The following is a 72,089-nucleotide window of genomic DNA, read 5'->3' as shown; positions in this document are numbered from 1 at the left end:
GGAGAAGAGTAATATTATTCTACTGGGACCGACGGGGTCAGGTGACTGTGCTGAGTGACAGGCAGGCAAGACATTGTTCGCTCATACTATTGCTCGGTGTCTGAATGTGCCGATTGTGATATGTGACTGCACTACTCTCACCGAGGCTGGTTATGTGGGGGCGGATGTGGATTCCGTGATTGTCCGTCTGCTTCAGGATGCGGATTATAATGTGGCCAGAGCTCAACAAGGAATCGTGTTTTTTGACGAGGTGGACAAAGTGGCCACCAATCGGTCTACTGTTGCCCACCACCGTGATGTGGGTGGGGAGGGAGTCCAGAAGGCCATGCTTAGAATGTTGGAAGGGACAGTCGTTAAAGTCCCTGAGAAAATGAGTCCCAAAGTGAGGGGAGAACTCATCTCGGTGGATACGTCTGAAATTCTGTTTATAGCCTCGGGGGCCTTCAATTCGCTTGATAAAATAATATCCCGACGAACGAGTGCTAAGGTGGGCTGCTGACTAACCCTCAGTCTATTGGCTTTGTCCAGTCTTCGTCAAACACGTTGGGAATGCCCTCCAATGATGACTCTCTTGATGAGGCTGTCCGTAGACAAGAGGAGAGCGACAGGCTTGTGAATCAGGCTGATTGTTCATTTTAATTAGTAGGTGGAAGGAAGGGATTTGATTGAGTTTGGAATGATCCCCGAGTTTGTGGGGAGATTCCCAATATTAGTCCCCTTTCACGGATTGGGGCACGACATGCTCATTAGAATTCTTACACAGCCACACAACGCTATTATTACTCAGTTTAAGGCATTATTCATGATGGATAAGGTCAATTTTTGTGTTTATAACTGCAGATGACTCTCGAGTTCACGGAGGAGGCACTCGCGGAGATTGCAGCTCAGGCTTTGCGGAAGGGGACTGGTGCCCGTGGACTGAGAGCGATTGTGGTGTGTCTTTTCTCACATATTGGCAGGAGAAGATACTGCTCGAGCCAATGTTTGAGTTGCCTGATTCTCCAGAGGGGTATGAGGGAGTGAGGATATGTGGGGATACAGTCAGATCCGTTCGGACACCTGAATATTTGAAGGAGTGTGTCTCATAGATTTAATAATTTTAATATTCTTGGTTTACAAATATTAATTAATTATTTTTGTAATAGATTTAGGTTTTATTATTTAGTTCAATGGCGAATACTCTCAGGCTGGTTGTCAAGTCATTTGACGATAATTCTCCTATCGAGTTTGATGTCAATGTACTAGACGTGTCTTATGGCCTTAGAAGGACACATTGAGCAGCACTCTACTCCACCGGGTCTGCGATAGACTGAATGTGTTGGAGAAGGACTACTTTGGTCTTCGATTCTTTGACGGAGCACATCAACGTGTTTGTTTTATAGTTTATTCGAAAGCATTGGATTCAGTTGGCTAAGCCGATTGGGAAACAATTAAAAGGCACGTATCCTGACTATTCATTGACAGATCCTTGTTCAAGAATTCTGCTCTTCCGAATAAAATACTACCCTCCTCCCACCGCTCTGTTGGAGTTGGACCAAATCACAGGGTCGGTCACCGAGGACCAATCTTAGATATTACCTCTTTCTTCAATTAAAACGTGATTTATTGTGTGGAAGACTCGTCTGTTCTCCTGATGACACCCTTTCCCTCAAGTCTCTGGCACTTCAAGGTGTCCTGTCTTATTATTCCCAGCTTTCTATGGTGACTATGTCTCCAAATACACTGACCAATACGACAAGTTCCTTTCCTTCCAGTCCGGGGATGACACTTCAAGAGTCAACCCTCAAGTCATTGTGGCCTACAACAGTCTGAGGTGTCCACTTTTGGTCCAATTTATCAGAGGAATGGACAAGGCCGTGGCGGAGACCAAATTCAACAAATTGGCAGCTATCCATGCGTCTTATGGAATTGATCCCCATGTAGCAAAGAACAAGACCAACGTGGATGTCCTCCTTTCATTTACACATGCCGGAGTGACCTGTTTCTGCAAGGAGACAGTCGAGTTTACTTACAGATGGTTGGACAGAATGTTATATTGAAGGGAGTCAGTACGTAAAATCAGTTTTGCCAACACAACCCTCAAAGTCCAGTTGCAAACGGATACTTTGTCAGTTTAGTTTGACTAGTCAGTTCTAGATGCAGTCAGTACAGCAGGCGCCCTCTCTCAAAACTGTACTCAATTTTTATTTTAAGAGAACTTTTCCTTTAGGAGAGCACTGAGGTATCCAGTCGGGAGTGAAGACAGACACACAGTCCTCACTTTCTTGTTCTCCAGTCGTTCCTCCTGTAAATATGCCTGGAGATGCTCTAATGACCAAATGAATTTCTTCCGGTTTTGTTTTGTGTATATTTCAGATCAGGGGTTTCGTCATATATCAAGTTCCGCAGTGGAGGCAGTTTCCGTCAGTCCAACTATACGTTTACGGGAAGGAGTTTCCATCAAGTTCGCAAAGACTATACTTCTGCACGGAGGCATTATCACCAGCCTTTACTGGTCAGGTGGGCGTGTTTAGTTCACTTGTTCAGACATGATCAAACTCTCCCAGAAGTCATGGAGGACGAGACTGAGAAGACATGTTTGGTGTCGTCTATTCCCATTCTCGAAAAGTCCTTAAAGTGCGAGTTGGTGGCTTCGAATGTGGAGGTTTCGTCAACAGCAGTTGTATCGGCTCCAATCGATTCAGATTCTTGCAATGAATTTTGCGATTTCGAAGAAGAGCAGTCGACTTTTGTCGAAAATAAGGACATTGTGAGGACTGTAAATCAAAGTGACAATTCTACATTCATCACTCTGGGGTACCCTGAAGTGCTCTTTATGAGCGTTTCATTTTTTATTATTATTTGTATTCTACGTCTATTTTCATGATATTTGCTATATATTCTCTGACAGTTATTTAATAAAGTCTACTTATTCTTAAAAAAGGGAATATGGACCAATTCTAGTGTGATTTTTTAATATATTTATGAACTAATCTATTATTTTGTAGAAATGTGGTTAGTTTATTTTGGTCTAAACCAGGGGTGCGCAAGCTTTTTGGGTTTGCGGCCGCATAGCATTTATTTTTCCTTCTCTTCCACGGCCGCACATTTTCTGCATTATTTTTTGGATATTAATATAGTAAATTTTTTTAATTATTAAAAGTGACCGCATAAGTTGCTCATTGTCATCGAGACCGAATGAGTTCTTGGACAGGATATGCTCTCGTTCATCAGGGACATCATATTATTAAAATAAATAATTATTTCACGGACAAAAGATAAGAAAGAAGGAAAGTTAATTAAAAAAAATGTATTATACAAGTTATTCTAATGACGGCCAGGATCTTTGGTATTTTTTGCGAGCTTATTGAAATCCACTGGTAGGGTAGATATCATTATGCGCAAACATGACTCTAAGTTTGCATCCGTTATCCGAGATCTATATTGACTTTTTAAATATTTCATTTTGGAAAATGTAGACTCACATAAATATGTGCTTCCGAATGGCGCATTCAATTTGAAATTCCAATGTAATTCAATTTTAAATTCCAATGGCGCATTCTCAATCGAAACAGTATGTGGTGCTGCAGTTAATTGAAGTTTGAGTTCAATTTTTTTAAATTCGTTAAATCGCTCTTCAAATTGTTTCGAAATATAATCGAATATAGTATTAAATGTATTTGGTGTAATGAGTAAAAGTTTGATATTTCTTTTCGTAAATCAAGCACACGACATGCTGTTTCACCTTGTGATAGCCATCGAACTTGCGCATGGTATAAAATGTCTTCAGCAGATATTTCACTACCGGAAAGAATTGTACGAAACTGTCTATGTCTCAATGCATTGTTTCGGATATATAATAATTTGTTTACTTCATTAAGTGTATCTTCAAATTTTTTCATTTGTGAATAAAGTGCTTGTTGGTGAAATGAAAAAGAAAAAAATTGTGTTTTAAAAAATTCAAAATAAGTAAAAAAAACGATTAAAGAAATAAAATCGGAAAATATCACAAAAATGATGAAATTTCAAATAATTTAACCATTAAAAGAAACTACATCCCGAAATATTCCTTTGAATCCAATTAAATATATAAATAAAGGTAAACCAAATAAAGACAACAGCGCTACATAATTTTTTTTTCCTCAAAAGGATTTTATTTATGTAAACCAAAAGAGAAATAGTCATTGGGAGATAGCCAGAGTATTGCCTCTGACTATTGCTACATAATGAAAATAAATTAAGCCGTTTATGATAATTACTTTTAATAAAGGTTAACCATTATATAAAAATAGAATTCTATATAATATGAATATTTTTAATTATTATTTAGGGTTTTTCTTGATTAATTAACACTATGAGCATTATATTTAAGATTAGTTGCTCGATGACCTAATTGTGCCCACGGCCGCACATTCATCGACTCACGGCCGCACTTGCGCACCCCTGGTCTAAACAAATAGTCATGAAATTACTGATAATGTGCTATTTTTTACATTGTTGATTTTGCTAACTTTTTTGAATTTGATAAATAAATTCAATGTTTTTCTTTATACGTATAGTAAACTGTATAGTAAACTTTGTATTTGAATTGCAAAGACAGCCTATTTGATAAATTAATCTATTAGTTAGTAACTCCATGACATTCCATCTGAGATGACATGCGTTGAACTGGTCACCTAATACCACAAGCGGTACTTAAGACAGTTTGGTGTAGATAAGTCTCTAGGGCTTATATACAATCAACTGTTCTTAAGATGACTCTGAAGAGTGTCTCGTTTGATGCTTGCCGATCCAGCGACGTTTAGTCAGGATAGGGTTAGACTGCACTTTCTCGGAGAGTCTACAGTGCCAGAGAAGATGAGGAAGAAGGGAAGGAGGTTTGTTGAGTGCCATCCTTTGCTCATTTCAAAAGCTCTGGAAAAATACTTAGCTAATTAGTTTCTTTTTATTAATAAAGGTATTTGTTAGGTATTAGTTAGTAAATGATATTATTAGGATAAAATGCTTGTTCTACTATTGCATTGGATTTGATCAAGCCGCCCTAAAATAAAGACGATTGAATACTTCGAAAGCTTCCAGATGGTAACAACTTGTTAATTGAAGTGTTCATCCTATCGATCATAAAAGTAAATACCTGCGTAAAATTATAACCACAAATCCGACAGCTAAGAATGCAAAAACTGCAAAAAAGACACCAGCGCCTAGTCCCAGATGAATAACTTGAGCTGCAACATTAAATTATTTTATTATTACAAGCTGCTAAATTTGGATCAAATGTTGCTAAAATATTATCCTAGTATATTACTTTTAGAAGGTTTTATGGAGGTTTTGGTGATTGATTTTTGTGGCTTTGATGTTTTTTTTGTTATACTGTTAGGAGTTATTATGGATGTCGTGTTAAGAGTTATACTGCTTGTCTTGTTGATAGTAGTATTAGATGTGCTGTTAGAAGTTGTAGTGTTGAGGGTTGTAGTGCTTGTGGTGTTGAAAGTTGTAGGGATTGTTGTGTTTGGTGTTGTAGTAGTTGTAGGAGTAGTAGTAGTTGTTGTTGGAGTTGTAGTAGGAGTTGTAGTAGTTGTGGTTGTTGGAGTTGTAGTAGTTGTAGGAGTTGTAGTAGTTGTGGTTGTTGGAGTTGTAGGAGTTGTAGTAGTTGTGGTGGTTGTTGTCGGGGTGGTCGTTGTAGTAGTCGAAGTAGTAGTTGTAGTGGTCGGTGTGGTAGTCGTAGTTGGAACAGTAGACATTAATGTAGGTTTTGTCGTTTTATCTATAAATATGTTATGAATAGTTAACAATCTTGGACACACACTGGGATATGTTCTTCACTGCACATATTGGTCACCCATGTCTTGTCAGATGAAACGCTAACGCATGAAATATGATAGTCTCTATTTTTGGGTTCTCCAGACTTCCAGTTGGGAGTACCCTAAATATAGCCCATAAATAATTTTAACCGAAGGTATTGTATCTATCCAGTTCAATTTGTCATTCCACGTTATTTTGTAATTCATGTAAAAAGTCTCATTAATAATGTCTAGTATTATATTTTGAATATACATTTAGTTATTTCATTAATTATTGAGTTATTTGTAGTTTGAATAAGGTTTAGGCCATAATATGAACACAGTCGTACTGCTTCGTAGAAAGTCTTGCGATAACCAAACATTACATATTTTTTAGAGCCAAATATAAATGAGTAAGCTCTAGTTTGTGGCTCTAGAAACTATTTCACATAAAGAGACCTAAAAAATTGTTTGAGCAATTTATCGTAGATTGTATACTACTTTGTCCCCGACATACAAATGAAGCATTCCTACAAACATCGTTTTCCCACATTCCAGTTCCAGGATTCATATACACACAACTTCTATTAGTATCCGAGTTAGGGTATCCTATTTTCCAATTGCTATAATTCTACAAAAATTCATTCAAAAAATTACACTCTTGATATCGTCTCCTGGAAGAAACGCATTCTTAACGTACTCTTGTTTAAAGTTTAATCCAATAGTTAATTCCATGTTATCTTTTTACATTACAAAATAACTATTAACCAGAAATAACGCAATTTTCTTTTTCATTGTGAGGAACAAAGAAGTCGTCTCCCAGTGTACTACAGATAGTTTTGGCGACAGACAGCGTCGTATTCATGTTAAATAGACTAAATTTCCATCCGTCATGCTCCAGTATTTTATCATTGAAAACTAATCCTTAGTCACTCCAACCGCATACAATGAGATCTCTTTGAATTGCATGCCGTCAAAGTTGCTTCCGACACAACTTTGTCTTACAGATTGACACAAATAAAACTTACCTGTTTCACAAATGATGTGCTTTTCTGTATTGCAATCGTTTGTTTCAAACTTACCGTTATTACTACTTCTTATTACACACATTTCACTTCCAGGTTGACTGGAATTCCAAGGAAGGTACGACTAAACAAATATAATGCTCAAATACCGCCAAATCTCCTTTACTTGTCACAAACTCGCCCGATTCTTGGGTGATTCCAACATATACCGATTCAATTTTATCACCTTTTATTTAAAAGTAAAGATTATACCTTGTATTGCACAATTTTCTAGTCCATAGTCCGGAATGAATACATATCCGTCGTGATCATTTTTGCAAATTTTTTGAGAAGTATTGTAGTTTCGGTATACAGAATAAATATAATACGAGTGTCCCCCGAATACAAACAAATGGTCGTAATTTACTATTTTAATATTTAAAGTTGCATTACAATTTAGAAGTTTGTTTGAAGTTATGTTTACGCCTGACGATGATATTCCAGCTTTTAATTACATTGACTGTAATACCTTTTTCGCAAATATAATGGTTATTCTCAAAATCTTCTAAGAGAGTCCATTTTCCACTTATGTGTTTAATTACGGCAACACTCTCTAGATCATTGGGAATCATGTTTTCTATGAAGTTTGTATATACCTAGATTATGCTTTGTGTCAATTACAGGTTTTGTTTGAGTGTGATAACTAGTATACGTGTCAGGATAAGGAGTGTAATATATTCCAATAAAATAGTCCTTTCGGAGGACACCTCGAATACAAATTGTTTGCTAACTTGCAATTACGCTATTTTCTGCATCACTTGTTATATCAACCGGGTAGTACCCCTCCATAAAACAATTGTTTTCGTAAAAAAATCCCTCCATAGTTTGTTTTGCAAAGTAGTATGAATGGCCGTCATAATTATAGATATATTCACTTTCAAATCCTTAACATAAACTTCTCTTAGTGTACCGTATATGGACCTGCAAAAAAGTATTCCTATAAATGAAACAAAATCAAAACCGAGCATTGCATAGGTAAAAAACATTGTAATAGGTGAACTATTTACTATTTATATACTCGGTTTTATTGTATTTTTAATTATTGTATGACATTGTTTTGGCTTGTAAATTTGTAGTTGTGGTTAATAATGTTCATAATATTAGTATTTTACAATGCTTTCAAATCAATTAATTTCTCTCCGTCTATTAGAGAAATGGTATCAACCTTAAGGTGTTTGCGGAACCCTTTTGTGATAAGTTTTTGCTGAATTTTTTTATTAATAGCATAGTTTTGTAATGTTAGGAGTTATTGTTGACAACTGTATCCTCAAATCAGCTAGATATTTTAAGATGAATGCTCTCCAAAAATAAAAAAATGATCTCTTTTAAATTATATTCTGATGTCAAATCAATAAAATTTTTATATTGAATAAGATTTTTATATTGTTAAATTTGCTGATATTACTTCAATATTGAATGTATTTTGAACCCAGCTGTTCTCAAATTTATCCGAAAAATATTTCAGAATGTTGTCATTCAAAATATCCAAATGATCCTCGATTTTCTAGAAAACTGTAGCATTCAATGGACATTTTAATTCATCCAGATAGTGTAGCAAATCAGAAAACCCTAAAATGTTATTTTTATCAACGGAAGCCTTCCAAAATTCTATTTTTCGTTTTAATGTCATTACTTTTTCAATTAAAATAAATACAGTTTGATATTTTACTTGAAACAATAATGCAAATCTATTAAGTTTCGCGTAAATAAAAACCAAATATGCAATTTTCTGTATACAAAGTTTGTATTCCAAATTTGTGTAAATTGGAAAATTTTGATTCTTACAGAAACACAACAAGCTCACCGCGTTATTCGAACAAAAGTTCCGATACCCTTTCACAAACATCTTACTTCAGTGTGAAAAAGTAATGATGTGTCCTATTTCATCGCAAAATATTTTAAATAAACAAGATTGGAGAGTTTGTTTAACATAATTAATAATTTTGATAGCATCTTCCAAAACTTGACCAAATAAAAATAAAATATTCTTTGACACCAAAGCATGGGGGTGATGATTGCAATATTGGAATTCTGAGACTATTAGTACAAGTAGGAGTCTTTTGCTTTATCCTTGGTAAACTCCAGAAATTGTTCGATTATACAGTTACAGACAGTATAGACATTCACACATTTATTCAAATTTATGGTTTTGTAATAAAATAATTGGCAATAGTGTTGAAAATATTTTTCACAATACAATTACTTTCCAATGATTCACATATCAACATTTCTTCGTTAATAATATGTGACACGGTGGCGCGATACCTATGGGCCGCGCGATGTTGACGCGACCTTGAAGCTTAACTTATGTCAATATTTAATTAATATAACTTCAAGAATAATAACTTTTTAATTATTTTTTAAGTCTGGACATTGGCACAATCGAAATTTTCGCTCATCGAATTTTGTATCTATTAATTTGAATGTTTAAACTACCTCAACCCGATTGTTTGATAAATACTGATAATTTCTGCAGATGGATAATATGAAGATTCAAACTTATTCAGTCGCAATCTTTTCGGACTTGTAAACGAATAATTACAATCATCTACATATAGAAATTCAAATTACATGAATTTTCAATTGGACTCGGACAATTGTTTGCATCATCGACTTGATCAGGACTCAACAAATCATTACTTGAATTATTTAAGGAATAATTTTATAATTACAACCATAAATATTGTATTTATTCCACTTATTCCCCGGTATCTTTCAAAAGGGCTCTCATTAGAAGATGAGTGGACAGAAATGTTATAACTGTACACTGCATTTTCTAATTTTTCCAGCGACTTTTTATTATCATTGTCGATCATTTTTGCCATTTTTCTTGTAATTGACTGGCTGAAGCGTTCGAAAATCCCTTGTGAGCGGGGATTGTTTGGCCTTCCGTGAATTCGTTTGATATTGAATTCCTCACATAGATTGGTCATTTCACGATTCTTGAATTCAGTCCCATTATCGGACTGAAGAAATTGACACGGACCATTTAAGAAAAATAATGATCTGAGGTTTTCACAAACTTCATTTGAGGACTTAGTGTAGAGCGGCCTCGCAAATGCAAATCTATAAAAATTGTTAAAAAAACTAACCTGCTATATACCGTCAATGACCGTTAAAATCCATTTAAAATTTTTATTTATAGTAGAAAAACTTTTCAGATCTATAAGATCTATCTGAAATCTTTCATTTGGGCAAGATGCAAAGACATGGTTATTTATATCTCCAATCTAGGATTTAAAAGTTAAAACTTTTAAGGGTCGCGCAAATTTACAAATTTCACAGTTTCGAATGACTTTTCGAATAATCTCATTTTTAACTGTGAAATATCGTTGTCGACATTCATATTCAATTTTGTTAACTCCTCCATGCAAGAAGTCATGCAAACTTTTAGCAACGATCTCCATTTCGGGTTCATTGTCTAGACCACGGTTCTCAAATGCGGCCCCCGGGGCCGCATGTGGCCCCGGATTTTTTTTTGCGGCCCCTCTAGAGTAACTAACTTTTTTAATTTTTAATAATGTTTAAATTTAATTATTCATTCTTAAGGTTAAACATATCCATAATTGGTGATTTCATTAATCAATTTGAAGCACGTTTTGGGGTACATTATAAATTTAATTTTTAGAATTTTAAAGAATTCCTTCCTTTAATGAAATATTGACACTCCATTCAGCGTGGAAATTAAGGATGCGCCTGCAAAGTTTCAACTAGAACTCATTAATTTACAACATGATATATAACTGGCGGCATTGTTCAAAAAGGCGTCCATTATTAATTTTTACGAATTAATACCTCAAGACAAATTCAAAAATATAACACACAATGCATATATGAATCTACATATTTATGCGAATCAATATTTAGTAAAATGGAAATATAAAATATATAAAATAATTTTTGTGCGGCCCGCGAAGCTAATCTTAATTATCGATTTGGCCCTTGAGCTCAAAAGGTTGAGAACCCCTGGTCTAGACAAATCACTAGCTTGTGATCTGAATTCGCACATTTAAGATACAATCTATACATTTACAATTTGTATGATACCTTTCATTAATTACAGTAAAATTTCAATTTTCTTAACTAGTCTATATTTTTTTTGCTTTGTAAGATGTTCAGGAAATTTATCCTGTAAGCATCTTGTAAAATTTGATATTCCAAACTATTCCTTACATAAACTTTGTACGAGGACATTGCTGCAAAATATACTTGCACGCTAGAAATAACTCAAGAAATTTAGGTTTTCCTCCACCAAAAAAATTAATTTCTGATAATTAATTCCTACAAATATAATTTTTTGTCAAAATGAGAGAGTCTTTAGCTAATTTAGTAAATTATTAAATGATAAGAATGAGTCGCGGTCTAATTAAAAGATTTATAATTTAATCCATCAATGTCATAATTTCACATTTCAAGGTCGCGTCAGGTATCACGCGGCCCATAGGTATCGCGCAAACCATGTCACATAATATGTCGCGACCCACGCTGGCGACCATCCCACGCTGGCAACCATCAGTTGACATGTGATGTATTTTTGACGTTAATTGCGACCATGAGTTTGACAGGTGATGTATTTTAATTGATGTATTTTTGTATCAATTAAAAAAAAACTAATGACATGTTAACACTTAAAAAAATAAACATTTTTTAACTCTGTTCATAGTAACGATCCTAGTTTCATTTTGGAATTCGATTTAAATGTATTCCCCAGTGGGATTCTTGGTGAATGGCGAATGCTAGTGTCCTCATCTCCATTTCATTGTCCAGACAAATGACCAATTTGTGTTTTTGGTTATTCTCGTCCTTTAGATAAAGACTATGAGTTAGGAGTCGCAAATATACCGATCATTAATAATGATAAATTGAGTCGCTTTTTTCATAAGTTTGTATTTTTCTGACTTGGATGTAGTCATCACTGGTTGTTGAAGTAGTACACTTCTTAGATTTTGGTATTCACTGTCGTTTTTCACGTAGCCTAAGAATTAAGACTATATGAGCTAACATCTTTTGAAAGAAACCATAATTTTTTTCTAAAATGACGCTAAACTATTTCTTAAAATGAATTTTTTCCGGTTTAAATTAAATATCAAACTAATCACCTGTCAAACTGATGGTCGCCAGCGTGGGTCGCGACATAATATCGTTAAACGGATATCAAAGAAAACAATTAAAACTGCCAGTCCTTCAACATCAATGGACTCGCCAATTTGAATTGCAAAACCATTAGAATTATTTAATCGAATCAGTAACCGCGCTTCGCTATTTTGTGAAAGTTACTGAATTTGCCTTGAAATAGTATTATTGGACAAGGAAACAAGATTTATAGTTTCTTAGACATTTCTTTGTTATAAATACACTCAATGATCTTTTTGAAACACACAAAATCATGACTTTATAAGATTTTCGGCGATCATGTGTGTCTCTCCACTACGTGCTAACAGATAACTCACCTGTTTAAATTATTTCTCAACAGTTTGGCAGAAGCAAGAGATGTTAAGTATTATATGTCAACATCCATTCAATGGAGCACGCTGTTAAATGGAACGACTACTTTTTATTACTAATAAAAATAATTCTTATTACCCATTGCGGCATGGTTTAAGTGAAGCTTTTTTCATTAAATAAACAAATTAAGGATTATTTCAATTCTGATTGCGATGCGTCATCTTTTAAAAATTTTGATCTTTAAAAAAAGATACAGATTGAAAAAAAATTTCGAATCTGATGCGATTTAAAGACGGAAAAATTTACATTCTGCAGGCAGATACTGAACGTCATTTTTTGGAGGTCGAGGAATCTGAGCTAAACTCAAACACATTGAGGTTACCTATTGTTAAACATGGTCAGTCAGAAAATTATATGGATCACTTTGGACGAGATCGTTTATTTGACAAGCTTTGTAGTCGTTATTACGATTTTACCCGTTTTAGCTTGCTCAGATTGTTCTAAAATGTTTATTTTGTCAAGCAGTTTTAAGTTTATGGGCTATCTGATTAGTAATTAGTGATTACTAACATACCACGACAACATTCAATAAAATACCTGGGATTGCAAATTGAAGAAAATGGTAAATACACTGAAAATGCGAAAATTCGAAAAAAGAAAGCAACAAACGCACTGTTTTGCTTAAGAAAGTTAAATCTGGAACCAGATACTTTTCTTTATGTTTTTAACACGGTGATCTTACCAGGACTTATATTTGGAAAAGAGGCATGGCATTTCTCTAGAAAGAGGAGTTCCATTATCAGGAAGTTTGAGAATACTCGGAGACTGGCGTTAAAAATCGCCTACTCCCAAAGCCTGGAATGCCCGATTCCCCCATGGATCGAGGCTAAAACGCCTACGGTAGGGGAAATCGTTGAAAAAAGCATCAAAAACTACAAATTCTGGTCAACAGTCACTGGGACTTACCTGCAAAGGTAATTCTATACTGAGAGGTTGGGGTCCCTCCTTTCTTTTTGTTTCGCGGAAGAAGTCGGTAAGCAAGCCTTACCGTTTCATTAATTATTACCCCTCATACTATTCGTTGTTACCTAAATAAAGTTGTTGATTGATTGATTGATTGAAGTTCATGGGCTAGAAACACTGTTCGCGAGGATTGATATCTTATTCCAGAAGACGATAAAGAAAACATTTTAACTGACGTACATACTTCGAGGCTGAAAAAGCTTAAATGACTCTGTTTTGACATTTTTATTTTTAATTTAACTTTTAAATCTCATTGGTTTTTAAAATTAGATCTTTGTAAAAGTTAGGGGTTAATAGGCGTTTTTCTGAGTTAGGCTTGGCTTTTAAAATAAGGTTCAGTAAACGTTAGGGTTGTGTTTGGTTCGGTTAGGTAAAAATTAACGTGGAGTTTCATTTTTTAAAAGTTATGTTGGATAATTTTAAATTTAAATTTGTAGTTTTTTAATAGAAGTGTTTTTTAATTTAAAAATGATTATTTTAATTTGAAAACCTCTAAAAGTAATAAAAATGATAATTAAATCAATAATTTTTTCAAATTTAAGGAAGAGTTGGTTTTGTTCTATGTCTATTTTTTGAGAAGTCACGAAAACCATTAAAAATAGCTTTAGAATGAGACTTGGAAAAAATCAAGACATATTTTTTATGGATAGAATTGATTCAAACGATATTTTGATATTTGTCCGTTCAGCGGAAGGTGACATTATATACAGGCAACCCTCGTTAATCCGAACTTCAATAATCCGAAAACTCCAATAATCCGAATTTTTTTAATTTAAATTATAAATTTTTTAACTTTTTCCTGCCAAATTTGATTCGATCCTCCGAAAATTCAATAATCCGCAATCCGAACGCTAGGATTAATATAATTTCGAATTAATTTTTTTGATTAATTTTTTACAATTAATTTTTTCAAATTTAATTAACAGCACGCTTTTCTTAATTCTATGGTTAGAAAAAGGACTGAAGTCAAAATTCAACCAAAAGAACAGATTTGTAAAATTAAGAATTCGAGGAAAATGTCGCTGAATGAATTATCTCAAATTATCAGAAGAGAATTAAATCTGGACCTAGGAAATTCTACTTTATCTGAAATTTCGAAAAATAAAGAACAATGGAAAAATATGACAGCTCAAACACTTACTATAGACAAGCTTCTAAAAATCATTATCTGTTTGAGAATTCATTGGTAGAATAGATATCTCGAATGGATGCTATTAACGGTTACTTGACTGATGAAATTATCATTAATAAAGCCAAAGAATTCGGGCAAAATCTAAATATTGAAGACCTGCAATTTAGCAAAGGATGGCTATGAATTCAAAAATCGGTTCAATTTGAAATTAAAAGTTTTTCACGGAGAAGCAAATTTAATGAATGATGGTGATGTTCCAGCACATATACAAAAAATGGTTGAAAAAATGGCAGGAATTGAAGTTATACTAAATATTGATGAAACATGACTTTTTCAAGCATTTCTTACAAGAACGATTTCATTAAGCCAAAGAAAAGACGTAAAACAAGCTAAAGTTAAATAATTGTTGCTTTATGTTCTAATGCAACTGGATCAATTAAAATGATACCTTTTGTTAGTGGTTGATTATATGAACTCGCTTGATCAATCATTGGATTTTTTTGTTAATCTTAGACACGCAATATTGTTACTTCACGAAGCTTGGGAAAGTGTGAAACAAGAAACTATCAGTAATTGTTTAACAAAGTTGGAATTATTCAAGGTCCTATGAGTTTTATGCTGAAGAACAGTTGTCCCCAGATCCAATTATTGAGGCACACAATAATGCCCAAATTATGTTTGAAGAAGATATGCTTCAAACAGAAAAGGTAATTGATGACGATGAAATCATTGTCTTGTTCAAAAAGAATACACTGTTTAAGATATCATACTTAATGCTGATGATAGCCAACTCGATGAGAGTTGCGATATTAGCCCAACCACTTTATTTGATGAAATTCAAATTGTCATTAAATCAAGTTCTTTTTCGAATATCTTTTCTCAAAATATAACAAATGATACTGTAACAAATTTGAAACATATCTAGGATTATTTACAAAAATTAATTAAAAAAACACTATACAAAGAACTTTATTCGATTTGTTCAATAAATAATTGTGTTTATAAACAAATCAGTAATTTGATCATTTATCTAGCAGTCAAAAAAAATTTTCATTAGTTGCGTCATGTGGTTCGCCGGATATAAAAATTCTGGAGGCGCTCAGAGTGCCCCTAAGGCATCTCTCAAAAAAGAACCATTCGCTCTCTTCCACCGGGGGTAAATCTCACCCCTGGTCGACGGATTACCGGTCTAACATCAGCTTCTCGGACGCCTGGCCCAAACAAGTTAAAGGATCGGATCATTGTCATACAACTAAACGTGAACGGAATTAAAGGAAAAATCCTCGAACTCAGATCCCTGCTCGTGAAATTCAAAGTCGACATCCTGCTTATCCAAGAATCGAAGCTATCAGGAAAAGATACTACTCCCCTTTTTCCTGGATACAACATACTACGCATCGATCGTAACAAGAAACGTGGCGGAGGACTGCTTACATTAATTAGGAAAGGCCTAAAACATGTGGACCATACTCTCGAAATTAAGAGCCTCTTGAAAAGTGATGAAACCACGGAGATAATTGGGATATCTGTTGGGACAACAAAAGGAAGATTATTTCTGGTTAACATGTATATCCCTCCCCCGGGCTCATGCCCGAAACCTTACACCATTCCTAACTTGTCAGCTTTGGAGAGCTTAAAGGACGTCGTCATATGTGGTGACTTAAATGCTAAACATCCCCTTTGGCTGTCAAATCAGTCCGCAGATACAAGAGGGAATTTACTACTGTCGCAGTCTGGAAATTTGACAATCATAAACGACCCATCCAAAAATACAAGAACACACCAAAGGATCTCTGACAACCTACCTTACCAGATATCACTCTCTGTTCACCACACCTTGCAACAACAATCAATTGGTCGGTGATCTACGACACTTGCAGTGACCACAACCCTATTTTGCTAAAAATCAAAAGAGAAATTACAAGAAAAAAGAAGAAACCTGTTTACATGTACATTCTGGCAAATTGGCAACTATTCCGATTGCTCACTGACCAACAATTCGCAAATATAAAACTGGAAGACTTCACCTCTCTTGACGCGGCTGTTGCCTACGTCAACAAGATCATTCTAGAAGCAAGAGCTAAGACTGTTCCTCAAAGGCATGCCTCTTACACATGTAACTATGGAAGGAAGTCTCTTGTCAAGGAAAGAAATCGTCTTAAAAAGTAGGGATTTGAACCCCCGAAGCAAGGATCCGTTTGAAACTGTTGAACGACGAAATAAAAGCTAGTGAATTCAAAACTCAAAGAGCGAAATGGAGGAAAGTACTTACGTTCCTAAACCGTAATCGGTCGACATCCGAGATCTGGAAATCTATTCGGAACATTTCGAAGGCTAATGAGGAAATACCTGGAGACGACGAATTCAGCCAAAAAGATCTAAATGCCTTAATAAAATACTACGCGAAAATCTCCCACAAGGATCGTATGAAGACTGACCCATCCAATCCGCCGCTAAGGAAGCTGAAAAGTAAACTTTCAACTCACTTCACTGAAAAAACTCTGGAAAAACTCATCCTCACAAAAATCATTAACAGCATTCCCAACAAGGCTTTCCAACATGGATTCAAAAAAGATTGTTCCACTGCAAGCTTCCTTAGCTCCTTGACTAACTTTATCCGTTCTGGCATTTCGTGCAAGCCAAGACATCAGAAAACTGTACTTTGTTCGCTGGATATCCACAAAGCCTTCGACGCTGTACCTAGAAAAAACCTAGCATGGAAAATCTACCAATCAAACATCCCTGAAGACCTCAAGCTCTGGTTGACTAACTTTCTCAGCGGTCGAAGAGGAAGAGTATGCTTTGGAAACATTCGTTCCATTTCCCGTCTATTCCCAAATGGTGTACCCCAGGGCTCACCATTATCACCTTTCCTATTCAATTTGTTTACGGCCGATATTCCGACGCCTAATGGCGATGACGATCTGCTTCTGGCCTATGCAGATGACATTGTATTGGCATCACGGGACCAGAACATCCAAACAGCAAAAGGAAGATTACAACAAAACCTGGATCACCTAGTTGAGTGGTTTAACGTAAATCGGATGTCGATCAACACAGAAAAATCTGTCACAACTCTCTACTCCTCAGACAAAAGACTATCGAAAACTTCAATCGAAGTTGTTGTGGAGGGAAGAGTATTACCTTTCAGCAAATGGCAAAAGATATTGGGATTAACTTATGACACGCACATGAATTTCTCTAAACATGTCACAAATGTGCTGAACAAATGTGAAAAGAAAATCAACCTCCTGAAATGCCTAACTGGTCTATGGAGAATGGGAGATCACCCCATACTTAAAACACTCTACTCACAGTATATCGAACCATGTATCTCATATGTTTGTGCCTCATGGGGGCCACTGATTTCGAATACAAACATCCGTAAAATCTCCGCAACCCAGAAAAGAGCTTTCACACTTACCGAAAGGTGGTATACAGGTGAAGCTATCAAACCACCAATCTCTTTCGAAACTCTCATTGAGAAGAATAAAAAAGGGCATCAATTTCCAGATGTTGGACTCTGGACCCAACGCAAGTGCGGAACGGGTGAGGAACAGTTTTCGTAAGAAATTAAATCGGGGTGATGTGCTTCTGGTTGCTAATTTACTTATGATGGTCTTTTGACAGTTGGTTTTGTTGAATGGCTAAGAAGCCCTTTCCATCTTCCTTAATTAGGTGGTCAAGCGGACTTGGAATAATATTGTTCAAATTGGAAATTTTCATTATGCTAGCCGCAGCTCGACATAGTGTAGTCTCAATTTTAAGGCGGTTTAACCATGAGAGGTTAATTCCCAATGCGGCGCAGGAATCTTTTATGAAATTATTGTTTCTCATTAAAAATCTTAAATAAAATTGGCTAATTAACCCAAGATATAAGCATATATGTTAAATATATTTTAATGATCAAAAACTATTATTGAATAATTAATAATACATTTCGCGGAACCCAGATTAGGAATTACTGTTTTAGAGTCATAAACTTGACAAAAATAAGAGCTTTCAAATGGTATTTTCTCATCAATTATGTTATTCAAAAGAAAAATTGATTTATCTGGCTAAAATAATTCAAGATTAATTATAATAATTAACTTCTTCGAATGCCAGTTTAATGCCAAATGTCTGTTTTTTGGAGTTTAACAATAAGATGATCATTTTTGTCCGTTTGATACCATTCCTCCGAACCGTAGATTATTAGTGACTCTTAATTGTAATTTTGTAAATGATTTATAACCTCATCCTGTTAGTGTGAAATCCATGCTCTGATCTCCAAAAGAAGTTTTCGTTCACGCTTGCCTTAATACCACTGCTTTCATAATTTATTTGATTTTTACTAATGAGTTAGCATACTTAAATATGCTAAATATTGAAAAAATGTCAAAGAAATGTATTTTAAACACTTTTTCATGTTACGACAAACCAGATCATCCGACCATATCCTGAAAACAGACTTACTCCCAGTTTTAGCATATTACCATTCTCTCTGATGACAGGAAGAACTCTTTTTTAATTTACGATGCTTAAAACTGACTGTACACGACTAACTATTCAGCTTTGAAGCTCAAGTTATTTTTTACAAACCTGGGCACATTTAAAACGGTGTAAAGAACAAAAGTAGCAAAGTAAATTAGTGCTATCGATATCGAATTCCTTGTTATTTTGAGCTTTAAAACGTCAGCTGTTTAGGGACTTTCAGACTTTATGAGCAGTACTTGTTTAATTTAATTTTGTACAGATTCTCGTTTGAATATACGAAGATAATAAGATTCTAAGGTCATCGGAAAATCCTTTAATAGAATAAAAAGATGCTGGTTTGATTCATGGCACGACCTTCAAATGCTATATAGACTTGAGTTTGTATTCCGGTAGTTTAATATTCAGTGGATAATAGATTCCATTACATCTCATATTTGATGCTGGATTATCGCTATCCATAATCGTAATACATACTATGGGAACCCGGATTTATTTTGAAGAAATCACAATATTTACAAAAAAAGATAAAATATTCATGTCACTACGTTTAAAAATGTATGCTGTTACTAAAGTGAAAATTAGTAAGGTGTTTGAAAGTGTGTTTTTTAACTACTAAATATTCGAAACAGTCAATGTCAACAAAACCCTTAATAATACAAATAAGAATATATTAATTACCATTCGGTTCAATTAAAATCGGACCCTAGTCTTGGAGAACGTCGTTTTTGATTAGCTTTTAAAGTTGCTTGACAAGAAGTTTCCTGCAGATCGGTCTTCTTTTTCGAAGCGATAAGACAATTTTTTGGTTGAGGTAATCATATTGGACAAATCGCTGTCAATTGAAATCAAAGAAATACGCCCAATGTTATAGATAATCTTTTTAGGTTATTGAAAAGTTTATTAAAGAGAATATTAGTATGTTATTATTAACTTTCGATTGAAAAAGTCCGTCCTAGAAATAATACATGATTAAATACTTTTAAAACTTCCAAAAGACCGCAAAGTGTTAATTCCCGGAACTCTCCTATCCAATCATAAAAGCGAATACCTTCGGAAAACAAAAATTCCGAAACAAATAGCAACCAATGCTAAAATAGCAAAGAAGATGCCAACGCCTAAACCGATTTTATTAACTTGCTTTGCTATAACATGAAATGACTCAAATAGTACAGGCTGCCGCATTCGGCTCCATAGTAGCTAAAATATAATCCCAGCATATTACTTGTGAAGAAGGTAGTCCTGGGCATTGTGGTTACTGATGTTGTTGTGGCAGTTGTAGGTGGGGTTGTTGTGGTAGTCGTGGTTGGTGTTGTTGTGGTAGTCGTGGTTGTCGAGGTAATAGTTGAGGTTGTCGAGGTGGTAGCCGTGGTTAAAACTGTAGATGTTGTTGTAGTGTTAGCTATAAAATTTTGATCAACATTCGAACCATCTCGGACACAGACTGGTATGTGTTTACTTTTGCAAGAATTGGTCACCCATGTTTTGTTAGGCTGAACGCTAACGCAAGAGATCTGATAATCTTTCTGAATGGGTTCTCCAGACATCCAGTTGGGAGTATCCTAAATATAGTTAAAAATTGTTTGAACTGAAGGGCTGGAATCTACCCAGTTCAATGTAGTGTCATTCCACATTATTCTGTAATTCATGTGAAAAGAATCGTCAATAATGTCTAGTATTATATTTTGAATATACATTTTGTTATTTCCTCAATTATAGACTGATTAGTAGTTTGAACAAGGTTTTGTCCATAATATGAACACAATCGTACGGCTTCGTAGAAAGTTTTGAGATAAGCAAATAATAAATATGTTTTCGAGTCATATGTGAATGAGAAAGATTTAGTTGTTGGTTCTAAAAACTATGCACATAAAGAAACCAAAAAAATTATTCGAGCATTTAATTGAGGATTGTATATTACTTCTTCCGCGACAAACAAATGAAGCATTTCTGCATACATTGTTTTCCCACTTGCCAGATCCAAAATTCATATACACGCAACTCTGATTGATATCCAAATTAGGATATCCAATATTCCAGTTTGTGTAATTCTATTTAAAATTTTATTTAAAATCACTGTATCAATCCCGTCTCCAGGAATAAACACATTTTTTATGTAAATTTCACCAAAATTTATTCCAATACTCGATTCCATATTCTCTATTAACAAGTTATTCTCACTATTTACCAGAAATTGCACAATTTTCTGTATCATTGCGAGGAACAAATACGATTTCCCCACGTGCTGAACAGACAGTTTTAGCAACAGACAGAGTCGTGTTGAAGTCGAATAGACGGAATGCCCAGCCGTTATACTCCAGTATTTGAGCAAAGTAGACTAATCGTTAGTCACTTCTACATATACGATGAGATATCTGTAAATCACATGCCGTTTCATTTGCACCCGACACAACAGTGTCTTGAAAATTCAGGAACTAGAAATTACCTGTTTCACAAATGATGTGCTTTCTTGTATTGCAATCTCTTGTTTGGAACTCACCGTTATCAGCACTTCTTATTACACACATTTCACTTTCAGGCTGATTAGGACTCCATGGAAGATACGACTAATCAAATGTAATGTTCAAATACCGCCGAATCTCCTTTACTTGTCACAAACTCGCCCGTTTCTTGGGTGATTCCAACGTATACCCATCCAATTTTATTACCTTTTATTTAAAAGTAAAAATTATACCTTGTATTGCACAATTTTCTAGTCCATAGTCTGGAATGAATACATATCCGTCGTGATCATTTTTGCAGATTTTTACAGAAATTTCGTAGTTTCGGTATACAGAATAAATATAGTACGAGTGTCCCCCGAATGTCAACAAATGGTCGTAATTTACTATTTTAACATTTAAAGTTGCATTACGATTTATAACTTTATCTGAAGTCAGGTTAACGCCCAGTGAAGAAATTTCATCTTAAAATGACACAAACCTTATTCACCATTTTCACACATAACATAGGAATATCTCCACTGATACGCAAGTAACCACTGACCACTCTTATGCATCATTTCAGCAGTGGCATCGTAGTAGTAGTAAGAAATATCTTTGGCGAAGTTTGTATAATTCTAGACTCTTGTTATTGTCACTTACAGCTTCCAGGCCAGTGTGATAACTAAAATATTCGGAGCCTCCGTAATGTCTCCATATTCCAAGAAGATAGTCCTTTCTGATGACACCTCAAATATAAATGGATTGCTTACTTGCGATCACGTCATTTTCTGTAGCACTTGTTATATCGACTGTATAGTATCCATCGTTACTACATGCGTCTAAGTGATATGGGATGTATGTCTGTTTTTTTAAAAAATAGTATGCATGGCCGTCATAATTATAGATGTTTTCATATTCAGTTCCTTAACATAAACTCCCCGTATTGTACCGCATATATACCCACAGAAAAGTATCCCTATAAATGAAGCAATTGCCTTGAAGAAGATCATTGTAATAAGTAAATTACTCGATATTATATACTCAATTTTAATGGATTCTTAATTCTTTTAATGACATTGTTTTGGCTTCTATTATACTTTTTGTTCTTGTTTCTAAATATGCGGCTGCGGTGAGTAATGTTCATCAAATTATAATTAAACAATTACTCTTGTCAATTCCTATTAAGTGATCAACCTAAACTTCATTTAGGTTCCTGATTAATGGTATGTGAATTATAGAAACTTAAACATTCAACAATGGCACATGCCAATCCCATCAATTGCTGAGAAAACTCATATTCTCATCCACAGTTGTGATAAAGTGATGGTCTTAATTAGAATATATAACTATGAATGTTGTATTCTAGAGCAGTGGTTCTCAAGAATTTTGAGCCAGGGGTCGCAAAAATCAAATTTTTTATTTATAAGGGCCGCACATTTTTTTGTCAACTTAATGAAGATAAGATATTTGTTATTTCAGGTTGAACTGAAGAAAATACATATGATTTTTGTTTTACTGTGTACATGCAATTTAGAGTTGCTTCCTATCGCCGCACATTTGTTATATCAATGAATGAAAGAATTTATAAACTACTTTGTCATATTTTCAAAATCTGGTACGATATTAGATGTCGAAATCCGCAACATCTGATCTAGATGGATATCCGTTAGTTCATTGCGGTATTATTTCCTAATTTTAGTATCGTTACTTAGAGGTAACTTGTGTGTAATATCGAAAACAGCGGGCGAACAACATTCCGATGCAAATATTTCGATTGCCGTTTTATATAATTCGCCATCAAAATAAGGCTTCATATTTTTAGCCAATGGGTAACTAATTTTGTATGATGCCAGGTTAATATTAGACGAATATGTGCCACTTTTGAAAGTGAATGATCGCTTTAAATAATCTTCTTTCATTTGTTTTAGTTTTTTCGTCCGAGAAACACCAGTGAATTTGTCATAAAGAATAGAGTGGGAAGGATAGTGCCGTTCGATTTTATACGTTTTTAAAGTTACAATAATAAAATTGCATATTAGGCAAAAAGCCTTTCTATTGACCTCAATAATGAAATATTTTTCGTCCCAGATGAGTTTAAAGATCCTATTTTCCTTGGAAATTTTTCGAAAACGTTTAGAATTCGTCATCACAACAACAAATAAAAAAACGTGACAAAAACTAAAATATTTATAGAAACATAAGCCTCTCAATTAAATCCTAGGGGCCACATGCGGCCTCAGGGGCCTGCTTGTAACAAATCTAGCCATCTTCAGACTCCATTATCACCATAACAGTAGGTGAGAATCCTTTGACATAATATATTTTCGTATCCATATGTTCATTTAGAGAACGCTTCCGCGTTCCTTTATTATTGTCGGTTCTAACTCTTCGCAGAACTTTGTCCCCAATTTTAAAGACATTTATAGTTCAATAAACATTTATATTATTGAAATCCATTTATAGTTGAGGTTCTCAGACAAACAGGTCGAGGACAACATATATTTCAAGGATTGGTTTAGTCTTTCTACCTGTCCCTGCACCCAAGGGCACCTTGCATGACCTCTCACGTGCTTTATCCTGTACTCATCACATAATCGGGAAATCCTTTTGTTGACAAATTCCTTCCCATTGTTCGTGTGAAGAATTAAAGGTTTTCCAAACATTAATATTATTCTACTCTTTTCTTCTACTATATTTTTTGAAATTTCGATTTATCAACGGCATGGCGTTAACGGCAAACTCGATATTGCGCGATTGTTCTCAGCCTGCAATCACTCTCAACCGGTTACATGTACTCTATAATTTGGTTTGATTTGTTACAAGCAGACAGAAATTTCATGCAGATTATTTTAGATGTATTTTGCAGTTTATTATCACTTAATTATGTAAATTCTATCTTAAATTATTTAATAAAGAATCCAGATCGTCAGCAATTTCTCTTCTTCGCTTGGAAGAAGAGTCTGCCACAAAATTCCCTTTATTTTCGATTTCTGCGTCAAGGTAATTGTTCAGCTGAGTGTCCTTGCAGCATGCCAGCTCCACAAGCTGATTGGCTGCAGAGGTGTACTCTTCAATGTTAACCTTCACTCCGTGTCAGTATTTAATGAGCATACTCTTCAGCGTCCTCTTTAGCACAACCGACTGGATGTATGTACTAGTATCTTTTACTTCTTTGCTGACCCGTCTTTCCCCTTTTTATTGCGCACAGATCCAGTCACCGGGTGGCAGATGACTGGGTCATACATTCCACTTTTATTTGAATCGAACTGTTAATATCTCTGATGTCATAAGTGTGAACTCATGAATTATTTGGCTTTGTTTTTCTCATGTTTATTCACATTACAAATATTCATGTCGATCTATCAGGATAGTTAAATTATGTTTTTAAAGGAACGTCGACTCAATTTTGAAATGTGGTAGCAAATGTCAAATCTTCAAAATGTTTGTAAAAAAGCTTTATTTTGTGTGTTTGAAAATTTAATTAGGAAACTAGTTTTGTTAATTTAGTTGATTTATTTAAACTATAACTCTAATGGTGAGGCTGTTAAGATAATACACAACTATTTATACTTATTTTCTAATATCCCTTAAGACTGACTTGGAAGAAATCGAAAGGGCAGCCAAGGAATATGCCACCATGGCCGGCGATGTATATTTATAAAATAGTCCATAGATGATGCTCGAGGCGATACAAACAGGGTTAAAAGTCGAATGCAAATCCTCCTATCGCGATTTGGTCACCGATACCGACAGGGCAATAGAAAACAAAATTAAAACCCTCATCTACCAAAACCAAAAGTTCAAAAACCACAGGTCCATCTCAGTTCCTATTTTAGATTTATTGGCGAAGAGACCATCGCTCAAAGTTGGGGACTCGGAGACGAATTCACGTGGATTGTCGACCCTATTGACGGAACCTCCAACTTTGTTCACAATTTTCCCAATTTTTGTGTCTCGATTGCAGTGACATTCCAGAAGCAGGTGAGTTCTGGACTAACGGATAAGCCTGTCGTAGGGGTCGTCTTCAATCCGTCCACTAAAGAAATGTTTTCTGCCATCAAAGGTCGGGGAGCCTTCAAAAATGGCCAAGAAATGCGAGTCTCATCAGTTTCTGGTAACAAATGAGATCAAAAAGTAGAACTGAGTCGAGCATTGGTTATTGCAGAGTACGGAGGGTGGCGGTCGGAAAGTGTGACTTTTCAAAAGATTTCTAACAACCGGAATCTTATTTGCAAAGTCGCCGGGTGCTTCCTTGACTGATTTTGACAGAATTCGAATGAACGGAAGTGCTGCCTTAAATATGTGCTATGTCGCCGATGGTCGGGCAGATGCTTACTTGGAGTTTGGAATAAACGTTTGGGATTATGCGGCAGGGGTGGTTATAGCTCAGGAGGCGGGGGCGTGTGTGATGAATCCTTATAATGGTTTTGTCTCCGTTTGTAGTTGCAGGGGGGAATGTTGACATTTTGTCTCGGTCAGTGCTCTGTGCTTGCAGGGAGTCGATTGGGCATGATATTCTGAGTTGTGTTGAATGTATTCCATTTGAGAGGGATGCTGAATAATGTAGCTCATTATGTTAATTAATTAGTTATTCTAATTCAACGTCTTCATTTTTGCTCTTATACTTTTAGACAGTCGATTGCTAATATAAAAATATGCCAAATTATGACTAAATTTATTGATTAAATATAGGTTATGCATGTTTTCAATTTCCAGATCATTTTCTGACACAATGTCATCTTCAATTTCCATCGGGTTTGATCCTCCGCATCTAGTTCTGAGTAGAATGGATATAAACATTCCTGCAAAGATAAAAATGGCCAATTACTTTAACAATGAAAACAAAACATCGTTAAAAGAAAGATATAAAGTCACTCTCTCTGTTGTTCTATACAAGGATCTTACTGAAACCGGAAGAAAATTTAAATGTGCTAACGATCTATAAAAACCACGAACAGATACGATAAAGACGCTTTCGAAACGTGTGGCACAAACTGGACTTTAGTTAATATACATTTTTTGGTTCTGCAAACGTGCTTTGAATAATAATATGAATGTTGTTCATTTAATATGAGCTTGCATTTAAAGTTTAATTTTATTGGCCTAATGTCCGTTCGACCAACATCGGAAAACGAGTAATTTCTCAGCGGCTTGTGAATGACATTTCGGTGATTGGTTATTTCCGCGGAGTGTGTTTTCTGGATATATGTCCTCGTTCCTTCTTCGATTGATAAGTTATTCATGTGACTTTTAAAGAACTTTGAGACAATTACATGCCATGTCAAGACAATTGGAATAGTTTTTATTTTTGCTTCATAGAAGATAGACATTTCGTTTTCAAACAGATCGTCAACAGTTGGCTTGCTTATTTGCAATGGATGCAGATTGATCCCGCGTATGCAGCAAATTCCTATCTTGTAAAAGACAGTACAGTGCCCCCTCCGGGGACTATTGTTCCTTTCAATAGCCATTGCAAAGAAGTAAATAGGTCGATATTTGATTCTACCATACATTTAAACATCACCGAGTGTAGTGATTTACAGCTGATTTGGTTAACCAAAAGTTTTCTCTGAGCGTCCTTGAGTGAATCAATGTAAGATTTTCCTCGCCAACAACTGCATATTTGGAAGCAAGAAATTCTGCGATTGTGGCTAAGTGCCTCTTTCTTGTCTTAATTACTCGCAGAAAATCTTCTGCGGTTTAATTCAAAACACGCATTGTCTTTCCGAAAATCCTTCCTCAAGGTATGAATGGATATCTGTTTCTTTTTTATTCTAATTAGATCTTTAAATAGGGTCTCAATTTTGATTAGATTCCCCTTCTTAGACTTCTTATATCCGTAGCGACAAATAACATCCACTGTCTTATGCTTTTCGGTCCGAGGCAAAGTTTGTTTGGAGAAAGAACCAACTAGTTCAATTTCAGCTTCTAATTTAGAGATTTTCCTTTCCATTTTTTCCAATCATGTGCTCTATGATCTGTCTCTCCTGATTAAAGCCAAATAAGCACACTGTGCAGCATATAGAATATCAGTAATCTGATTAATATTTTGTGGAGGATTATCTTTTGTAATATGATAAATTGCAGACTTTAATCCAGCCATTCTGTCAAGTCTTTGCTTCGTAGTAAGGGCAATCTGAGACACTCATTTGCCTTCAGAGACACCGTTGACATTTCCAATGATCTCAGAAAGAGAATTCAGGTTAGTTTTAGCAGCATCACCAAAAAGATCTTCTTTTAAAACATTAGCTCCTGTGGTATTATGAAGTCCCACAGGCGACAGTCCTGTGTTTTTTACACTATTTTTATCTGCAGGAGAGCCCATAGTGATTTTGATTGTGAACTTCGAAAAAAAAATTCAACTTGCGATAGACCAATTCCCATCTCATCAAATTATTGTCACGTTAAACTCTATTGAAATCCTCAAAATTCAACATTAAAACCAAAAAAGTTTAATCAGTTTGTCATTTTTAGATAATTTTATGTATTCAGTCATTTGTGTGTAAAAAGAAATATTTAATCTATATTTTAAGTTCATGTTTAAACTATAAAATATTATTTAAGTTGCCTCTCGAATCCCCCATTCATTAATCGAACAAAAAATCGGCGGTTATACTGTATTTAAAACGAAATTCCTGATTTCAATCATTTTTAACCATTTTTATTCGCTTGGAGTAATTTTTGATAGATTCTTCACTATCTTTAACGTTGTAAAACAATTTATCGATAATTACATTTTCTCCATATGGATCTTCGAACTTTCGAAAATAAAGAGAATGACTCGTTCCATAATTTTTCGACAAATTATTAAATTTATGCCTATTCATGAATTTTAATATTACAAAGTTATTATTTTTTTAAACTACATCAGCTGGGAAAAGGATTCTGTCTATAATTGGGAAACTGATCGGAAAGAAGATCTTTGACCATCGGGAACCCAGCAGACCAGAGAATATTTATAGTAATCTTGCGAAATAACTCGTTTGCTATTCGCGGTGCAGTCACTGGCGAATCCTAATTGTTTTACTCCGCCCTACTATAAATAATAAACAAACTTTAATTCGTTATTCAAAGATAAAAACACCGACAAAAATTATATTGAACTGCCGGTGCATAAGATAGCCGGGCTGTTCCACGGACGAAAAAAAACTTTATTAACCGAAAAAAGATAGTTAAAAATAAACTAATTTCTCTATCTATTTTCTATCTTAGTTGTGACTTTAATATAGCATTAAATGATTTATGAATTTTATTTAATTATTCAATTTTAGATAATCTCAAATTTTTAACAAAAATTTTATTAACAAAAACCATTTTTTTTAATTTTGAATCACATGTGCACGTAAGAATAACGCAAAAAACAATACATTTTTCAATGAAAACTCGAAGTTTATAACTATAAAAAATTTATTAACATCACACAATCTCAATTGTTTAAAGCAGCGGTTCTCAAATGCGGCCCACAGGATTTTTTGCGGCCCCTCTAGAGTAACTAACTTTTTTAATTTTTTAATAATGTTAAAATTTAATTATTAATTCTTAAGGTTAAAATAAACTTTAAATAAACTATTTTAGCGTGGCATTATCTGAAAACAACGAAGGCGCTGCTTATGAAAAATACATACCCATAATTGGTGATTTAATTAATAAATTTGAAGCACGTTTTGGGGTACATTTATATAAATTTAATTTTTAGAATTTTAAAGAATTCCCTTCTTTAATGAAAATGTTCGCAACTCCATTCAGCGTTGAAATTAAGGATGCGCCTGCAAAGTTTCAACTAGAACTCATTAATTTACAACATGATATAGAACTGGCGGCATTGTTCAAAAAAGCGTCCATTATTAATTTTTACGAATTAATTCCTCAAGACAAATTCAAAAATATAACACACAATGCATATATGAATATATCAATGTTTGGATCTACATATTTATGCGAATCAATATTTAGTAAAATGATTCGCATAAAAAATAAATATCGCAACAAACTCACGGATAATCACTTGAGTCAGCTTTTAGGAACTTCTTCGACTTTACTTATTCCGGATTTCAAAAACTTAATAAACAAATAATACTTTCTTTTTAGTTACAACGTCTTTTTTAGATTTTTTAGCTTGTATTTCTTTATAAAGGAAATGAAAATTAAAAAAGAAAAAAGAGTCCAAAAACTCATTAGTAGGGCACCAAAAATTGCACTTTTTAATAAAAAAAATTGCAAAATGAATTTTTAAAAATTGTAAAAAATTGCAAAAATAATTTTTTTTAATTGTAAACATTACATTATGCAAAAAATTAACGAAATTATTTATTGTACTAGGAATCAAATATTCTGAACATTTTCAGGTTTAAAGTTCCTCTCTTTACTAAAATTTTCGTCAAAGAGATATTGCCCTTTCGATAGATTCTGAACTTGCGCTACATGTTTGCCTCCAAAAACGCTTGTGTTACTTTGATCCCCCAATCCTTTCGAGTATCCGTTATCGCCGAAAGAAATGTTTGTGAACTCTGAGATGAATTTGTCCATTCTATAAATTTAAATTCAAAGAAATACTGTGTGCTTTTAAATGTTTTTTTGAAGAACGGTGCGCATCAACAAAAAATTTTGTGTCACAACCGTACAACAGTTGAGCAATTGGAGCAAAATAAATTCCCTTCACTGTCAATAACAAACTCGGGGAATTTCTTTGCATAAAATGAATTTTCTGTGACACTGTCCTTTTACCCATTACAACAAACAACTAAAACACGTTTTAATAATCTTTTACTATAATTATTAATTTTTTAATAAAAAATTTTTTTTTTAATTTAAAAAATTGCAAAAAATTGTAAAATGACTACAAAAAATTGCAAAAAATGCAAATTTAAATCGAATAAAAATATAATTAAAATTAATGTCTATTCATTACTTTATTATTTATCGAATTTTAATTAAATTTATTTAATTGCAAAAATTGCAATTGGTTGCCCTACTCATTAGGCATCAGCAGTGGCTGCACTTCGGATTGCAAGCGAGTTACCGGCTTGGAAAATATAAAAATATATAAAATATTTTTTGTGCGGCCCGCGAAGCTAATCTTAATTATCGATTTGGCCATTGAGCTAAAAAGGTTGAGAACCCCTGGTTTAAAGTATTCAACATGCCAATACGAACAATAATCCTAAGCATGAATTCTATTTGAAAATAAGAATTCTAACAAAATTTCCTCCAAGTTTTCGTTGAATGGATTCAGAATAAAAGATGATTCCGCGATACAATTACAAACAGAATGCTACAACAAATAGCAATAAAAATTGCAAAAAATTTTCATTTCCAAATTTTAAAGCTTGGTGGATTAATTTTTTTGAGAATAGATTTGGAATAAAATCTCGTACTATCAGGAGATAAGTAATTAGTGGCAACCAATTGCAATTTTTTGCAATTAAATATAATTTAATTAAAATTCGATAATAATAAAGTAATGAATAGACATTAATTTTAATTATATTTTTATTCGATTTAAATTTGCAATTTTTTGCAATTTTTTGTAGTCATTTTACAATTTTTTGCAATTTTTTTAAATTAAAAAAAATTTTTTTTATTAAAAAATAATATAATTATAAGTAAAAGATTATTAAAACGTGTTTTAGTTGTTTGTTGTAATGGGTAAAAGGACAGTGTCACAGAAAATTTCATTTTATGCAAAGAAATTCCCCGAGTTTGTTATTGACAGTGAAGGGAATTTATTTTGCTCCAATTGCTCAATTGTACTGTGTGACACAAAATTTTTTGTTGATGCGCACCGTTCTTCAAAAAAACATTTAAAAGCACACAGTATTTCTTTGAATTTAAATTTATAGAATGGACAAATTCATCTCAGAGTTCACAAACATTTCTTTCGGCGATAACGGATACTCGAAAGGATGGGGGATCAAAGTAACACAAGCGTTTTTGGAGGCAAACATACCAATTTATAAAATCAGACATCCTTCCCTCATACGGCTTTTTGAGCAGGAAACATATCCTTTGCCATCTGAATCATTTGCAGGTTAAATGTTAAAGAAATATCAAAATATAAAATTAATACCATTCAGACTCATTTACTGTTGTTTTTTTTAAGTTATTCAATAGTGGGGAATGTGTTTTTTTTGTTTGTGATGAAGCCCAAATCAATGGAACTCGTTTTTTAATTACTTTGATTGGGAAAATCTCCACTCCAAAAATCTTCATTTAGTATCGTGTACCAATCTATATTATCCGCCTACTACTTCAACAATTTGTGTTGAGGTGGACAAAGTAATAAAGAAATTTTCTATTGAACGTGAAAATTTTATATTATTCGTTACAGATGGGGCGAGATATATGACCAGTGGTATATATAAATAAATTTAATTTTAGCTGGGGCATCAATGAAATTGATATACCAAAATCTTTTCCACGTGACTTGCGTGTCACATTTATTGCACAACTGTGCTCTAAAGATTAAGGCATACTTCGCAGATGTTGATGAATTGATTTCGTCTATAAAGGCTGCCACAGTCAAAAACAAGAGACGTTTGGAGATGTTTTCACGAATCGGAAATCCACCCGAAGTTGTGGTTACAAGATGGGGAAGCTGGCTAAAAGCAGCAAAATATTACTCCCAGAATCTTCCAGAAATTATTAAAATCGTATCTGAATTTGAAGGAGATGGAGTTTTAATACAAAATGTTTTAGTTTTTAATTATTTTAGGCAAAAAAATCAGTGAATAATCCTACGTTGTTTCCAAGCTTAACCCAAATCAGTTCAAATTATTTGGGATTAATTGAAATGATTTCAAATACTGAATTGCTTGATTACTCCATTGCAACAGCTTATGGTGATCTAAACACCCTAGACTTTACATCAGATCAATGCGACATAAAATCCTATATATCAAAAAAGCTTGAGAAATCAGGAATACTAAGTATTCTTGAATTCTCAAATAAGAATCTATCGCCAGAAGTTTATTCACATCTCAGAAAATGTAGCGCAAGTTCAGCATATATCGAAAGGGCAATATCTCTTTTGACGAAAATTCTTAGTAAAGAGAGGAACTTTAAACCTAAAAATGTTCAGGAATATTTGATTTCCTATTACAATAAATAATTTCGTTAATTTTTTGCATAATGTAATGTTTACAATTAAAAAAAATTATTTTTGCAATTTTTTACAATTTTTAAAATTCATTTTTGCAATTTTTTTTATTAAAAAGTGCAATTTTTTGGTTGCCCTAGTAATTAGTCAATCCTGTATTTTTATATGAAAGCCATGCTACTTTTTATCGAAAATGTCATCTTATGATCTCAAAGATGTGTTTAATTGTGACGAAACTAAATGCACGCAACGTAAGACGTTACACTAGAATCCGAAGTAAGAACATCGGGAAAGGTTTATAAGAACAGAATTACACTTATGTTGTGTACCAATTATTTGGGAGATAAATTTGACTTATTTGTTATCAGAAAATCAAAAAATCTTCGTTGGATGAAGAATTTAAATATTGAAAAACTTCCATTAACATACAGCAACAGCAAAAAGCATGGATGAACTGTATTTTATTTGAAATTTGGGTGAACAATCTTAATGAAAAAAATGAAAATTGAAAATCAAAAATTTTTCTTATGTTAGACTGCGCTCCTGTTTATTGTATTGATAGAAAATACAGTAATATTGATTTTTTATTCTTGAAAATACAACCCCTTGACCAAGGAATCATCAGATCTTGTAAAGAAAAGTATAAAAACCTCCTGATAAAGAATATTACGTTAACTTTCATGAAAAAATCAGAAATTTCAAATTAGTTGATGCAATACCATTGATTATTGAAGCGTGGGATGAAATTACAAGAACAACAGTAACGAATTGCTTTGAAAAATATTTAACAATTGGGCAAAGCAGGATGCTCCGGATGACTGCGGTTTCAGATGATAATGAAAATTGTACCTATAAAATGAGCAATGATGAAAAATTTTTGGCAACAATTGAGTCATGTGAAGATGAGGATCAAAATAATAAAAATGATGAAGATATAGAGAAAATTGGCTTCTGTGATGCAATGTATGCAAATGAGACTACTAAAAAGTTTTTTCTACAAAATTCACCTTCAAATATACCAATTATGGGTAAATTACGAAATGTAATGCAAGAATAAAAAAAGGAAAAAAACTTTTAATAACGGATTTTATGTGTAAAAATGAATGAATTTATTTATTTAAAAGGAAAAGACGATCCTTTTGATATGTACCACTCTTCCACTCTTGTCACGTATCTTTTTAATTTTATTCACGAGATGTCTTTTCTCCACGAAGCATCCGTTATTAGTATGTTGTCCGCGTAGATCATGAGACGACTGGTAGGATCTTTTGGTTTTAGAATATTAGCAACGTAAATATTAAAAAGTAGAGGGCTCAAGACCGAGCCTTGAGGTACCCCTCTTTTGAGATCGACAGATTCCGACAAACGGTTTCCGCATCGTATGTATGACCTCCTCATTGATAAATAGCTCTTCAGCCAATTGACCGTTCTATACCCGGGTTTGATTTTGGCGACACTTTCCAAAAGGTCAAGGTGCCATACGCTGTCAAAAGCTTTTGAGACATCGAGACAGATAGCAATAGTCGCTATATTGCCTGCAAGACTAAGCGAGATGGCTTTCTCGAATTCTCCGAAACAATCTCCGCAGGATCTTTTTCGTCGGAATCTACACTGCTCCGCTGCAAATGCACCTGATTCTTCTACGAAGTTCGCAAGCCTTGTGAAGACAATCCGTTCCATAATTTTAGAGACGGAGCATATTAGGGTTATTGGTCGATGTGTAAAAATAAATTCAAATTTTTGTTAAAAAATCCACTGCATTTGGTTAATAATGTTAATTTTTAGGAAAAAGTTAAATGCTAGCTACGGTGGATGGCTGAAAGAGTAGTCAAAAGCCAAAGGGCCAGCTCAACGACGCCGCACTGCTCATTGAATGCCAGTTTCTGCGGAGCATGGCGACCGAGATTCGCTGAAAGAGCCACCTCGTCTTCCCGGACGCTCGTATCTTTGCTTTAGATTATATATATTGTTTTGTTTTTCCAAAACTCTGAATTTTTTCGACTTAATCGAATAAAGGAAACTTTCGAATATTTGAATCTTTATCTTGCCTTAAAATTTAAATTAAGAAAAAATTCAACCTTAAAAGTACTTGCGCTTTAATTTCAACGGATTATTCGTCAAATCTCTACTTCTTTATTGTATCATTTTTTCTTCAGCATTTATTATTTCAGTATGCTTGTTTGCAGGCCTAATTGAGGTCGTCACTACATCTCCATTCGTTCATTTTTAATTTTCGCTGGATTTTCCATTCACATAAATGAATAGAAAGGAACTTTTTTGGTCGTCGAGTGTACTGTATTGTTGTAGTAGAAAAACAATATCTTTAATAAAGTCAAAGAATCTTTCTTAAAATTCATTTGAAAGGGTAGTAGAAAAGATCCATTGTTTTATACTTTAATTAAATCTACAATACACGAATAATTAAAGGCAACCTCTCCACTTTACCTTGTATATACAAATTAAAAAATCACTAATCTCTGAATAACGTCGAGATCAATCAGATCTACTTTGTATCTGTCTCAACTTTTCGCAATATCGGGGTTATCATTGACTTTGAACATAAAAATTTTTTAGATTAACAATTTTTAATTGTGAGAAATGAATTTACCTGGCATAGAGCACAACGAGAATTACACTGTGTATCCATTCCCCGTGACTCCCTAAGTCAGGGGTGCGCAAGTGCGGCCGTGAGTCGATGAATGTGCGGCCGTGGGCACAATTAGGTCATCGAGCAACTAATCTTAAATATAATGCTCATAGTGTTAATTAATCAAGAAAAACCCTAAATAATAATTAAAAATATTCATATTAAATAAATTCTATCCATGAAGTTACTACCTGGAAATGTACGGGGTCAAGATATATTTGAAATAGTTAAACAATGTTGTTTGGAATTCAAATTGGACATGACATGTCTAAGAGGAATATGCACAGATGGCGCACCAGCAATGTTGGGTAGAAAACAAGGATTTGTTGCACGCCTAACTGAATATATGTCTCAGAAGAGTATAACAATAAATCAGTTATTGGTGTACATTGTATTATTCACCAACAAGCACTTTGTTCACAAATGAAAAAATTTGAAGATACTCTTAATGAAGTAAAACAAATTATCATATTCCGGCGTCTTTGGCTCCGGGACCCTCACTTCCCTAAAGAAATTGGGACATCTTTGTTCTTCGCGGTCCAAGGACCCTAGGGAATTTACTTTCCTCATTCAGAGGATCCTGCTGGCTGTCATGCGTGGCAACAGCTGTTCCCTCCGTCTCGCTGGGAGAATTTATTAGTTTGTTGACTTTACTTAGTAGTTTGACCCTAACATCTGAAAAGTTATCTTATAACTAGTAATAAAAAAAAAAAAAAAAAAAAAAAAAAATGCATTGAGACATAGACAGTTTCGAATTTCAAATTGAATTATTGAAATTAAAAAATGATTTAATTTTGATAAATAAATTTAATGAAAGCGAAGATTTGTTAAATGTATGGAAATCAACGACAGATTATCCAAATTTACGTAAAATGGCAAGAAATACTCTCGTTTTATTCGGAAGCACATATTTATGTGAGTCTACATTTTCCAAAATGAAATATTTAAAAAGTCAATATAGATCTCGGATAACGGATGCAAACTTAGAGTCATGTTTGCGCATAATGAGATCTACCCTACCAGTGGATTTCAATAAGCTCGCAAAAAATACCAAAGATCCTGACCGTCATTAGAATAACTTGTATAATACATTTCTTTTAATTAATTTTCCTTCTTTCTTATCTTTTGTCCATGAAATAATTATTTATTTTAATAATATGATGTCCCTGATGAACGAGAGCATTTCCTGTCCAAGAACTCATTCGGTCTCGATGACAATGGGCAACTTATGCGGTCACTTTTAATAATTAAAAAAAATTACTATATTAATATCGAAAAAATAATGCAGAAAATGTGCGGCCGTGGAAGAGAAGGAAAAAAAATGCTATGCGGCCGCAAACCCAAAAAGCTTGCGCACCCCTGCCCTAAGTCAATTATCTCAGCTTTGGGAATAAGCGTTTCCGTCTCAAGTGATTAGGATTATGTTCCGCATAAATTATATTGAGATAAATTCTACTTCAATAAATTTTAGCTTGAGCTCAATTTTATCGTCGCAAAAAACGAAATTCGAGATCAGTTCGGCCGCATAGCATTTTTTTTCCTTCTCTTCCACGGCCGCACATTTTCTGCATTATTTTTTCGATATTAATATATCAGTTCTATTGATGAATACAACTCAATTTTTGAAAGTAAATGATTCAAATAGTTTCCTCATTCTGAATGTCTCAAGCTGGAAATCCAATTTCTAAATTTTCCATTATATTTTATATTCTCTAAGTTTACGGAGTGTCTCAAAAAATCAATTTCGAGACGTATAATTAACAATCTTAAATTGAACAAAGAGAAGATTCTTTGAATTAATCCAATTTATGAAGAATTTGTCGTATTTCTAAACTTAGATATTCATTATTTGATTCTAAACTCATTAACTGGATAGATTAAATTAAATCTATTGGAGTTTGCCTCAATGATAAGATAATTTTGTCGAAAGCAATTGAATTTGCTGCGTTAAATCAGTGTTTCTTAACATGGTTTCCAGAAATATTTTTACGTAAATTAATTTGTATGACTAAAAAAATTATTTAATTTGTATTATTTATTGACATAAGAATATTTAATTAAATTTATTTCACGTGTTTTTGTTTTTTGATTGTAAGGGTTAATCGCAAATGGATTGCTTTTCATAGCCAATATGGATTTTTAATGACGCTATTACGAATCGAATACAAGACATTTCTTGTAATTTTTTGGAACAATTTATTATAAAAATAAACAGCAGCTTATGCAGAATTAGAATAAAATTGTATGAATCTGCCGGCATAATATCTATAAATCAGTTGGTTGCATTTGTTCATTTTGCCGACATGGAAGCTAGGTAATCTACAATTTTAGTCAATGTATAAATCTCGACGTATAAAGAATAAACTTAAATTATTTTTTCATTATTTTTTAATTTAATTTTGGAATATCTTCTCTTTATCAACTAACGAGGTCCGCCGCGTGAATTCGTCCAAATAAGACTCAAATAACGATCGCGATGTTTCTAAAATAAATTTACGAGTTTTACCAAATTGCCTTTTTAGCTTTCTCTTCACTCGCATCCATGTGTTCTTAATATTTCTTGAAGAAATTGATCTCCAATAACAGTTGATTGATCTCAGGATCTCAGGTAGGAATTCAATATTATTTAATTGAAAAAAGCGCCTTGCAATTGCCGAAATATGTTTCGGACCATTATCTTGTTGGTAAATAGAATCTTTAATTTCGATTTTGTTCAGAAATAAGATAAGAATATTCGTTAATATGTTAACAAAAAAAGCTCCATTCATCTTCTCTTTTATTTAAACTAAATTACTGAATCCATTTATGCTTATGGCACCCCATACCATGATATTTCTTTTACCGAATTTTACTGTTTTTGTCACATTTTTTTTAAATATTATTCCTTGCGATTTCTTCTATAAAAGTTTTTCCATCACAATTGTAAATGTTGGAGCATATTCAATGTTTGACATAGGGTCAATCGTCTTAGATTATGTTGTTGGGTAAAAAATGGCCTTTACGTGGGCCGATTGTTTGAGCTCCAGTTTTTTCTGTAAAAGTTTTGGCATATTTAACACAGTTGAAATGAACATCCACTTTTCGAACCTCATTTATTTGAAATATTTCTTGACGATTAAGCAACGATGGTCGACCAGACTCGGCTTTTCTGTCCCTCGAGCAGTTGTTTAAGTACGTTCTGGTAATTTTCGATATCACGTCAAGAGATTTTTTGGTGATATCTTGTATTTCTCTGTATGTTTTTCCAGATTTATACATGCTAATTATTATGCCTTTTTCTTCAAATGTTGTATGACTAACAATGTAGCGAGATTAGAAATGATTAAATTTGAACGAATTTGAAAAAATAAAACTTTCTCTTTGACATATTTAGATAAATTAAATTTGTTCAGTTTTTTTGGTTTTGAATTTTTGATTTCATGTAAAACCCCATAAATATATGTTTCTCAAAAAAACTAAAAAATGTAAAATACTTTATTCAATGCTAAAAATAAATTTGAGAGATATTTTCAAAAAATAAATAATTGTTTTTAGATATTGTCTTATTGTAAATTTATAAGAAAAAGCATGTTCAGTTTTAATTTTTGTTCACTGTATTAGTCAGCAATCGGTTCATATTAAAATTGGACACTAGCTTTGAAGAACGTCGTTTTGACAAATTTTTGAAATTGCTTGGCAGGAGCCTAAAGGTTTCCTGCAGATGGCTACACTTTTTCAAAACGATGAGACGATTTTTTTTGATAAGCTCATAATGTTTACAAAATCGAAGTCAATTGTATTTAAAGAAACTTGCCAAATGCTATGGATAATATTTTTAGATTAGTTAAGAGTTGATTAAAGAGAATATTAGTATGCTAGTTAAAGAGAACTTTCGATTGAAAAAGTTCGACCTAGGAGTAAAACATGATTAAATACTTTTTAAACTTCCATCTGACTGCAAAGTGGTAATTCGTGAATTTCTCCTATCCAATTTATGAAAGGAAATACCTTCGAAATATAAAAATACCGAAAATAACAGCGACAAATGCCAAACTAGCAAAGAAGATTCCAACGTCTGATCCGACATTATTGACATGCAATGCTATAACATGAGAAGACTTAAATAGTAAAGCTGCCACATTAGGCTTTAGAGTAGCTAAAATATAATGCTAGCATATTACTTGTGAAAGTATTCCTGGGGGTAATTATGGCTGGTGTTGTTATGGTAGCTATAAAATTTTAATAAAAATTCCAACCATCTTGGACACAGACTGGAACGTGCTTTCTTCTGCAAGAATTAGTCACCCATTTCTTGTTAGGTTGAACGCTAACGCAAGAGATCTGATAATCTTTCTTAATTGGTTCTTCAGACATCCAGTTGGGAGTATTCTAGATATTGTCACAAATTGTTTGAACTGAAGGGCTGCTACCTATCCAGTTCATTGTGGTGTGTTTCCAAATTATTCTGTAATTCATGTAGAAAGACTCGTCAATCATGTCTAATATTATATTTTGAATATACATTTAGTTATTTCTTCAATTATAGACTGATTAGTAGTTTGAACAAGATTTTGTCCATAAGACTGGAACGTGCTTTCTCTGCAATAACAAAATCGTACGGCTTCGTAGAAAGTTTTGAGATAAGCAAACAAGAAATATGTTTTTGAGTTTTTCACTGGGCGTTAACCTGCCAAGCCACGCTACGTTTTCTCACCGAGAGAGGCCGTCACCTCGGGAGGATTAGAAACGACCCCCGCGAGGTCAATCGGCTTTTCGAGCGCGTCTCAATAGCCGTACTCAGGGGGAACAGTTTCTCTATTCTCTCTGCGGCTAGTAGCTGACTTCCTGTTCCATTTTCTTTTCTATTAAAAGATTTATAATTTATATTAAAGAATATATTTTTAAAAAAAATATACGAAAAAAAAAATTAAAGATGATTTTGCACTTTAAGATAATATTAGCGGAATATGAGATTTGCCAACATTGTAAAGGATGATCAGGAGTATAAGAATATTCTTGATTTTTTAATAAATAATACAATACCAGAAGATCTTTCAAGACAAAAAAGATTTCGTTTTCTCAAAAAATGTAGAAATTTCGTAAATTCTGGAGGTAATATTAAATCTAATGATAGGTGTGCTATATTATAAACAATCTGACGGAAACAAAGTATTTGTAATTGCCTGATTTTGAATCCATGAAACTGCATTGTGAAAGGATTCATTCAATTTATCACTATGGATTTAATAAAATGGAAGAGTATTGCAAAAATAATTTTTGCATAATCAATCGAAACATAATTAGTGATGTAATATCATCATGCCACAAATGTCAGCGAAGTCAGCCCTTAAAGATTAAATATCCACTAGTCAACATAGTAGCCAAAGAACCTTGAGAACGGTTCATTCAATAGTTTATTTTATCTAGTAGATTTAGTCGATCTTTCGTTTTATTCAGATATAAATGATTCCTATAAATATTGTATGAATGTCATAGATATTTATTTGAAATTTTGCTTTGCCAAAAAAATAGAAAATAAAAAAGCAGTTCCAGTTTCGGAATCATTGAGAACTATTTCTTTCCTATGGTCGACCAAAAATTCTGCAGTCTGATAACGGAACAGAATTTGCTAACTCAGAAATAACGTCATTATGTGAAGAATTTAAAATAATTCATAAAAGGGACGTCCAAGACATGCAGAATCACAGGGGCAAGTGGAGCGTTGCAATCAAACCATTTGCAGGTGGATTCAAAAAGAACTCACCGACAAACAAAAAAAACGGGTGGATGTTTTAGAAAAAATTTTATATCAGTACAATATTTCAATTTATTCTTCTATAACCATTATTTAAATAAATTGTTAATTTTTCAAAACGATCATAATAAAAAATTGATTTCTCGGTTTTATAGCTCAATTTTATTCCTGTTTTCATCAAAGGATTGTTAATTTCATTTTAGAGATTTTTTGTAGTTTTCTCAAGGTTATAGCGTTTCACTTTAGGCACGCGTTTCATCCATTGCGTGCGATAATAATATTTATTCTTTTAAAATTTAATAAAATTTTCAATTCACATACGTCTTTTTAAAAATTCAATTTCTTTAATAGCTGTATGCTTTATTGGTCGATTATAAATCATCAAGAAAATGTAATAAAGGTGGATATTGTGATGTTATTGTCGTTAGATCTTCATGAAGTTGTTTATTAAATAAACATTCTTTCGCTCTTTTAATGAGCAAAGAACCTCCTTTTAAGGAAGTGCATACTTGAATAACATTTGACAGGTTTTTAACATATTAAGAAACAGCTTTAAGCAAACTGATTTTTTGTCATCATGTTAGCAGAATCGAAATCAATTGTATTGAAAGAAACTCGCAAAATACGATGAATAGTATTTGTAGATTATTTAAGATATTAGTATATTAGTTGAAGAGTTAAAGAGTGCTTTGAATTGAAAAAGTCTGGCCTGAAATGAAGCATAATAAAATACTTTTTAAACTCACATTTGACTGCAAAGTGGTAATTCCCGGATATCTTTTACCCAATCGGAAACGCGAATACCTTCGGAAAATAAAAATCCCGACAATAACAGCGACGAATGCCAAAATACCAAAGAAGATGCCAACGCCTAAACCGACTTTATTGAAATCCTTTGCTATGCAATAAAATGATTTAAATGATACAGGCTGCCACATTCTGCTCCATAGTAGCTAAAATTAATACCATCATATTACTTGTGGAGGTAGTTCTCAGCGTAGTAATGGCTGGTATTGTTATGGTAGTTGTGCTTGGTGTTGTTATGATAGTTGTGTTTGGTGTTGTTGTGGTAGTTGTGTTTGGTGTTGTTGTGGTAGTTGTGTTTGGTGTTGTTGTAGTAGTTGTGTTTGGTGTTGTTGTGGTAGTTGTAGATGGTGTTGTTGTGGTAGTTGTAGATGGTGTTGTTGTGGTAGTCGTTGTTGTCGAAGTAATAGTTGTGGTTGTTGGGATGGTGGTCGTTGTCGGAACTGTAGATGTTGGTTTAATGATAGCTATAAAATTTTGATCAACATTCAACCATCTTGGACACAGACTGGTATGTGTTTACTTCTGCAAGAATTGGTCACCCATGTTTTGTTAGGTTGAATGCTAACGCAAGAGATCTGATAATCTCTCTGAATGGGTTCTCCAGACATCCAGTTGGGTGTATCCTAAATATTGTCACAAATTGTTTGAACTGAAGGGCTGGTATCTATCCAGTTCATTGTGGTGTCATTCCACATTATTCTGTAATTGATGTGAAAAGACTCGTTAAATATGTCTAATTATTATTTTGAATATACATTTAGTTATTTCCTCAATTATAGACTGATTTGTAGTTTGAACAAGGTTTTGTCCATAATATGAACACAATCGTACGGCTTCATAGAAAGTTTTGAGATAAGCAAACAAGAAATATGTTTTTGAGTCATATGTGAATGAGTTAGCAAACTTTGTCGGTTCTAGAAACTATTTTACATGAAGAAACCATAAAAATTATTCGAGCAATTAATTGAGGATTGTATATCAACTTTTCCGCGACAAACAAATGAAGAATTCCTGCAAACATCGTTTTCCCAAATGCCAGTTTCAAAATTCATAAACACACAACTTCGATTGGAATCCAAAATAGGATATCCAATATTCCAGTTGGTGTAATTCTAGAAAATTCAATAAAACTAACTTTATCGGACCCATCTCCGGGAATAAGCACATCTTTTACGTACATTTCAACTACATTTATTTTAATATTAAATTCCATAATCTCTGTTAATATGTCAATCTCACAATTTACCAGAAATTGCACAACTTTCTCCATCATTGTGAGGAACAAATAAGACTTCTCCATGACTAGAACAGACACTTTTAGCAACAGACAGAGTCGTATTGAAGTTGAATAAACGGAATGTCCATCCGTTATATTTCCTCATTTGACCAAAGTAGACTAATCGTTAGTCACTTCTACTCCATACTATGAGATGTCTGTATATCACATGCCGTTTCATTTGCACCCGACACAACAGTGTCTTAGAAATTAAAGGAAATAGAAATAACCTGTTTCACAAATGATGTGCTTTCTTGTATTGCAATCACTTGTTTGGAACTCACCGTTATCAGCACTTCTTATTACACACATTTCACTTTCAGGCTGATTAGGACTCCATGGAAGATACGACTAATCAAATGTAATGTTCAAATACTGCCAAATCTCCTTTACTTGTCACAAACTCGCCCGTTTCTTGGGTGATTCCAACGTATACCCATCCAATTTTATCACCTTTTATTTAAAAGTAAAGATTATACCTTGTATTGCACAATTTTCTAGTCCATAGTCTGGAATGAATACATATCCGTCGTGATCATTTTTGCAGATTTTTACAGAAATTTCGTAGTTTCGGTATACAGAATAAATATAGTACGAGTGTCCCCCGAATGTCAACAAATGGTCGTAATTTACTATTTTAACATTTAAAGTTGCATTACGATTTATAACTTTATCTGAAGTCAGGTTAACGCCCAGTGAAGAAATTTCATCTTAAAATGACACAAACCTTATTCACCATTTTCACACATAACATAGGAATATCTCCACTGATACGCAAGTAACCACTGACCACTCTTATGCATCATTTCAGCAGTGGCATCGTAGTAGTAGTAAGAAATATCTTTGGCGAAGTTTGTATAATTCTAGACTCTTGTTATTGTCACTTACAGCTTCCAGGCCAGTGTGATAACTAAAATATTCGGAGCCGCCGTAATGTCTCCATATTCCAAGAAGATAGTCCTTTCTGATGACACCTCAAATATAAATAAATTGTTTACTTGCGATCACGTCATTTTCAGTAGCACTTGATATATCGGCTGTGTAGTATCCATCGTTACTACATGCTTCTAAGTGATCCGGTATGTATGTCTGTTTTTTTAAAAAATAGTATGCATGGCCGTCATAATTATAGATGTTTTCATATTCAGTTCCTTAACATAAACTCCCCGTATTGTACCGTATATATACCCACAGAAAAGTATCCCTATAAATGAAGCAAATTAAAAACCAAGAATTGCATCGTAGAAAGGCATTATAATAAATAAATTACTTGATATTATATACTAAATTTTAATGGATTTTAATTTTTTAATGGCATTTTTTGCCTTTTTACACTCTTTGTTCTTGTTTCTAAATATGCAGTTGCGGTGAATAATGTTTGTCAAATTATAATTAAACAATAACTCATTTCCATTACATCCAAATGATTAATCCTACTTTATTTAGATTTGTGATTCACAGCATGTGAAATACAGTAATTTAAACATTTAACTATCATACATGTCATTCCCATCCTTTGCCGAGTAATCATAAATATATAATACACTTGAAACATGTGAAATTTAATTTTTTTGATTAAATTTTGTTTTTGATAATCCATATTCACTGAAACCTTTTCCCTTTTGGTTAAAAGTAAGAATTCTCAAATCCGCTTGTTTTAATCAAAATTGCCTTTTTTAGTCAAAAATACAACTCCAATTTTTCAACTACTGGACAATGAGATTATCAAAGCTTTTAAGGATAATTATTCAAAAACGTCTGTTTGTTGTATAAATTAAGAAAATTTTTGTGTGACTTACTTAAAAATTAATTTACGCAAATAATTGATCATAGTATCGAAATAAAGCTCTGCCTGTATGACCCTTTGTTTTGTTTGTTGTCTATAAAAAACATAATTATAAAAAAATAAAAATAAATAAATAAAAATTGTTGAACGAATCTACTATTTGTAAATTTATAAGTATCAAATTAACAATTTTCCAATAAAGTAAAATTAAAATGTAAGAAAATAATAAGTAAATCATCGCCTTTGTTGAGGTTTATTTCAACTAAACAATGATTTCAACTACTTGCCACAATCGCCACACAAAAAATCAAGTTTGCTGACTAAGTAATATTCAAACATATAAATTAAGTAAAAAATATTAAAATCGAGATTTTTTCGGAGGATTTTGATTTCGAATTTTTCTCTTTTTACCCATATCCAAAATATCATCAAATTCTTTATTTAAGAAAGTCTTCGGAGCCCGTTTCTTAACCTAACCACTCAAACAACACAAAGCACTTTATCCTTCTTGGACACAATCACCCGTCGAAGGTTGTCCTCCTCATACTTTTCCAAATCCTTCTCCCGACGAGTCATCTCCTCATTCCCGAATCCCTTCCACATCACATCACCAAACAAACAGAAATTTGCTCAGGTCCTGCATCCTCCCCCACAAGTCCCACAAAATCAGACATTTTCCCGCCATTTCGATCTTCTTTGACTATATTTTGAAATATCTTTGATATACTTGACGTCTTTTTTGGGGGGACGTAAACCTTCGGTTTGTCTTTTTCAGGTTCGGTCTTGAATATTTGAGATTGAGGGTACCTGGAGGTCTTCAAGGCGGGGTTTATATGAAAGGGGATCCTCTCCTTTGGATTGGACTGATTGGTTTTCGGATATGACCTTCTTAATGTAATATTCCAGTTTATTCTCCAGCATAAACACTCTTTCCAGAGTCTACCAATGTTATATCAAAAGCGAGTACAATTCTAAGCTCGGCCAATCTGAGAATAACCGGATCTCCTTCAATCGACTGCCCTCTTAGTTTAGATTGGAATAAATGTATGAGGTTGGCGAGGTAGGAAGCCATGGACATGTTTTTTAGGTCGAGGAGACTGATTCCCTACAATTTTTATAGTATAGAAGTACTTGGTAGTTTTTTGGAATGTTTTTTAAACATTCTAAAATTGAATTGATTGTATTTTCTATTTCTGGCAATGAAGTGGTAATGGATTCTAAAATTTCTTTTGTTTTTTTAGTTTCTAAAATATTATTTATTCACCACACCAGCTACAAGTGACATTCCACGTTTTATTTAATTAAACATTTAACTTAATTATTTAAAATAAACACAATAAAAACAAATTAAATTATAAGTCAAATTTTGCCAATTCTTCATCCAACCCTTCCATCAAAAACAAACTCTCATCAACCTCCAAAAAGTCATCTACCAACTCACAAATCAGTCCCCACCATCAACAACCTTCTCTTCAACCGGAATTTCAAAAACGTGTCCTTTCTCCTCATCCGACTGACTTTCTTCCACATTCCTCGACTCCAAGACCTCCCTGCCTGTGATTCCCGGGGTCCTTCCCTTCTTCAACTCAGTCTTCTTCTCACTCTGTGCCACCAACCTCTTCTTTTTCCACTCCAAAAACGTCTGGGCAGTGACAGGGACCAATTCCCCCACAAGCTGAGTTCTCTTTTAATTTTATTTAAAATTTGAACTCCAAATTCAATATGTTCTTCAAGAGTGGTTTGAGCCTGTTTTTCTTCCATCAACTTCCTGTCCTTTTTGAGGACATATCCTTGGGGGAGACAGTGCCGATACTGGCAATTCTCACCCCCGGGACACGTCCACCTCCACCCAAACAAATCACTTTCCACTGCCTCGATAAAATATCGACAAATCTGAAAAAAATGATTCAAATTTGTACGATTTCTGTGCGATTGGTGTCTTGTGTAGGGCGGGTGTCGATATATATGTTTTTGTGCTTGCCTTCCTGCAGTTCGTGTGAGTATTGACATTTTTTGCCTTTATTGCAGATTCCTTGTTTGAAAAATGGACAAAAAATGGTTTTTAGATCCACTCCTGGCTCAACGGTCGGCATTTCAACTACTGGATTGAAATATTTGCGGAGTTCTCGGTCGTCCAGTTTGCTCTTCTGTCCAGTCTGGGGGTCGGGACGCTTAAAAATGTATTTTTGAATTACTTTTTTGTTGGTGTCGTTATTTATTTGTTTTGACAAGGATTGAATGTATTTTTGCTGTTTGTTGCCTTTTTTGTTTTTAATGCCAAATGTTTTGTCCTTATTTTAGAGGGGAGGGTTATACTTCGATTATTTTTTCTTTTCTTTTTTGCTCCTCTTTTTTGTTGGGCTTCGATTTTGGTGGCATGTGGGACACACAACGAATAAAATAATTTTTAAAAATATTTTTTTTATTAATTACAAATTAATTTTGTATGTTTATAATTAAAATATTTTAGACAATGTTATTTATATTAAAACTTTTTAAAAATAAAAATTCTCTTAATATTAATAAAGAAGTTATTTAATTAAATTATTTTAAATTATAAATATTTTGTTATTTCTTAATTTTTAAATAAAATAAATTCTACGCGTTTTCAATTAATGTATGTGTCTCCTTCTAACATAAAAAGGAAGGACCCGAGTTCTACAGAAATCTCTAAACATGTACTCAGAATGCAAACCACGACCGAAAGTCTAATGAGAAGAGTAGTTCATCCACAACCACATCCTTTAGAGACAATTCGATTCTGCCCTCTTCTGGTGCGACAAACTTATATCTCTAAATCCACGTTTATTTTCCAATTTATCCACCAGAATCGATGCCAGACTGTCTCCGCTATGTTGAATGTCTCATACATACCAGACAGTATGCCCGTGCTCGAGATTTTATTAAATCCCGGAAACTAGACTCAGTTTTATCAATTCCTTATATTTTAGAAATCATCTCAATTTCAATTATTGTGTGCCCAATGTTACGTAATTCTGTGATTGACCACACTAGTATCATCTAAAGTTATATAATGAAGCCATTTCAGTCCTGAACGTCGAAATTGAGGGAAATCTGGTCAGTCGATCTCTCAGTATTGTCGATATCTCTCCAATTGACTCCACAAATGACGAAGTTGTCTAAAATTAGAATTAGCACAGATTTTGAGCGAATTTGCACTTCTTCGAGGCAGAATTGCCGAAGCTCAACGAGAGAAGGAGAAGGCAGTCCAGAATTATCACATGGCCGTCAAATTGGATGTGGGGTGTCAAGAAGCGGTCGAACGGCTTGTCATTTTGCTGGATTTGGCTGCATTGGAGGGCCATCTTGGCCTCTTTTCCAGTGATTTGATGGAGTCGATTTACCAGATTGTGTACTTGGTAGTTTTTTGAGGTCATTTTGACTAGCCTGTCCGGGAAAAGACAGACTTATTGGCACATTCTATTTGCGAGAATAGTGTTGATGGAATGATCTCCACTTTGGAACGATTATTTGAGCGTTTCATGTTTCTTGACGCTTATATTTTGTCTAAAAAGTAGTTTTTTGTGTTTTTAGTGGAGAATTTTGGATTTTGATTCTTTGAATGAACGACATCTTCCATTCCACATTGGACTGCTCTACAAACTCCACAAGGAGACCGAATTGTACACTTTCACTAACATTCTTCTCTCAAGTCTGCCTGGAACTGAGGTAAAATGTCGTCCATATGTGATTAGATAACTCTGTATTGTATGGGAGTCTACTATTTGTTGAGAAATAAGGTGGAAATGGCCAGGAAATACTTCAAGTATGTGTTTGAGTGAGTGGTAGGAGAGTAACCAACTCCAACGGGAATGCTGTATATGCCTGGATGGCCTTGGGGCACACATTTTCCTTCGAATGCGAACACGACCAGGCCATTTCTGTGTATTTGTCGGCTGCCAATGTGTCAAAACGGTCATTTTTGGGGTTGAGTGTGATTAGACACCAGAGACCGTTGGTGAGTGTGGCCAAAGAGTATTTCTCGTTGGATAATCTCACAATGGCCTCCAATCTGTTGAAGGAAGCACTTCTTCACTCTCCGGATGACCCTCTTGCTATATTTGAACTGGCAATCATCGACTTTAAGCGTCAGAAATACAAGGAGGCAATGGATGGGTTCAATTTAGCAAAAAGCATGTGCCATTCTCGTGGAATTGACCTTATGGACCCATTCTGGGAACCCTTGTTTAATAATCTTGGATTTTGTCATCGGAAATTGGGGTCTGATATTATTTAATTGTAGGGAATTTGAGGAGGCGATTGCTCTTCACAGAACATGTCTCCTCATCAAGGAGAGTTCGAGTTCTTATTCTGCAATCGCCCTGAACTATTGTCATCAATTTAAGTTTTTTGAGGCAATTGAGATTTTGCATAAAGTTGTCTACTTTCTATATGTTAGGCGTTGAGTAAATGCCGGGATGATGTTTTTGCTAATCGACTGCTTCAGTACTGTGTCGAGATGAATATGAGAGCAGATTTGGTCGGGGAGATGGCGTGTCCTGTCATTTCGGTGGTTGACCCACTTTCCGGGAGTTGTCCTTTAATTGAGTCTGCCAATTTGTCTACTGAGGATATTAGTTTGTCCGTCACTAGTCCTGTGATTGCCTTTAATGATATTCCTTGATTTTTTATTTTGTTTTCATTTTTGCGGTAGAACCATCTCATTATACAATCAATTTGCTTTTTTGTCTCGTATGAGTCATTTAGTTAATTGACAAGGCTAATTAAAAAGAGGCTTTCTATTTCGAACAAAAATAAGCTGGGCACATACTAGGGAATATTTGTTCACTTTATTGGGGAAATTATTCAATAAACAGATAACGTGACTACCAACACAATCGGCCGTCTCTCTTATATCTTGGTTATGTCAAGTTGCACTGAATTGAGCAAGTATAGGTAAAAGAAATAAAAGACAAAGAAGTATATAAATCAGTCGATTAAAAGATGTTTGTATTCAAAAGGTACTCTGAAATAACATTTGGGAGTTATCTGCCATTTCTCTACTTGTCTTTACATTCTCTGAAAAAATTATTCAAGTCAAGAATAATTTTTGTCAAAGGGAATGGAATCTAGACAACAACAGGAGAAACATATCGGGAATAATGGACTATTTATCATCGCTAGATGGCGACTAACTGAAATGGCAAAGTTGTTCTTGTGAGCAAAAATATATTAATAACAATTCAAAATAAATTATTCAAAATCCATAAAGAATCTTAAATCCCAGAATATTCAGACTTTCGTGCCATCAATCTCGGCCTCTGAGCCTTTTATTCAGGGCTCCTTGCCATCTGTATGCCTGAGTATTGTACTATCAGTACAATACTCAGAGCTCGATTCTATTGAGATAGCAAACACACTTTGTGGTTGCGAAATCGCTTGTAAGGCTCGAGTGACACGTCGTCACTCGGGCGACTACGTTTTGGATTTCAAAAGTAAAGATGATCTTTCGGCCTTTGTTGACTACTGTACGTATACCCAGCCCTTTGAACCAAATGGTCACAAAATCGAGGAGGCAAAGCTACGTGTGGCTTTAGTGTTTTGATTTCACGAGGACCAAATTATTTCTCTTGTTATGGAGAGGATTGTATTGGAGTTTTCCTCGTATCGGCTGATCTTGTTCATCAATGCAGCCTCCCAAGAATTGAGATAAACATTGGTAGTGATCACCTACCTCAATCTTTATGTATGCGAACATCATCTATGATATGCGAAGATCTTTTCATCGGATATGATACGTCTCGGACAATCTGGTCTGACTTCGAGATATCAATGAAAATGCATTTGATACCGTATCCAATAGAAAACATCTCTTCGAATATGCAAATTGAAAAACTTGATAAAATTCTCAGAGAAGCTATACTAGATTTTCTCCAAAAATCTTCAATCAGAAAATACATCATGTCAAATAGTAATAGAAAAACCCGAATAGACGAATCTTTGGGGAAACTTATAAAATGGAAGGGAAACCTTGAAAAGAAGCTAAGACGATGCAGTGACCCCATAGATCGTATTCGTCTTCGGGATAAGATTCCTACCGTGAAAATAGAGATAAATGATGTCGCCAAAAAACATTCAGACTTTGCTTGGAAGAGTCAATGCTCGAAACTGAATAAGAAAAACCTCATTTTTGGAAGGTTTTCAACAGACTAATTAATATGGAGAACAAAGGAGAAGAGATTCAGCTAAAAACAACTGAAGGAATAGCTATCCCGCTCGATGAAGTTCCCTCACATTTGCAAAGTCAACTGGCAAAACTTCAAGAGGTGGATTCGATCGACATGGTTCCGAAAGAATTTGGGAGCTAATTTGAGTTATACGGGACCACTGTGCAGAGACATAACGTTGGAAGAAACGTATGTCGCTATTATGAGCTGCAAGAATAATGCACCCGGCCATGACTGCATTCCAATTACTGTATTCAAACATGTTCCAATTATTCTCCTACGATACTTGACCGCACTATACAATGCAAGCTGGAGACTTGGATATGTACCGGACTCTTGGAAAAAGTCAATCGTACGTATGATTCCAAAGCCTGGAAAAATGAAGGACCATGCAGAGAACTATAGGCCGATAAGCCTAATATGCTCCGTCTCTAAAATTATGGAACGGATTGTCTTCACAAGACTTTCGAACTTTGTAGAGGAATCAGGTGCACTTGCAGTAGAGCAGTGGGGATTCCGACGAAAAAAATCCTGCGGAGATTGTTTCGGAGAACTCAGAAAGTCATCTCGCTTAGTCTTGCTAACAATATAGCGACTATTGCTATCTGCCTCGATGTCTCAAAAGCTTATGGAGAGGATTGTATTGGAGTTTTACTCGTATCGGCTGATCTTGTTCATCAATGCAGCATACCAAGAATTGAAAGTGTCGCCAAAATCAAACCCGGGTCTAGAACGGTCAATTGGCTGAAGAGGTCACACATACGATGCGGAAACCGTTTGTCGGAATCTATCGATCTCAAAAGAGGGGTACCTCAAGGCTCGGTCTTGAGCCCTCTGCTTTTTAATATTTACGTTGCTGATATTCCATAACCGAAAGATCCTACCAGTCCTCTCATGATCTACGCGGACGACATACTAATAACGGATGCTTCGTGGAGAAAAGACATCTCGTGGAGGAAATTAAAAGGATACGTGACAAGAGTGGAAGAGTGGTGTATATCAAAAGGACTGACGTTCGCAAAAGAAAAGTGCACCGCCACTTGGATTGCAAAACAGGGAGCTAAACGAAAACCGCCGAGAAACCTCAATGGGTTTACAGCAGGGTTGTTAGATTTAAATCATTTGATTTTAATCAACAATAAAAATCAATGATTTAAATCATTAAAAAAAATCAAAAAAATCAAAAAAATCATTTAAATTTTTTTAAATGTCTGGAAGAAAGCGTGATTCTTTGTGGGCTTATTTTGATAAACGTATTATTCCTGGAAAGACCGGAAGCCGTGCCAGATGTCGTAATTGTGGGAAGGACATACAAGGTCTTGTATCTCGGATGAGGCAGCATCATTTATTATGTCGAAGTAATATTGATATCCCTGAAAATATGCCGAGACCTGAAAGCGAATTTCCTCCAAGGATGAAGGACCATTCATTAATCAATTTCGTAACTACGACGACTTCATCTAAGAAAGATTTGATGGATCTGCAACTCGCTAGATACATATTTTCTACAAACACTCCGTTTGCTGCTGTAGAACATCCCGAATTTGTCAAATTCGTCCAAATGCTTCTTCCTGGGTATCGTTTACCCTCTCGTCATCAAATTGGTGGTACATTACTTGATCATGTGTACGACCAAATACATGAAGACTGTCGACAAAGACTCCAGGACAAAACAGTGTCTATGATGTTGGACGGGTGGAGCAACATTCATAATGAACCCGTTATTTGTGTCTCGGTTGTGACATCAGATGGGGAAAATTATCTCATTGACACTGTGGACACTTCTGGATATAGCCACACTGCGGAATATCTTCAATCTGTTGCTTTAGCCTCCGCACAATTGGCTGAACAACGGTTTGGATGTAAAATCGGCAGTCTTGTAACGGATAATGCTGCCAACATGACTAAAATGAGACGGATAATGATGGAAGATGGCAATGAAATAATTACTTATGGTTGCTCGGCACATTATCTCAACCTTCTTGTGAAGGATGTCGAGGTAGCGGACGTTAAAGGAACTATTGTAACAATCAATAAATATTTCCGAAACGTCCATCTTCCAGCTGCATGGTACAAATCTAATGGAGGAAAAAAACTCGTTCTTCCGATTGATGTACGGTGGAACACTTTATCAGACTGTTTTCAATCTTATCTGGATAATTGGTCTATTATTTTGAGAACTTGTGAGGAACACAGAACGGATATTGATACAGAGATTTTTTCCAAGGTCCAAAATATTTCCCTAAAACGACGCGTTGAAGAATATCTGATGCTTATTAAACCAATTGCTGTCGCTTTAGATAAAATTCAGAATGATTCTACCACGATTAGTCATGCTGTAGAAATTTGGAAAGAACTTGAACAGACATATATTGACAATGGATGTACGAATATTTTAGGAAAAGTGAGAATTCGAGCAAAACAAGCAATAACACCTTTCCACTTACTTGCGAATTTGATCGACCCGACATGTAGTGGGAAATCTCTTTCAAATGTTGAGGCTGGGGATCGAAAAAGCAGCCAAACTTGTTTCCATTTACAAGCTTTTAAATAAATAAAAACGATTTCCATTGTTTTTGTTTTTTATTTTAGTTCGCTTTGAAATATTTTTTTATTTATTACCCGAAGACCACAAAGAAAGAAAGCGTAATGCAAACTAGTTAAGTGATCCCGGTGGACATAAGGAACTACGATAGATCGTTCTGCGTGGCCGTTTTTCAGTGTTTATGTACAAAGAGAGAGGTTCTCTGATAAGCCAGGTGGAAAGGGTCGTTTTGAAATAAAGATCATTTAATTCAAAAAAATCTGATTTAAATCAAAAAAATCGTGATTAAATCAAAAAAATCAGATTTTTTTGATTTTTTTGAAAAAAATCATGATTTTTAACAACCCTGGTTTACAGTAACAAAGAACCTGAAATACCTTGAGGTTGAAGTTGGATCCAAGGGTTCTTACTTCAGATACATTTACTCGAGGAGAAGGAAATGCACTCAAATTCTCAGAAGCATAATTCACTTCCACCTTTGTCCGGAAACGTTTTTATATGTTAATAAAACGTGCGTCGAACCATTGCTTACCTACGAATTCGAGGGATGGTACCCTACTGCTGAGAGGGATGGCATTATCGCTAAGGTCGAAAAGACGAGAGATATGCCATCAAATTGGCAAATGGACTACAGCTGGACCAACCTATCCATCGAGAGATGGAAGACGCGACGGAAACGGTTGGAAGTGTTTTTGATAGAGCCTTTTCCTCTCAAATCTCGAATTAAAAAAAGAGGGAAACAACGGAGAAGAGGCATAAGTTGTCTCATTAAATTTCTCTCTCTTTTTTCGGCTTTTCCGTTTTAATAAAAAAAATTCATTCATTCTATCATCGCTTTGAATTCAATAATCTGCCAATAAAATACTTGATTTGTTTCTTTTTATAAATAATGTTTCTTCGTTCAATAATATATGCCTCCACCATGCCAACCTGCATTGCCCCGATCGCCAAGTTTTGAAATCTCAAATTGTGGCTATTTCCACTGAATTGAGCAAGTATGAAAATAAAAAACAAACAAGCATAAAAATAAATCGATTAAAAAAGTATATTTAAATACTATTAATCACTATGAATGGCAATTCGAGGGAACATTCATTTTCCCATTAAGAGTATTAACAATCGCATATATACTAGCAAATGTCCCCGCTCCCATTCCAATAAAACCAAAAATCCCAATAAAAACCGAAAGACCAATCTCCAATCTAACAGTAGCACGTGATTTCCAGTTGACCCCCAAATTGGCAATCACTGGCACAATAAACGCCAGCAGAGAACCACACACAGACCCAACCAACGAAATCATCAAGTCCAAATAAGGCACCAAAACTGCAGGAAATGCTACACAAAATTGACAGTTCAATACCCAAAAGTACAATCAAACCAAATCTCAGACAACATTCCGCCAAAACATGACGGTCTCCAAAAATCTGCGAAGACCGTCTGAGAAACCACGGAAGGATTATTTGGACAGGCACATAAAACTGAAGACCAAACGTAAAAAACACAGAACACACAAAAAGAAATCTCACTGTAATCGACAGCCTAAAAAACGAAACTCAAACCAACGTAGAAGGAGGAAGGTTGAGGGTGATACTAGGGCATACCGAGTCCCCAAAACGTGCCAATCCGTAGAATCCAATTGCCAGATTTAACAACGTGACTACGCCCATGGTGGTATTGAGGACTCCGAAAAAACCGCCGAATTCCGCGTTGTTTTGCATTTTGTTACGGATTGGGACTGCCTGAGATTATAAAAGAACCTTACCACTCCAATCCCCTCAAAACTGAACACGGCGACCCCAAAAAACAAAGCAAATCCCAAAAAGTCAGTTTTGACCGGAATTTCCGTCATTGGCAGCGTTTCTGCCACACAAAAATAAAACAACAGAATTATGCCCACAAAATTAGACAAATTGGCAAAAAGCGAACAGGCCGATAACTGGCGGAGATCACGGATAAAAACAAAGACCAGCAAAACCACCACCGTGGAAATATAAAAGACGATTGGCGAAGGGGCATTTGAACTGAAATATTTTAGGGCTTGGTGGGAATTGTCGGCCACAAAAATGATATAAATACAGCAGAATCCCAATTGTGTGAAAACGAGTGAACAGTTGACCACAAAGCCAAATATTTCTCCTAATCGCGGAGAATCGAGTCCGATCACGGCGGAGTAGTAAATAATGTCTTTATATCCCAAACCTTCTCTTGTCAGGTTATCGGGAGGGTTCTCCTGATTTAATAACGCTTGTTCTAGTTTGGAAGAACATTTCATAAGCAAATGAATCGAACATGTCGATAGCACAGAAACCACAAAAATGGTCACAACCCCGACCTAATATTTTTAGCGGAAATTTAGTCTACCGCGATTCCGGAGTGTTTAAAACCGATGGGGAGGGAGAGAATTGCCGTTCCTAACATGCTTTTAAATAGGTTCATAAAGGTCAATGCTATACTAAAAATACGATTATATTACAAAAAACTTGTTTTTCTTCTCGTTTTTTGGATATTTGTAATTCTAGTGAAAGTGAATTAAAACAGGAAAGATAAATAATAGTGGAAATTATAATTGATTCGTTTTAATAAAAGGTGATTTCTTACAGATTGTATGTCACTCATATGGAGAAATGTGGACGTGAAGGGTCAACAAAATCTATTTCCCAACAAATCTGCTTCAAATATTTTACAATTAATATTAATGTAATTTTTAAATAAATTTAACCCAATAAACTGGTTCACAAGATTATTATTAAAATCATAAAAATCAAAAAATGAATAAAATTAGCATTAAAAAAGCTAATTTTTGGAATTTCTGTTTACGTAAATGTTAAATATCTGACTTTTTGTTTCATAAATTTAAAACGTCAGCAAATACCTTTGAGTGAATTAGTTTCAAGATCATTAAAAATGTATATTTATTAATTTTTTGTTCAATTTAATATTATGATACTTCTGTCTACAAAAGTGGATTATGCTTCTTGAATTCCAGAACATTTTATGAGATGTCATTTTTTCTGAGTCAGTTTTGCATCTTGAGGAAAAACTTTGTATTCTGATTGATACCTAGAGGCTCTGATCATGTGAGTCAAAAGATCATCAGCATAGGTTGGGAGAATGTCATTATCGTTGCAAGAAATGGAGAGATTGTCTTATACAAAGCAATTATGCTGTCCAAATAATTCTCGAGCTGAGTTTTCTCGACACCGACTCGAAAGCCTTTTCCAAATCGAGGGAGCAATGCTGTTTAAATTTATGAGTAAAACTTGTAGAATAAATTGATAAGAATTGTTCGATGGTAATATATAGCTGTTTTGATGTCACATGCAGCAGAGTAGTTAGGAAAATTAGAAAACTGATGACTTTTAAAGTTTCAGAAGGATTTCCTTGATTAGGTGTCTTCTGAAGGACGAAATTTTAATTTTTATGTTCCACTTGAATTTAATTTTGAATCGACTTGTGTTTTGTTCTCACTAATTGTGAGAGTTAGGTCTATTTTAGTGGTTTAAAACTTTATGTTTCATCATTGAAGCGAACTTTTAAATATAGGGTTGATTATATCTTCCTTTGACATTTTTCAGATCAAAAACATTCTTAGAAAATTCCATTAGGCAGCATTGGTTAGAAAATATGTCTTATTCTGCTAATCCAATTAATGATAAAATAGCACAAATAAATGTAAGAGACTGCTTGTCTGCGGTTGCTGAGGTAGATTATCAAAGAAGACAGTTAATAATTGACAATTAAAATAATTTTTGAATAATTTTATGAATATTAAATGACCAGATAAAGTTCCTATGGTCAATTCAGTTCCAAGAAAAATGTCAAAAATGTAAAGACAGCAAAATAAGCGACAAAAATAAATAGAATAAAGAATAGTTATGAATTATGTTTGGCTGCATCAATTACAGCTTGAATTATGGCGGATCTGAACTTGTTATTCTCCAATGCGCATATTCCAGCGACGGTCTTGCCCCCAGGAGAAGTGACTGAGTCCTTGAGCTTTGCTGGGTGGTGTCCTGTCTCTAATATGAGCTTGGCAGCACCCTAAAGTAGATTACTAAGGGAAACAAGCATGGCAGTAGCCCCAGACTGGATTGCCACATCTCGTTGGAAGCCCACAGCCACCCCACCGTCGGATAAGGCTTCAATAGCTACAAAAAACTGGTTCAATAATTAAAACTATCCAAACATAGGCAATTGCTGAGCCGGCAATCCCTGCAAAAGGATCAACGAGGTGATCGGGGACGACAATACTGATTCCAAACGTTTGTATTAATTCCTGTTTAGAATTGGAATGAATTTATACTTGGACAAATTTCAAATCTTGGTCGGTGACTGTATTTCCTGCAGATATGGCAGTTACTCCAGAGCACAGGGAACTGGCCACGTTTGGCATTATTCTTACAATTTTGGTTTCTTTAGGCAAAATCTTAAAATATTTCAAAAATTAAGATCACGGATTCCAAATCATCGATTGGCGTAGAAGCAGCTGCCGACACGACAAGACTATCCTTGATCTTTGGAAGGACACTTCCAAGATCTCTGGGCTTCACGCAAAGGAAGATCACGTTGGATTTGACCACCGTGTCCAGAGAATGTGGGGCAAGGCCCAATTTCTGAGAATCTTTATTTGTGTCAATACTGTGATTTTGTTGACGAATTCTGGTTTTTCTGAAACATAAAGTTGACTTTTATTTATTCTTTCTGTTTTATTAAGTTGGAATTAATTTTTACTGCTTTTCAACATTCCTTCAATCATAGCTCTGGCTATATTTCCACATCCTACAAAACCGATTTGACACTTGGATATGTCCTGGGACAACATTTTTCTGCACTAAATTAAAAAAACAAAACATTTTGGCAGAAAATATGTTTCTGCTAAATGTAGATATTAAACACCCAAGACTGAATTTCGACATTTTCGATTGTTATAATTAACCTAATTAACTGTTATTTTATTTTTCAAATTTGAATGGTGACATGATTAATATTAACATTAAATTATAAAAATTAAAAACAATTTCGAGTTAAATTTGGCTTCGGACTGTTGCTCACTTACCGTCAAATAAAAGTGTAATAATTAGAAAAGTTAAATTCCGGATTCCAACTAACCGGATTCCAACCCAGGACTCGATTGAGTCAAATAAACGACAATTTAAACTCAGCCATTCCTTGTAAATAAATCCTAACGAGTAAAAGCAGTAATCAAATTTGGAAAATAAATAATTTATTGCCCACAATTATCATAAATGTTATTCCAAAGGCAACTCCTTAGAATTAAAGAATAGATTAGACAGCCCAGACTGCAAACCGTCCTTCAATAGACATGGAAGCCACTTTACTAACACTACTCCCATTCCTCGCAAATGGTTTAATATCTCTACAACTGACATAAACTGCCCACATTATCGTATTGCCATGCACAGTATTGGCAGTCACCACGTCGTCCTCCTGAGCTGTCCTGTCCAGGTTCTTAAATTTGTTCATTGCAGACTGCCCCGAAGCCTGCACTGCCTTGGGCTTGTCCAGATCCTTCACTTTGCTCAAACGGTTGTTCTTGAACTCATACAAAAACGGAATAAAGTCGAATCCCTGGAAAATAACCACAGGAGACAAACTCCGCCTATCAGACTAGTCTCGCTAGTCCAGATGATGCATTTGAGAGGGAGAGTAGTCAGATCGAGGACTGCCACTCTGAGGACTCATATGGCACAAATACGTGTTCTTGGAGGACATTTCGACCACATTGAGAGTGGCATCATGGGCTGCGAAGGCCAAGTATTTCCCAGAAGGAGAAAACTTTACATCATTGACAAATCCACTGTAGGAACTCTTCGTCTCCAAGTACATGTCCCCAAACTTCCCACATTCACTCTCCGAAGTCGACGGATCCAAATCTTTGGTATACGTCGAGAACACTCTGGAATGTTCTAGAATGTTCTAGAATACCTGACTCGAGAATCAGTGGATCCACAAGCCAACATGACCTCATCAGGGTGCCAGTCAATACTAATGTGACCCAAAACACACAACCATGTAATTGTGGACAAAATAGGCTTCTTAATCCTCTTTCCTGTATACCAATTATCAGACTTTCGGTAGAAGCACACAGAAACGAGTTTGTCACTACAACCAACTCCCAATTTCTGTCCTATTGGACTAATAAAGAGCGAATAAGGATACCTTTGGGAGAGACCGACCCACAACAGGCACTAAACTTGATTCCGAGGACAACCAACTGGGGAGTCCACTTGCCATTCTCCAACGACCAGACAAAGGCATTTCTGTCCTAAAATTGGTGGAGATTGCTTACGGAAGAACACGACAGAAACTTGTCTTGATTGGGATACCAGCTAAGTCGAGTGACAGTTTGAGTATGTTGTCCTAAGGTCTCGGAGTACTCCCATTTTTTGCCAGTGAGTTTGTAAACACGGATTTCCTTGTTTGACGGGGAAGCAACGAGAGCTGGAATTGATTAATATTAAGAGGATAAAGGGAATTAAGGTTATCTATACTTGTGCTGTTGTTGTTTAAGGCAAAACAAGATATTGAAGGAATGTTTAGGTCATATATTTCTCCCATTTCTATTTAATTTTACGTTTTCTAACAAAAACAACACTGAATCACAAAGTGGTTTAATTTGGTTATTTTATTATTTTTTAAATTAAGATAGGTCATATAACATTTTTATGTTTATAAAAACAACAAAAATTATATATTTAAATAAATTATTCAATGTTAATTTTTCTAACATTCCCTAGGATGGAAGGAAGATATCAATGGACTGTCTATACATCAACGAGACCTGTGACCTGAACAGAAACTCAAACTAAGAAGAATGCGTAACCAACACGAAATCAAGAGGAATGTGGTTCAATCCTGGTCGGAATTTTTGTACCAGCGTATAATAGATGTGGAAGGCTACATTCAGGCCTAAAAATGTTTATGGCTGTGCGTTTACTCAAACGGAGATCAGCTAAAACTAGTCCAAAAATTCAAGACGAGTTTGGTCATTTTCTATTGAACGCCAGACGCTCGGCTGAACTCATAGTTCGACACTTTAGCAATCAGTTCAATATGGAGGATTCTTCATTGCTTTCACAATTCGAGGGGCAGACTCGTTTAGTGAAAAATATGTTTACAGAGTCCGAGATTCGCTCAGCAATGCTTCGACAGAATAACAACAAAGCAGCGGGTTTGATAATATTTGCGGAGAGTAGCTGAAATACGCACCGTCCAAGCTTACAGAAATGATAACCTTTATATTCAATGAGATATTTAGCACACATGAGAGTTCTACTTCCTCTGCAAAAACCTGGCAAACCTGCAGGTCCAAATGAAAACCTCAGGCCAATCGTGCTTTTGACAACGTTGCAAAAAACCCTATCGATTACAACATTGAATCGTATATCAAAATCAATTTATTAATACTTTTCGCCAAATCAAAGCAGAATCAGACCGGGAAGATCAACCGCTGATATAGTATGGAGTCATCGGTGGACAGGAAACGATGCACACTGCCATATGTCAGATGTACAGGAAAGCATTTTGGGAGTTGACCTGTCAAAAGCGTTTGACAGTATCTGTCGAGATAAACTACTGCGGTTTCTCGAGGATATTGTTGATGAAGACTCCTTGAGTATTGTGCGTTTTCTGCTGGCTGATACGAGCCTTGTAGTGAAAATGGGGAGAGACTATTCGGATAAATTTGCCACTGGGATTGGCCAAGGGGACTCTCTATCGCCAGTCCTCTTTGCAATCTATTGGGAAGCCGCGGATGTCAGAAAGGAATTGCATCACTTAAATAATCATTTTGTGAAAGTAATATACGCTGGCGACATATCTGAGGATGTGGAGACTCTAAGAGCTGTAGTAGACAAGGCTACAACAGTTTTGAAGAAATGGTCCCTCAAGATCAATCCGGCTCGGATCGCTTTTTGGCGATGCTAAGGACTTTGGCCGCAGAAAAATGTTGGCGTCGTGTGCACTAAAAAGATATGGACTGGACACGCCAAAAACTTATCTCTCTAAATCTTCGGACGTGCTTTATAATGCGTTCGTACTATCAATCCTATTATACAACTCGGGAACATGGAGAACATCGAAAACGGACCTGACAGACTAGACGCTTTTTATAAAAAGCAATTGAGAAAAATCGCGGGTATCAAATGGCCACAGACCATCAAAAACCACACTCTTTACAAATTATGTAAATGCAAGCCGATTAGCAAGAAGGTTATTACTTCACGCTGGAGACTTTTCGGACATGTCCTGATAATGGACGATATGAATCTTTGTAATCAAATCATGGAAGAATATTTCTCTAATCACGGAATTGGATTTCGGGGTCGGCCAAGACCCACGCTTCCTCTCTGCCTCTGAGATGATTACGCAAGAATTGGCGACCGATTCAAAACCGGCGACAATCTTAAGGACATTCGCAAACGGCACAAGGCTGGATGGAAAAGATTGACTGGGAGGATAGTTGTGAGTACGACATGAGCGAAACTTTAGGCACTTACGTGCGTACAGCAACACGGAAGTGCTATTAACTAACTTTTTTTTTTTTATATATTCACATATTATATGTAATTAACAAATAGTTATTAACTAACTAAATTCCCGGCATCGTAAATGGAAACACAGTTTCCACGTACTATGGCCAAGGAAATCCTTTCGAAAAGCCACTTGGACTCGCGTGGGTCTCCCCGTTTATGGGAGATCATGCGGCCAAGCTTTTTTAGAAAGGAAAGAGACTTTTCGCCGATGACGCCGGAAGTCTCGACGGCGATGGGAGTGAACAGATACCGTTCAGAGAGCTCCTTGTACTTTCCAATCTTCATCTTCTCGTTTTGCGAGAGACTGAGCCAGGCTCGACAGCTGAAGAAGAAGGTTGAGCTCCGAGAAAGTGTCTGAACACGTCGCATCCCATAACAGAGACTTGCCGAACTCAAACGGAAAGTCGATAGGCCGTCGGGTCTTTTTCCGTCTCCCCTCGCAAGCCCGACGGGTTCGAGGATTGATGGGATCCCAGCGGCCGTGAGCCCCCTCTGAATAACGTCGTTAAGTGCTGCATGGCGTGGTGCGCGCCCTGCACTGCGACGACAGGAAAGGGGATGTAGACCAAAACGGTCAATGACAGCACCACAACGACATTTGTGTATTTCGCAGATTTCCAATCCAAGACGCAATGATAAACCAATTCGTAGGCAATCTTTGTCTAGTAGGTTACCGGTGGAAGGGACAGGGAGAGCATCCAGCCAGGCCCCACTCCCTGTGCAGCAGCCTGCGCGGAGACATGCAAGTCTGTGCTGATCGAAATTTTTGCGTAGATGTACGTCAAGAGCTTCACAAGAAATGGCATCCCATTGAGCTTGGATACACGGGTCACTGGGTCTTTTGTTGTACAATGAATCCCAAAGGTCCAGAGCGGCCACGTGATCAACTGACATTTTTCGTTCGGGAAGGTTTCTGAGAACGATGTCAGTGAGGGCACGGATGATGCCAGGGACGAGAGGAAGGCAGGAAGAGCCAGATAAACGGGCGAACGAAGGCCAATCCCCCCGAGATTAACAGGCAGGGAAGATTGAAGCCACCCCAGAGCGTCGAAATGGATGTTGCACAGATACTCGGCTCCAGACTTCAAGATAGAATCGATATCGGATAACAGATTAGGCATGCGAAAACAAGGAGAACTCCTTAGGGTGTACAAAAGCCTCGGAGTTGAGAAATAGTTACGCGCAGAAGAAAGAACCCGACGTGGGCATCAATGAGGGAAAGCCGTTCGATCATGTTTGACAGATTGCTTGCCTTGGCGATGAGCGTTTGTGAGAGGGCCTCGTGACCAATTGGCGAACCAAGGATTACAAGGTCCTTTGTTTCTGATACCCGCGCGCCTTTTAGAATAGGTTCCAGGGCGTCCAGAGTTTCGGCAAAAAATCGGAAGGAATATTCAGATTTAGGACTTCGGACTTGCTTGAGTTTATCTCCAGACCGATGGATGAAAGGGCCGGGATAATGCTCCGCAGGTCGTCTAAGACAGAGCGGGGAGGTCCACAAATCGTCGCGTCGTCCAAGTACCAGATATTTACCGGAGAGCGGACAGAATGAGCGACGGAGTTGACACACATAGCAAATAGGAAAGGCCCCAGGGGATCTCCCTGTTGCACTCCGGTCGATGAGACGATAAAGGAATGCCAAACAGGAGGAGGCTGGGTTGTGAGTACGAAAGGTGGACTAGAGGATAAGCGGAGGGGGCGAGAGAAAGGCAGGTCTCGAGCAAATGATCCCGTCTCACTGTGTTAAACGCATTTGATATGTCCAGTTTAACTAAAAGATATTCCAATGAAGAATCCATAAGTTCTCTACGGCATGGGCAGCCGATTCACACCCTCCACTGACGCCGACGCCCAATTGGACTGGCAAAAATTTCGGGACCAACTCGGGGATCACAACGTGGCAAACGAGCTTTCCGGCCAATCTGCGGAAAACATTACCCACGGCGATCGGCCTGACCCCGTTATCTTTTTTGCCCAAAGCAGTGAGATTAGCCGAGAAGAAAATCGCCCGGGCAAAATCCGGTAAATTCCCACCGATAAGACGGTTACAGAGATTGGTGATAGATTCCAAGAGGAGACGACGCCTGCCTCAGCAGTAAGAGGTGAAGTCAAGTCTTTAATGTGTCCGGGCTTCAGCCCATCTATACCCCCACTGCTGCTTGGGGAAAATTTTCAGTGCCTTCTCAACCTGTGAAGCGGTAACCAGCAGTTGCGGAAGGGCGGTCGTATCGACAGCGGGTTGGGTGCGGGAGTTTACTGGAGGACTGGGGTGCTTGGATCTCAAATTAGACAATGCGGAGGGAGATGGGGACAAAAGCCGGTTAGAGGAGGCAACAAGTCTGACAGCTCCGCGGACGTCGCCGTCCAACAGCTTGCTGTTCACCTTACGACGGAGGTAAATGCAATCGGAGGAAGTTTTAGTGTTAACCACAGAAGGGGCGACACATTTGTGAGAGTCAGAGTGGAGGGAATCGAACTGGGAGGGAAACAGAGAAGTACAATGATCGAATAGGGCGAGTTGCTGTTTAATAATCGATGCGGGAGAAAGTTTTTTAGACTCGCTGTCGGGCCGGGAGGGTTGGATCCCAATACCGAAAACAGCAAAACCAAAAAGGAGTAACCAGTCAGACTGGTCATTAGATGACAAAGCGCGGTTTATAGCTGTGGACAAAGAGAGAGCAGCTTGAATCCTCGCTGCCTTCGGTATCCGTGCCGGAATTTTGCGGTTACAGCGAGAAGAATAGATGAATCTTAAAGCATCTTCGGCTGACGGAGATGGACTTTCAGCAGGGATTTCCGGCGGACTGTTGGCCGGGAACGGCCTGCAAGAACGACAAACAGGGCAGTTCCAGGTTATGAGAGAAGCTGAAACGCGCCTGGAAAGTCGAACACACGAAAGGTGGAAGAAACTGTTGCAGCCAGAACAGTATCTACCTTTCTTCCGATCGTTGCTAGTTTTGCACGAAGAGCAAATAGCCATCGTAGGAAAGAAATAGAAAAGAAAGATGGAAATGTATAAAAAAGTTCAACTATGAATTCCACTGAGTCATAAAAAAGAGGTCGGATGAAAGAGGAAATCATTATTAGGTTGTAAATTGAACATTGACATGCCGTGCATTTATTTTTTGAAACAATCAAAAATAATCGAAGTTTCTAGATGAGGTTCATCAGTTCAAAAATGTAGTCAAATTTCTTAGTTAATTTTAACTAAAACATTTTCTTGTTTTATTGTGAAAATTTTTTCCGTATAGTCCCGGATTTCTAAAATAGTAAAATTGTAAGCCTATATAAGCAATAAAATATTGAGTAAACAAGATAAGCAGATAAATAGCAAACCTCATAAATTGTTAATTACTTATAAATTTTTAGTTAGTTAGTTAATACACGTTCGCGTTGCCAGTAAACAAAGTTTATGGTTTCGCTTGTGCCATGTTTTTAACTATTCTTGTCGTTAGCTCCTTCCATCCTTCCGCCGTCTTTCCCTCTTTGTCCGATTTCGTCCAGATCGTCTGCATTCCATCAATCGTCCTCCGATCATACATATTCCTTCGTAAGTATTCCCGAAACCGTCTCTTGGACGTCTCTATATTTAGAGTATTCAGTATGGCCGAAAAATTCTTCCATGGCCATATTTCAAGGTGTTTCTTTCTTCATTCGTAAAATATGTCCAAACACGGCGCCAGCGGGTTTCAAGTACATTAGACTTATAGGCCCACAGTTAGCTAACCTGTATAATTTATCATTTGATATTTTCTTCTTGGTCGAAATTTGGTTTTTTCTCATCCAGATAGATTGAAGTTTTTTAAGTGCAATTGTTGATAATATTTTTCGTCTAATAATATTTTCGGAATCGCTAAGAAGAGATCCGAGTTTTCAGACGTTTCGCCACTTCTCATCTATGCGAGTTGGCATACGTTCGATGGTGGTTATTTCGGTTTTCTCTTCATTAACTTTGAGTGACCATTTATCTAAAATTGTTCTTGCTTTCTCCATAGTAATTTCTATTAATTTCCGATCCTCCGTAATAAAATCAAGATCATTTGCGTATATGAGTTCCACAACTTGGTTGTCCATACATCCAATTTCTACTCTTAGGTCTCTCAGAGCTGCCTCCAGATAGACGATAAATAATATAGGCGATAGTGTGTCCCCTTGTGGGGTTCCAACATCTGTAAGAAATAGTCTAGACTCCTTAGGGCCAATTCTGACAAAAAGTTGAGTTTCCGATAATAGCATATGTATCATGTGTAGACTGTCTTCATCTACAATGTTCTTTAACACAATAAGTAGTTTGCTCATTGGTTTACTCTTTCATTGGTTGAGGTGGTGACGTGCCTCTCTTTGATATGTCTCAAATATGTTCTATTCTATAAATTTTTATATTATTGATAATTAACTATTAAAAATATTTAAATATTAAATAACAGCCCTCGCGATGGACGTGTGTCAAATTCTACCGATCTTAAAAAATTTTGATTTAAAGACAATAAAAGACGAACTAATATCCTTAACACAACACTGCTACTCCCACTGTCTATTTAAAACAGCCAAATGGTATTCCACGCCTATTAATCCCCAGGGCCTCAGAACTGATGTACTCCCTCAGAGAAATAAAAACAACTCCTTGCCCTTTTGACGCTCTCGTAGGCACATTTCCTTACTTTAATGACAGGGAGATATCTACGACGAGACGTACATGTTCGCTATGGCTTGTTTTCGTGCCGGAGAGTACAAACAAGTGCAGTTTATCACTCAGGAATATGAAAAAGAGTTCGGATCTGAGATTCCGTTAGGATTCCTCTCAAGATTTGCAGGATATCTCGTATGCCAAAAGCAAATTGCAGACAACGAATGTTGTCCTGATAGTTTGCTGCTAAAAGTTCTTTTTGTAGAAACTTTGTCAAAATCCGACATAGAAATTCACCAGGATTTGGAAAATTTAAGACGACTTTACAACGACCACGAAGACCAACTCGATGCATTTGATTTATTAATGTAAAAATATATTTACAAAATATTAAATAACAAATTATTTTTAATTAAATAGATATGGAAGCATTTTACGTTCTCTCAATAGAAAAGAAAAGGCTTTGTCAGTATTATTACATTCCCTTGACCTGTACCCATCACTTTGGAACACCTGGACGGAGATTATGAAGCTGGTGGAAGACAGGACTCATCTCCAGTCCCTAAACCTTCCAAATCATTGGTGTAAAGTCTTTTTTGTGTGTGAAATGTACCTCCTTCTGCACATTCCGGACGAAAGTGCTGTTCTAGTTCAGGAGGTGTTGGCTTCTTGTCCTGAACTGAACTCGTTTGCCCATTTGAACAGTATTTTGGCTCGGTCTTTGGCGGATTTGAGGGATGTGGAGTCCTCGTTTAGCATTTATCAAAGGATTTTCGAAACCTACCCTTACAGACTGTCAGATTTGGCTGATTATTCGTGCCTTCTCTACACAATGGTATGTTTGGCTATATAAACACCAATTTGTCAAAGTTAGTCACAATTTGTGTAGGAAAACAGAGAAAAACTGACATTTATAGCCAAAAAATGTTTCGATACTGACAGATTTGCTGTTTCTACGTGCATTGCCTTGGCCAATGACAGAAGTCTGTGTGGAAACCATTCGAAGGCCCTGGAACATCTCCGACGTAGTTTGGTGTTGTGTTCGAACAACGCAAATACGTGGATTCTGATTGGACATGAATGTATTGAGATGCACATGCCTCGTTCTGCCATCAAAGCCTACCTGAAAGCCGTCGGTCTGTCCAATGTGGGATTATAACTAGAAATTGACCGAAGGGACTTTAAGGGGTGGTATGGACTGGGACAGACTTATGAGGCTTTAAAGCAGCCGCAGATTGCGATATTTTATTTCTCGAAAGCGCATCTTTTGAAGTATTTTGAGAGAAATATTTGACAGGCCGAATGATTCGAGGATGTTGGTGGCCTTGGGGACGATCTACGAGTCGTTGGATAGAGTGGAGGAGGCGGTTAAGTGCTACTGGAAGGCACACTGTGTGGGGGATATTGAGACGGTGGCTTTGTTGAAGCTTGCAAAAATGTATGAACGACTTGGGAGGGAGGAACAATCGGCCGTGGCATTCCGAAGTTATTTAGACGAGGCCGGTCGTTCGGGAATATACGAAACAGGGAATTTGTACCACGCTTATATGGCACTGGCGAGATACCATACTAAGAGGAAGAATTGGGATCAGGTCATTTTGGCTGCTAAAGTGTGCATGGAGTATCCCGTCACGCGTTCGGAGGCTCAGCATATGTTGGCAATGGCTGATCAGGCTGAAATTCGATTTCCTTAGTTATGCTTATTTTTCATTTTTGTTTATCAAACTTAAATTGGCTTTGCGGTTTTATTAGTCTTAATTGTAATTAAAATGTGGTATTTTAATACACTCGTGGGGCCTTGATTATGTCTTTTTCAGGGCACCAGAAGCAAAAAATATATTTGGAGTCATTCTCGTTTTTTCTTTAAACCAATGGTGTCAAATGTACAGACTCGTTTCTTTTTAATTCCGATATTTAAATCTGAGTCATGAAAGATATTTGGTAATTATTTATTAAATGAGCTCCAGAAAGACAGTCACTATTCATCATACGCATGTTTATCGCATTCTTATCTGAAAAACTACCAAAATATCTGGGGTGCCGTCCGTCCTCGAACCTGTCGGTTTGGACAGAGGTGACGGAAAACGCCCTGACGGCTTAACTACATTCCCCTTTGAGCAGGAAAAATCCCTTATATGGGATTCTACCTGCTGTGACAAATCTGGTAGAGATATTTGGACGAATGGATAGGTTGGTTATCAATCAGTAATAGGGAGCTTAATGGTGGGCTAAGAGTTGTAGTTTTATTTGATAGTGGCATCAGTTCAGTCGATTTATAGCATCTGTGCTTTCTATTATTAAATCAAATATTTTTAGGGTTAGTGTTTCGTTTGTTTAAGTCGATAAATATTTTCGGATTGATTGAGATTCAAACAAGTGAGTTTGGTTATAGGCTTCCTTTTTCAAGTGAATGATGATTGAATGATTAAAGAATAATTTGTTTTATAAGATGTGTCTTTTTTTCTCAATCTGAGCATTAAAGAGAATCGCGCTGTAGTTACAGATTTTTGGAATGCTGTATTTTGCAATTAACCACCACTACTACACCAATTCAGTAAGATGTTGGATGTTTAATATCCGATTGTCTTGTTAGTTCCGAGTCTATTTATTTGGTGTGACACATATCATAACCCTCACCAATAAAGTACATTTTTAATTACTACAAATATATCTTGTTATTTTATATGGGCGTCATTGAAGATCAGTCAGATTTTCCATTTCTTTTTAGAGTAATGTAATTGTCTCCTTTTGGATCAATGCGCCCCATTTCAACAAATTTTGAAAGTATGCTTTGAATTCTGTTAAAAGTTTCATTAAAAGTTGTCACTTTACACATCATTGGAATGACTCTAAATCTTAAAAAACAAGCAGGTGGCCTAAAAACGCACATTTTTACAAGAATGTCCCCATTTATGACTTTGGACTATTAAAGTTTAAGACAGGAGGATCCCCAAAAAAATCCCCAAAACTTTTTAGAGCTGGCACCTCTAAATATTTTTCACAAACTTCCGTTCCTCTAGAACATTTTCTATTTATATTATTACTTAACCAAAAGTTTGTTAATCGAACAAAATAAAAAATCTAACAATAAACACAATAAAGTTTAAATTTATAAAAGTGTACAGTAACACGAAAACGAAAATATGGATATTGCAGAGTTGGACTGCTTGCTCAGTGACTAACATCTCTGTGTTTATTATTATTTGTCTTATCACGAGAGCCATAGTACTTTATAGCCCTTCATAGGCAGGAAACACACTTTATTTAAGTAAAAACCACTTAATGTTAATTAATCGAGGACAGAGGAAATGATCTTTGCTCTTTTTTCTTGCGTGTGAGTCCCTTCTAGATAAATCCGGTTTCGCAGTGGGTATTTATTCTGTGTTTATGCAATGAGTAATGTTTGATTAATGTTTTCCGAGAAACTGGGACAAAATAAAGATCATAGAGAGTATCCGATTGGCTTTAGTGACTAATTAAACACGCTTCCACAGTCAAGTATTTTACTGTTATTAACTGTTATATTTACTCTAAGTAGATCATTAGTTTTATTAACGACTTTGTCGGTCATCTGTTCTTTCTATTGCATCTTCATTCTCCTGAATTATCAAACTGGAGTTCAAGTGGAAAAAAATTAATCTTATAAAAGGCCCGGTCTTTATAATGAAAACGACATTTTCGCGGAGATTCACATAAAAGCTTCGATAAGAATGAAGTTATAAAAATTTCTAAATTTGGCTCTTGCTCTTCAAATGTTTCGATCGGATATTCCCCGCAGGATTTTCCCATCTTGATTTTCTTTTCTGCAGCCAAAAGATAGCTATCCAGAATTTAGATCCAAATTTAATGATTTCCGCCGCATTTGATTTAAGTGATCTGTCTATCGACATATTGAATTCATTTTTAACAGGAACTGCTTTTTGAGACGGCTATTCTAGATAGTCCTTTTGACTTCTTCAACGCCTCTCCATCGCCGTAATTCACGGAAACTGCTTCGCAATCCGTGAGGCTGGGAAGGCGCCCTAAACTGCGTAGTCTTCAACAATCTTTCTCCGTTTTCTAACTGTCCATAAATTAACTTTTTTTTTTTTTTTTTTTATTTATTTTTTTTTTAAGCCAACCAATAACTACAAGTTAATTAATTAATGATCTCCGGATCCTCGGATCCCCCATCCTGCCGACTGCTATTAAGACTGATCTTCTTACCAACATTCCACGTTAACTATTTTGCTGGACCGCCTCACGTTTTTGGACAGCCACGTCGGCCTGTTTCTTGCGAAAAACTTTTTCGCCCTGCCTAAATTACTCTACTCCCTCAGAAGTGCACCTTGTTACCTACATGAGGACATTCTCACTGATCTCGGCGACTCCCTTCGTTCGAAGATCGAATCAATATGCAATGTCGAGTTCGACTCTTTGGGGTGGAGTCAAGCTTCACTCCCCGTACGCCACGGAGGCCTTGGAATTCGGTGTCCGAATGATGTTGCACTGCCTGCCTACCTGTCGTCACTTTCTTCATGCCAGAAACTCATGGGCACGGTTCTTCCAACCGATTTTGAACATTACGTGCCCTCTGAGTTATCATCGGCTGTCGTAAAGTGGCACTCGCTAGGACTGGAAATCCCAGAGGATCAGCATAAGCAATTTGTTTGGGACGAAGTCCGCCTACAATCCCGAATCCAATCTTTACGTACATCTTTCGACCAACACCGCTTGGCCTGCTTTGAGACGGCATGTCGCCCTCACAGCGGAGCCTGGCTAAATGCCACTCCACTGCCGAGCATTGGGAACCTTCTGGACTGCGAGTCCGTACGCACTGGAATCTGTTTACGTCTCGGTCTTCGCCTATGCGAGCCACATGTCTGCCGCTGTGGCGCGAAAATCTGTCGCTTGGATTGCACGCTCTATCGTGCAGACGCAGTGCTGGCCGCATCCCGCGTCACGCCGCTCTTAACGACCTTATCAGGAGAGCCCTGGAAGTCGCCGGAATCCCCTCCCTGCTTGAACCCACTGGGATTGATCGGGGAGACGGAAAAAGGCCTGACGGGATAACTGTGTTTCCTTTCAACAGGGGGAAGCCTCTCACCTGGATGCCACGTGTGTGGACTCTTTCTCGCCTCAGAACCTGCTGATGTCGGCCTCCGCTCCTGGATCTATTGTCACAACCGCGGAATGCAAAAAGATGCGGAAGTACTCCTCACTTACGGAGAAGTTCCAATTCCTTCCATTCGCGGTTGAGACTTCCGGTTCCTTGGGCAGTAAGGCAATCAGCTTCGTTCAGGAGATCGGATCCCGCATGTCTGCCATCACAGGCGACGCCCGCGAATCGAGATGGTTTTTCGAGCGGATATCCCTTGCGATAGTACGCTCTAATTCTTTCTCGATCGCGTCGGCTTCCCGCACTTGAAGCTTTTAATTAATTAACTTGTAGTTATTGGTTGGCTTAAATTAACTTATTTCTTAAAAAATTTGAAAAATATAAATTT

General features: G+C 35.8%; 2 protein-coding genes, 1 long non-coding RNA gene and 3 pseudogenes across 3 annotated transcripts; 3 read left to right on the top strand and 3 right to left on the bottom strand.

The window, feature by feature from the left end:
* Positions 1-807, top strand: part of LOC115229503 — a 1,379-nt pseudogene extending 572 nt beyond the window's left edge.
* A 24,307-nt stretch (positions 808-25,114) lies between these two features.
* LOC118761388 (inositol monophosphatase 2-like) lies at positions 25,115-25,802 on the top strand (the record flags this gene model as incomplete). Its single annotated transcript, XM_036499228.1, is given in 2 exon segments — positions 25,115-25,577; positions 25,609-25,802. Coding segments are annotated over 2 exon segments (657 nt in total), but the record flags the coding sequence as incomplete, so codon positions are not given.
* A 20,327-nt stretch (positions 25,803-46,129) lies between these two features.
* On the bottom strand, positions 46,130-47,064 carry LOC115229502 (annotated as a pseudogene).
* A 5,016-nt stretch (positions 47,065-52,080) lies between these two features.
* On the top strand, positions 52,081-53,427 carry LOC115229501. Its single transcript, XM_029799839.1, has one exon. The coding sequence runs from the start codon at positions 52,081-52,083 to the stop codon at positions 53,425-53,427; it is 1,347 nt and encodes a 448-aa protein (XP_029655699.1).
* A 1,187-nt stretch (positions 53,428-54,614) lies between these two features.
* On the bottom strand, positions 54,615-55,803 carry LOC115229542 (annotated as a pseudogene).
* Positions 55,804-59,393: 3,590 nt separating this feature from the next.
* Positions 59,394-60,047, bottom strand: LOC118761391. The gene is made up of 3 exons (XR_004997340.1): positions 59,934-60,047; positions 59,602-59,883; positions 59,394-59,569 (listed from the first exon to the last, which is right to left on the bottom strand). It is a non-coding gene; the product is annotated as an uncharacterized LOC118761391 (long non-coding RNA).
* Positions 60,048-72,089: the final 12,042 nt, after the last annotated feature.

The sequence above is a fragment of the Octopus sinensis genome, unplaced genomic scaffold (assembly GCF_006345805.1).
Source record: "Octopus sinensis unplaced genomic scaffold, ASM634580v1 Contig12956, whole genome shotgun sequence".
NCBI lineage: Eukaryota > Metazoa > Mollusca > Cephalopoda > Octopoda > Octopodidae > Octopus > Octopus sinensis.
This window is presented reverse-complemented; position numbering and strand designations above follow the sequence as displayed.

What these genes read in the sequence shown, in the direction of transcription:
- LOC115229501 (XM_029799839.1), top strand. Translation starts at nt 52,081, where the DNA reads ATGTCTGGAAGAAAGCGTGATTCTTTGTGGGCTTATTTTGATAAACGT.